A 72,089-nucleotide genomic window follows, 5' to 3' on the forward strand; every position below is an offset into this window, starting at 1 on the left:
TTTAGTAAGCTGCCTCTAACATAGTAACAAATCCCAGTGGTCTGGCTCTAATGTAGCACTGAAATGGCTGTCCAAAGGTAGCAATATCAAACTGCTTTGGATTGTACACATGGTATCTGGCTCTACATTTCTACTTTTTTTTAAGGAAACAAGGCTTGATTTGAACGAGGTTGAAGAATATTGTATTGCAAGATAAAAGAACGGTTTTCGATGGGATATTGAAGAGAAGCTTTCTGTCCACCATTTCACTAGCTCACTGATGTTGTGTTGGCGGCAGAGCGAGTTAAACAGCTCATGCAAAGAAGGCTAAGATCTCGCACTGCGCAAGGCGGACCTTCCCCATTGCAAGATGGCGTCAGAAAAGGTGGAGAAACTCAAGGGCAGCATGGGCGGTCTAATTCTTTCACCCCAAGGCCGACTGGCTCAACAGCACCTGGGAGGAGCTCAACGACAAAGAAACCATATGCACCAAATACAAACCATAAGAAACCATCTACATGATAATTCTGCAGTTTCTGTCAGTTCTAGAAGAATTTCCTTCATGGGCCACAGCTTGATAATTGGCCTTAGAAAATGGGCTTCTGGGCTGCGTCAGGCGCCCCTGCTTCAAAAGCAATCGTCCCCGAGTTATCTTCTGCAGCAAAGTACTCATATATGACACTTACATTGAATGTGTTGGAGATTTCCATTTCCTCTGGAAGGTCAATGACATATGCATTGTCATTAATTTTCTTCAGTATTTTGTAAGGCCCATACTTCTTTGGCTTTATCTTGTTGTAGGTGCCCGCAGGCCCATACTCCATAACCATATCGCCTTCAGCAAAGATCTTCTTGCGTCGTTTCCTGTTTGCCGCCTCCTGGTATTTTGCATAACTCGCAGTAAGAGTGTCATGCACATTGCTATGGATGGACTTGATGTAGTCTAACATATTGGCCGCCGCTAAGCCTTTGCCTTTGTGTAGCGGTAGTTGCAGGAGGTCCAGAGGAATCTTGGGAGGATAAATATACACGATTGAGAATGGGGATTGCTTAGTTGAGCGATTCACCATGGAGTTATAAGCAAACTTAGCTTCTGGAAGGGTGAGATCCCATTGCTTTGGCTTGTCTCCAGAAAGACACCGAATAAGGTTTCCCAGTGTTCTGTTGACAACTTCTGTTTGGCCATCTGTCTGAGGGTGACAGGTTGAGCTAAACTTCAATATGGTCTTGAACCGCGCCATAGCGTCACCCAAAAGTTGAGACAGAAACTTGGAGTCTCGATCTGAGGTGATCGTCTCTGGCACTCCGTGAAGGCGTTTAATTTCTTTGAAGAACAGATTTGCCACTTGAACCGCGATGGATATATCTGTCCAAGGATGTTCAGGAATTGGCAGAGGAGTGTACAGGCCTGTGTTTTGAGCTTGTCCCTTTCTTCTTTGGCAAATGCTGTAACGCCGGACAAAGTTTTCAACATCCTTCTTCATTTGTGGATAATACTGTCGCGCCTCAAGGAACTTGAGGGTCTTGTTGCGTCCAAAGTTACCACCAAGACCACCCGAGTGCAGCTCCCTTAAAAACTTCTCCCTCAATGATGTGCGGGGGATGCAGAGCTGATCTCCGCGAAACAAATAGTCCTCCTGAAGGTTGAATCCCCTCTTTGCATTTCCCTCAATGCAAGCCTTCCAGATTACAGCAAAATCTTCATCATCTGCATACAACTCCTTCAGGTGCTTAAAACCAAACACTTTAGTGCGAAGGCTTACCAAACAGGCAATCTTGCAACTTAGTGCGTCTGCCACCTTATTTGATTGAAACTCCAGACTGATGCTTTATGACCAAAATAAAATGCTGGATAAAGGAAACCCAACGTGCATGCATCCTGTTGACGGAGGTTTGGCTATTTAACGACTTCAAAGCTTGATGATCAGTAAATATCACAAACTCACGTTTGATCACACCACGACATGTCTGCAATGCTCGCACCATGACATAAAATTCAAGCTCGTAGGTTGTCCACTTCTTTCTTGCATCAGATAGCTTTTCGCTGTAAAAAGCCACCGGACGGCCTTCTTGGGATAGTACGGCTCCAACTCCGACAACTTGAAACAGTTTATCAAAATCAGGCAAGGCTAAAACAGGATTAGAACATAGTTTGCCTATAATTTCTCCAAAACTCTTCTCCGCTTCCTCACCATGTTTAGAGAAACGATATTTTCACTGATTCCTCCATCAATAATGATGTTGCATACCTGGTCTCAGACGGTGCACCGAGTGCGAAAGATGTTCCGTCGTTGAGGGTGTTCTTCCTTCCTTGGGGTGAACATGAATCTCCTCACAACAAGACGTTTTCTTCAAACACCTCTTTCTCATCTTCAAGCTCCTCTTCTTCATTATCATTTGCATCTGCATAATTGATCACCTTTCGAGTAGGGAAACATAGCACCGATAGCACTTCACCACAATATTTGGTGCATATGGGTTCTTCGTTGTTGAGCTCCACCTTGTGCGGTGCGAGATCTTGGCCTTCTTTGCATGAGCTGCTCAACTCTCTCCGCCGCCAACACCACATCAGTAAGCTTGTGAAACGGCTGGACAGAAAGCTTTTGTTCAATATCCCACTGCAAGCCATTCAAATCAATCCTTGTTTGTAGTCGATAAAACTCTTCAGTTTATGCACGCACAGATCTACTTTGCTGCAGCTTTCAGCAGCTTCTTCATCTTCACCCACTTTCGAACAGGCTCCTTTCTAGATCGCGTTTGCGTAGTCTGCACCTGCTCCCACCAAGCGTTTGCGTATAACTCAAAAGCAGTAATACGTGACAAAATTTGTTTCGACGTATCATGCACATTGTTGAAAAGCTCTTGAACAAAATCTCTCAAATCATAAAGCTCTTGCCTTAAAATAGCTGTTACCTCAGCTGAAGCATCTTCCTCAGTCTGCGCTATCTTGCCTCTTGACATCCTTTGACGTTGATGCTAGAACGATAGACTTGTTCTGATACCACTTGGCGCAGCCTTAGTACAGGAACGGTGTAGGAATACAATTTGAGTCCACAAGGGGTTGTACTTGAATCCACAAGCACAAAAGCACTCTCTAACAAAAAGAACACTCAGAGAGGAGAAACAAGAGTTTCAACAAGACATAGGTTTCAATAATTCAGTAAGGGGTGCATGGGGGCCATATATAGGCCACAAGGAGTGCAGGGTCGTGCATAATGACTGTACCCATGACAAGACAAGTCAAAACATTGAGAAAAAAAAATCTGACAAGCTAAAACAGAGGATAAGCAGCTTGTCAGGCCTGAGCAGAGATATCCTGCAGATTCTGGGTCTTCTAGAAGCTGTCAGGAGATATTTTGTGTGGCTTAAGAAGATCCTGATGGGACAAAACAGAAGATTTGCAGATCTGACAAGTAAGAGCAGAGATTCTGGCAGAGGATTCAGTCAGAAGATCTTGTCAGGGAAAATCCTGTCAGAATATCTTGTCAGAGAAAATCCTGTCCGAGGATTTTGAGGGGCTCTAGGTATAATTCTGCAGTTTCTGTCAGTTCTAGAAGAATCTCCTTCATAGGCCACAGCTTGCTAATGGGCCTTAGAAAATGGGCTTCTGGGCTGCATCACCAGTAAAAGATTGTGCACCTTCTCATGGTCTTCTTAAGAACCCCATGGACTAGGATCAATCTTGATGGGCTTGACTTCTGGATTTCAATGATTGATGGATCAGCTTTGGAGACTATGAGGGACAATTCTTAGGAATGAGATATGAGAACATTGGGGGGAATATGTATTTAAATGTTTGTCTGTTTATCTCTTACGTGTGGTTGTGAGGACTTTATATTTAAAATACATAAAGTACTCCTTGTCAGAACTCTTTAAAATACATAAAGTACTCCTTGTCAGAACTCTTTAAAATACATAAAGTACTCTTTAACGTACCGATAACACCTCACATTAATATTTGTGTGTGTCTGAGTACTTTGCTTTGCTGCAGAAGAAGACAACTCAGGGACGAGTTCTTTTGAAGAACGGCGCCTATTGTAGCCTAGAAGCCCATTTTCTGATGCCCATTAGCAAGCCGTGACCCAAGAAGGAGATTCTCATAGAATTGACAAGAACTGCTGAAATATATTTAGAGCCTCTAACATGATTTTCTGTGATATGATCTTCTGACAGGATTTCTTCCGATAGTACAACGTCTTGTGAATTAAATATTAAACATTATCTAATTTTAAATTATATATATATTTAAATTATTAAATCATAGTATTAAATTTGAAAATATTTAATTCATATAGAACATTATTTAATTTTTAATTCGATATATTTTTTACATATTTAACCTTACTTAAAATTTAATTCCAAATATTTGTGGTAAACTATATTATATTAAATCATAGATTGTCGTGGTCTAGCACCAAAATCCCAGTGCTCTGGCTCCCACGCAGCACCACAATCCTTGTGCTTTGGGCTGTCGACGGGCTACAAAATCTCACTGTTCAAAATCTCACTCTCGGACTTCTATTGCTTTCCAAATTGCAGTGGTCTAGCAGAGAAGAGGGTACCAAATAGCACTTCTTTTGATTTTTCGTAAGGTATCAATATTTTGTGCTAACAGTCGATTAAGAATTTCTATTACTTACCTGGTAACGCGATCGCAGTGAGATACCACATGACAAGACAAGTCAAGACAAGGTTTTCTACATGACATGACAAGGCTTTGGGAACAAGGTTTTCTACATGGCAAAAAATCTCAGTGCTCTGGCTCTACGCGGCATCATTGGGGTCTTGAAAAAGCTACAAAATTGTAGTGTTCACCAAATTGCAGTGTTCTAGCAAGTGAAGAGGTTTCTAAATTGCACTTCTTCTACGTTTTTTTGTGGCAAAAACATTTTAGTGCAGTAGCAGTGTGGATTGAGTTGTTCTATCAGATCTGACAAGATAGAGCAGAGATCCTGGTAGAATAAGAATCTGGCAGGGGATTCTGTCAGAAGATATTGTCCAAAGAAATCCTATCAGAGATGATCCTGTCAGAAGATTTTGAGGGGCTCTAGGTATATTTCTGCAGATTATGTCAGTTCTAGAAGAATATTCTTCTTTGGCTACATTTGCTAATGCTCACGTACTAATCTGATACAGCAATTTAAGTGTGCTGCCTCTATCATGACAACAAAATCCCAGTGCCCTGGCTCTCACGGAGCACCAAAATCCCAGTGCTCTGGCTCCCACGCAGCACCACAATCCTTGTGCTTTGGGCTGTCGACGGGCTACAAAATCTCACTGTTCAAAATCTCACTCTCGGACTTCTATTGCTTTCCAAATTGCAGTGGTCTAGCAGAGAAGAGGGTACCAAATAGCACTTCTTTTGATTTTTCGTAAGGTATCAATATTTTGTGCTAACAGTCGATTAAGAATTTCTATTACTTACCTGGTAACGCGATCGCAGTGAGATACCACATGACAAGACAAGTCAAGACAAGGTTTTCTACATGACATGACAAGGCTTTGGGAACAAGGTTTTCTACATGGCAAAAAATCTCAGTGCTCTGGCTCTACGCGGCATCATTGGGGTCTTGAAAAAGCTACAAAATTGTAGTGTTCACCAAATTGCAGTGTTCTAGCAAGTGAAGAGGTTTCTAAATTGCACTTCTTCTACGTTTTTTTGTGGCAAAAACATTTTAGTGCAGTAGCAGTGTGGATTGAGTTGTTCTATCAGATCTGACAAGATAGAGCAGAGATCCTGGTAGAATAAGAATCTGGTAGGGGATTCTGTCAGAAGATATTGTCCAAAGAATTCCTATCAGAGATGATCCTGTCAGAAGATTTTGAGGGGCTCTAGGTATATTTCTGCAGATTATGTCAGTTCTAGAAGAATATTCTTCTTTGGCTACATTTTCTAATGCTCCAGTACTAATCTGATACAGCAATTTCAGTGTGCTGCCTCTATCATGACAACAAAATCCCAGTGCCCTGGCTCTCACGGAGCACCAAAATCCCAGTGCTCTGGCTCTCACGCAGCACCACAATCCTTGTGCTTTGGGCTGTCGACAGGCTACAAAATCTTCTAACAGGATTATCTCTGACAAGATTTTCTGACTGAATCTTCTGCCAGATTCTTCCTCTGCCAGGATCTCTGCTCTAACTTGTCAGATCGGCAAATCTTCTGTTTTGTCCCAGCAGGATCTTCTTGAGCCCCACAAATATCTCCTGAAAGCTTCTACAGGCCCCAGAATCTACATGATAGCTCTGCTCAGGCCTGACAAGCTTCTTATCTTCTGTTTTTGCTTGTCTTATCTTCTGCTTATCTTAGCAAAATACATTTTCCGATGCAATAATATTTCAATCGCCTACCATTAAATTGCAATTTTTAGTAAGCTGCCTCTAACATAGTAACAAATCCCAGTGGTCTGGCTCTAATGTAGCACTGAAATGGCTGTCCAAAGGTAGCAATATCAAACTGCTTTGGATTGTACACATGGTATCTGGCTCTACATTTCTGCTTTTTTGCAAGGAAACAAGGCTTTATTTGAACGAGGTTGAAGAATATTGTATTGCAAGATAAAAGAACGGTTTTCGATGGGATATTGAAGAGAAGCTTTCTGTCCACCGTTTCACAAGCTCACTGATGTTGTGTTGGCGGCAGAGCGAGTTGAACAGCTCATGCAAAGAAGGCTAAGATCTCGCACTGCGCAAGGCGGACCTTCTCCATTGCAAGATGGCGTCAGAAAAGGTGGAGAAACTCAAGGGCAGCATGGACGGTCTAATTCTTTCACCCCAAGGCCGACTGGCTCAACAGCACCTGGGAGGAGCTCAACGACAAAGAAACCATATGCACCAAATACTGTGCTGAAGTGTTTTCGGTGCAATGAAGAAGGACACATGTCTAATGTTTGCCTCACTCAATTATGCAGTTGCAAATGAAGATGAAGAAGAGGAGCTTGCAGCTTGCAAATGATGGAGGCCGACTGCGGCGAACCTCTCTCTCATGTTGTGAGAAGGCTCATGTTCACCCCAAGGAAGAACACCCTCAACGACGCAACATCTTTCGCAGTCGAGATAAGGTATGCGATGTCATTATTGATGGAGGAAGAAGTGAAAATAGTGTTTCTCTAAACATCGTAAAGAAGCTAGGTTTGAAGACAGAGCCACATGTGCAACCTTATGAAATTGGGTGGATTCATGATGATATTGGAGCCAAAGTACTTCCTCCATCAATTGGCGAGAAATATGTGGATAAAGTGCAATGTGATGTTGTGGATATGAATGCTTGCAACATCATCCTTGGGCGGCATGGCAGTGTGACCGCGTACAACCAGAGAGGAAGAAAGAATTGATTTACCTTCTTCAAAAATGTTTAAAAATTTGTGCTGGATCCCATGACCAGCAAGCCTGCGCCTAGCAAGAAGAAAAAGGAGATGATGCTGATTGAGTTTCCAGAGATTCGGAAGACACCTTCTGCCCTTCCACCAATGAGGGATATCCAGCACCACATTGACCTTGCTCCAGGAGCGAGTTTGCAAAATTTGCCCCACTACAGAATGAGCCCGAAGGAGAACCAGATTTTTCAGATTGTTGATGAACTACTGCAGAATGGACTCATAAGGGACAGTATGAGCCCATGTGCTGTTCCTGCTTTGTTGGCGCCAAACAAAGATGGGAGCTGGAAGATGCGCGTCGACTGTTGAGCAATCAACAAGATCACGGTAAAGTATCCCTTTCCAATTCCATGACTTTATGATATGCTGGATATAATATGTGGCTCCAAGGTGTTTTCGAAGATCAACTTGAAGAGTGGATACCATCAGATTCAAATTCGCCAGGGGGATGAGTGGAAGATTGCATTTAAGACCAACGCAGGACTATACAAGTGGCTTGTTATGCCATTCGGCCTCTCAAATGCTCCCAGAACATTTATGAGAATGATTAAGCATAGGGAGAAGTTGTTAAGGGAGCTGCACTCCGGTGGTCTTGGCGGTAACATTGCACACGACAAGACCCTCGAGTTGCTTGAGGCGCGATACTATTGGCCACAGACGAAGAAGGATGTGGAAAACTTTGTCCGACGTTGCAGCATTTGCCAAAGAAGCAAGGGACAGGCTCAAAACACAGGCCGGTACACTCATCTGTCAATTCCTGAACATCCCTGGACAGATATATCCATAGACTTTGTGTTGGGATTACCCCGCACACAACGAGGTGCAGGATGGCTCTACTCCTACCATGCAAGAAGACAAATGATGCGGTTCAAGTGGCCAATCTGTCTTTCACGGAGTGCCGGAGACGATCACCTCAGATCGAGATTCCAAGTTTCTGTCTCACTTTTGGGCGACACTTTGGCGACGGTTGAACACCATTTTGAAGTTCTGCTCAAGATGTCACCCTCAGACAGATGGCCAAACAGTAGTTGTCAACAGAACACTGGGAAACCTTATCCGGTGTCTTTCTAGAGACAAACCAAAGCAATGGGATCTCACACTTGCACAAGCTGAGTTTACTTATAACTCCATAGTGAATCGCTAAACTAAGCAATCCCCACTCTCAGTTGTGTATATTTATCCTCCCAAGATTCCTCAGGAACTCCTGCAACTACCGTTACAAAAGGGCAAAAGCTTAGCGGCAACCAACAAGGGTGACCATATCAAGGCCGTCAATAGCAATGTGCATAACACTCTTGCTGCAAGTTATGCCAAGTACCAGGAGGCAGCAAACAAAAAACAACGCAAGAAGGTCTTTGGTGATGGCGATATGGTTATGGTCTTCCTGCGCAAGGAGAGGGTCCCAGTGAGCACCTACAACAAAATGAAGCTCATGAAGTATGGGCCTTATAAGATACTGAAGAAAATTAATGACAATAAATATGTCATTGACCTTCCGGACGAAAGGGGATTCTTTAGAACATTTAATGCGAGTGACATATATGAGTATTTTGCTGCACAAGAAGATAACTCGGGGACGATTTCTTTTGAAGAAGGGGCGCCTGATGTAGCCCAGAAGCCCATTTGCTGAAGCCCATTAGAAAGCTGTGGCCCAAGAAGGAGATTCTTCAAAATCCTCTGACAGGATACCTAGAGCCCTTCAAAATCCTCTAACAGGATTTTCTCTGACAAGATCTTCCGACAGGATTTTCCTTGACAAGATCTTCTGCCAGGATTATCTCTGCCAGGATTTCCTCTGACAAGATCTTCTAACAGGATTATCTCTGACAAGATCTTCTGACTGAATCTTCTGCCAGATTCTTCTTCTGCCAGGATCTCTGCTCTAACTTTTCAGATCGGCAAATCTTCTGTTTTGTCCCAGCAGGATCTTCTTGAGCCACACAAATATCTCCTGACAGTTTCTACAGGCCCCAGAATCTGCAGGATATCTCTGCTCAGCCCTGACAAGCTGCTTATCTACTGTTTTAGCTTGTCAGATTAATTTTTTCAATGTTTTGACTTGTCTTGTCATGGGTAAAGTGATTATGGACGACGCTGCACTCCTTGTTACCTATATAAGGACCCAATGTACCCCTGACTGAGGCATTATTGAAATCTATTGTCTTGTTGAAATTGTTGTTTTCTCCCCTGTGAGTGTTCTCTTTGTTTGAGAGTGCTTGTGTGCTTGTCGATTCAAGTACAACCTCTTGTGGACTCAAGGGTTGGAAATGCTAGTTTTGTGGATTCAGGACTTATTTCTTTCAAGTAGAGCAAGGGTTTTGGACTGAAGTCGTGTTCCTACATTGTTCGTGTACTAAGGCTGCGTGTCACACGGTCAAATCTCGAGCTAGGTTTTTTGCTCGGAGTTGGCGTGTGCCGGCCTCAGTCCTTGGAGCAGAACAGTGAGCAGCGTTGATCTCTTGGAGCAAAAGCTTGTGCAATTGCTTAAGATTGCTTAAAAGTGCTTGTGGGTTGGAGAAGCTAGTTCTGTGGATTCAGGACTTAGCTACTTGAAGTAGAGCAAGGCTTTTGGCCTCAACTCGTGTTCCTTCACCGTACCTGTGCTAAGGCTGCGCGAGATTTGGACAACAGCATTTTACCGGGATCTGATTGCCTGAAGAATGCAGAACGGTTGGAATTCATAGCATATTGACAGATCAAAACAGTGGTATTTTGTTCCCTTGGTGAAGGCGGAAAACTGGAACACTAAGATATTCAGTTGCCTTAGTGAAGACCTTAATTGCATGGACCTCATATTTTGCCAGAAAAAACTCATAGATGTGCAACCTGGTAACGCTTCATTGCCAAAATACTGCAATAATGCTAAATTGTTCAGGCAGACAACAATGATTTCGTGAATAAAGAACACATAATGAAAAGATGCAGAAAAGTTATGGCGAATATCAGGAATTTGTTGCCATGTTTGAGACAAAAAGAGATTAGATTGGGCCAACAACAGCCAGCGGTGAACAAAGGATTTATTGTCTACTTTGGAAAATGCAGAACAGTTGGAAAATGGCTGCCATATTGAGAGTAAAAATATGGATATCATTTGCTAATCTTTTAAATCCTAGACCACCGCATCTTTGCTCCCTAGTCGAGGCAGAAGATTTTAGCACGGGAATTTTATTTCTCTGTTCGACGCATAACACTAGAATTTTGTTGCCATAATAGAGGCAAGAAGGATCTTGTAACTAGGGTAGAACACATCTGGAAGCCTGGTTGATAAAATGCAGAACCGTGCGATTCGGTAACCTCTTCACTGCTAGAATACCAGAAGTTCGCAATCCTGTCTGAAGATGAACAATAGATCACTGAGAAGCAGTTGGGCTAAAAAATGAAAACCAGTGGAATTTGTACCCGATGATTTTATTTCCATATTGAAGAAAGAATACGGTATTTTGTTGCCATGTGAGAGGCCAACTAGTAGCACACATGGACCTAGAAGCTATGTCGAGAGCAGAAAACAGAGATGCAAACATGTGATTTGGTAACCTACTCATTGCATGATTACAAAAATGTAATAAACTAAATTGTAGTTATCATGTTAGTCACAGAATGCATGTATCCGCACACTGAGACATTCATGCGTCGACAAATGTGAAACCTGCAAGTTGGAAGCCTCTGGATGCAGTCTTACTTAGTACCACGACAGCGTAGGAACTCGACTTGAGTCCACAAGCGCTGATCTACTCATGGGAGTTAAGAGATGAATCCACAGAACTATAGCATTCCCGGGATATAGCATCCAAAAGCAGAGATGCAGTCTCTAACAAAGAGAAACACTCACAGGGAAGCACAGATGACTGTACCCATGACAAGACATTAAGAAAAAATTCTGACGAACGATAAGAGAGGATAAACCAGCTTGACAGGCCTGAGAAGCATTTGGTGCCTGTAGAAGCTGTAAGAAGAAATCTGTGGCTCACAATAATTTGATGGGACGAAAGAGAAGATATGCAAAAAACAGTACATTGACTGCCAGTTGCCTTCCAAGTAATGCAAAACAATGAGATTTTATAGCCTCTCGATAGCGGCTAAAACACTGGGATTTTATTGCCATGTAAGGGCAGCACACTAAAATTGCTTTATTAGGTAAGTAACAGAACACATGAATCTGGAAGCGTCATATGTACTGACTGGTAGATATGTTTTCTCGATTTGGTAAACTCTTTACTGCTAAAACAGTGTGACTTTGCTAACAACAGAACACTGAGTGTCAGTTTTCTATCAGAAAATCCTAAACAGTGAAATTTTGTGGCCTCTCCACAGCCTAAAAACATGGGGATTTTTGTCAGGTACTGAGGGACCACATGAATCTGGAAGATGCATCTGTTTTCTCGAACCTAATGTATATACGTGAAATTCGGCAAACTGTTCGTTGCTAGAACACTGATTTTGCAAACAACAGAACACTGAGTGTCAGTTTCCTTCCAAAAATTGTAAAACAATAAGATTTTGTAGCCTCTTCACAGCGTCTTAAACACTGTGATGTTGGTTCCAAAGAACTTTGTGGCCATGTAGATGCAGAACAATGAAATTGCATTATCAAGTTACCTAGATATTGTTGCCTCAAAAAATGTAGAAATCTGCGACTTGCGAAAACCTTATTGCAAGATTACTGGGAGCTTATTGCCTTTTAACTTCTCCAAAACAATGAAATTTTGTGGCCCCTCAACATCCCAAAACAGGGGGGGGATGTTTCTACCGAGTATACAGTACAACACTGAGTGATAGAACACATTGCAAGAACACCTAGATATTGTGTGCTCGAACAAAATCTAGAAACATGCAATTTGGTAAATTCTGAACTCTAGTGACAACAGAGAAATTTTGTTAGAACAGTGAGATATTGTTGCCTCAAAAAAATGAAGAATAGGCAGAAAAATGCAATAGTAAATAATAGAACACTGATAGTCAAGTTCTTTTCAAACAATCTAAAACAAAAAGATTTTATTTACATGTTAGATGCAACACATAGAAATTGAGTCATCAGAACACTGACATATACCTGGAATTCGATATACAGAGCAAGTTCCCTTCCAGAAAAATATAAACAAGAGAGATTTTTGTGGTCGTTTGACAGCCCACAACACTGGAACTATGTACGGCGTTGGAGCTAGATAGACGCAGCACTATAAAATTGGGCTATCAGCTAGTGTCTTTACTGCTAGAATATGAACACTGCTAGTTATCGAACACATGAATCTAAAAGCCTTGTCTAAACTGCTAGAATAACCTGATATTGCTACCTCAAAATAAAGCATAAAGTTAAGAAATGCAACCATCCGCAGTTGGTAAACTTCATCTCACTGCTATTTGGTAAACTTCATCTCACTGCTATTTAGAAGCCTCGTGTACACTGCAAGAACATAGATATTGTCGTCTATACTGCTTGATCATGGCCACAGGCATTTTGGTGCCACACTTGAGCCAGGCCACTGGGATTTGTTGCCTTGATTATGGCGGCCCGCTTATATTACACTGTCAGATTAATATAGGAGCAGATGAATCACGAGGCTTCGTCTAGACTGGGATTTTGGTAGCATGTCAGATCCAGAATACTGGAGTTTTCTTGCCATGTTAGAGGCAGCACACTGAAATTAAGTTATTACGCTAATATAATGAAGTTATTTGCTAAAGCGTAGATGAAATTAAGCTATTAGGCAAATATCTAACTTCTAGGATATTATTGCCAAAAACAAAATACCGGCATTTCATGAAAATTATAACACTGAAAACCAGTTGTCTATGGATCAATCCGACACTGAGATTTTATAGCCTCTTGACATCCAAAAACCAGAACTCTGGAATTTTTTGCCATGATTATGGAAAATTAACTGTATCTTGTTGCCCCAAACAAAATGCAGAGAAATGTGGCACTTAATCACTTCTTTACTGCTAGAACACTGCCCGATTAACAGAACACTGAAACTGCAAAACAGTGAGATTTTATCATTTATTGACAGCATTAAACACAGTGATTTTGGTGCCGTGGTAAATCCAGAACACTGTTGTTTTGTTCCCATGTTAAACACAATAAAACTTAGTTAATAAATTATTTATAGAACACATGATGAATCAAGAAGAAAAAGCTGTCATGCGGCTTCACTGGTACAATACTACAATTTGATGGACATTAAAACTCTGAGAGCTACTGGACTTGCAGAAGATCATAAACAGTAAGATTTGGACTGCCCAATGCAGTGGATCTACAGTGCTAAATAACAGAAATTGCCGATCACTAATGCATAAGAAGTACAATTTGGTGAACAACACAATGCTGAGAGCCAGTTACCAACTAAGAAATCCTCTTTCATAGCAATACGTAACCGCGATTGAAGAAGCACACAAAAATTTTGGCTCATTTATACCGCTTGAAAACCTAGATATTTACACACACAACAAGCAGAAAAATGCAACTCCGATTTGTAAGGAACAGTGAGAGCCAGTTATTTCCAGTTTATCCAAAACAATGAGATATTGCAACCTTTACACGGCCCAAAAAACAGAGATTTTGCTGCCAGACCCAGAACACTGGGATTTGTTGCGATTTTAGAGGCAGCACAATGAAATAACATTATCTTATTAGTAATATAACACCTTGCTACACTGCTAGATCACTAAAATATTGTTGCCACAAAATAATGCGGAAGAAATGTAATTTTGTATCCTCTTCACTGCTAGACCAAAGTGAATTTTAAACAACAGAACACATAGAGCTAATTGCCATTTAAATAAAAAGCGACAGTCGAAACCACAGGGATTTTGGTTCTGCGTCAAAGCCAGAGCACTGTAGTTTTGTTGCCGCGTTAGAGGCACCACACTAAAATTGCGTAATTGAACACATAAATCTGCACTGCTCAAACACTGAGATATTTTTTCTTTAAAAAAATGCAGAAGTGAGATTTTGATATAGCCCTGAAGCCCATATTCTGAGGCCCATTTGCAAGCTGTGGCCCAAGATGGATGTTCTTCTAGAACTGACAGGATCTCCAGAAACATATATTTAATATATAATTCATAATATATGTGGTAAACATTGTCTAATATTTAATTCTAAATTAAACATTATTAAATCATAGTATTGAATTTTAAAATATTTTATTCATATGAAACATTATTAAATATTTAATTCTATATTTTTTAAAATTAAGCATTATTATATCATATTAAATCATATCTTATGTAGCATTAATACGTCATAGTATTAAATTGTAAGATATTTAATTGATATTATACATTATTTAATTTTTAATTCTATATATTTTTAAAATATTAAGAAATATTTAATATTTATATGATAATATATTGTGTATACATTGTTAAATATTTAGTTCCAAAAAAGCACACACAGCCTACGGGCGCATAGTCACTCCTCGTCAACAGGCACAGTCCTCATTCAGCCTCAGCCCACGGGCTCATTCCGTTGTTGGGCAATTTTGGCAAACCTGCTCCCCGAATGAGGATGATGTGGTGCTGGATATCCCTCATTGGTGGAAGAGCAAAGGGTTTTCTTAATCTCTGAAAACTCCAGTTGGCGCAGCCTTAGCACAAGGCAGTGTAGGAACACGACTTCAGTCCATAAGCCTTGCTCTACTTGCAGTAGCTAAGTCCTGAATCCACAGAATTAGCTTCTCCAACAATTGAGTCCACAAGGGTTGTACTTGAATCCACAAGCACATAAGCACTCTCTAACAAAGAGAACAGTCAGAGAGGAGAAACAAGAATTTCAACAAGACATAGGTTTCAATAATTCAGTAAAGAAGGTACATGGGGGCCATATATAGGCCACAAGGAGTGCAGGGTCGTGCATAATGACTGTACCCATGACAAGACAAGTCAAAACATTGAGAAAAACAAATCTGACAAGCTAAAACAGAGGATAAGCAGCTTGTCAGGCCTGAGCAGAGATATCCTGCAGATTCTGGGTCTTCTAGAAGCTGTCAGGAGATATTTGTGTGGCTTAAGAAGATCCTGATGGGACAAAACAGAAGATTTGCAGATCTGACAAGTAAGAGCAGAGATTCTGGCAGAGGATTCAGTCAGAAGATCTTGTCAGGGAAAATCCTGTCAGAATATCTTGTCAGAGAAAATCCTGTCCGAGGATTTTGAGGGGCTCTAGGTATAATTCTGCAGTTTCTGTCAGTTCTAGAAGAATCTCCTTCATAGGCCACAGCTTGCTAATGGGCCTTAGAAAATGGGCTTCTGGGCTGCGTCACCAGTAAAAGATTGTGCACCTTCTCATGGTCTTCTTAAGAACCCCATGGACTAGGATCAATCTTGATGGGCTTGACTTCTGGATTTCAATGATTGATGGATCAGCTTTGGAGACTATGAGGGACAATTCTTAGGAATGAGATATGAGAACATTGGGGGGAATATGTATTTAAATGTTTGTCTGTTTATCTCTTACGTGTGGTTGTGAGGACTTTATATTTAAAATACATAAAGTACTCCTTGTCAGAACTCTTTAAAATACATAAAGTACTCCTTGTCAGAACTCTTTAAAATACATAAAGTACTCTTTAACGTACCGATAACACCTCACATTAATATTTGTGTGTGTCTGAGTACTTTGCTTTGCTGCAGAAGAAGACAACTCAGGGACGAGTTCTTTTGAAGAACGGGCGCCTATTGTAGCCTAGAAGCCCATTTTCTGATGCCCATTAGCAAGCCGTGACCCAAGAAGGAGATTCTCATAGAATTGACAAGAACTGCTGAAATATATTTAGAGCCTCTAACATGATTTTCTGTGATATGATCTTCTGACAGGATTTCTTCCGATAGTACAACGTCTTGTGAATTAAATATTAAACATTATCTAATTTTAAATTATATATATATTTAAATTATTAAATCATAGTATTAAATTTGAAAATATTTAATTCATATAGAACATTATTTAATTTTTAATTCGATATATTTTTTACATATTTAACCTTACTTAAAATTTAATTCCAAATATTTGTGGTAAACTATATTATATTAAATCATAGATTGTCGTGGTCTAGCACCAAAATCCCAGTGCTCTGGCTCCCACGCAGCACCACAATCCTTGTGCTTTGGGCTGTCGACGGGCTACAAAATCTCACTGTTCAAAATCTCACTCTCGGACTTCTATTGCTTTCCAAATTGCAGTGGTCTAGCAGAGAAGAGGGTACCAAATAGCACTTCTTTTGATTTTTCGTAAGGTATCAATATTTTGTGCTAACAGTCGATTAAGAATTTCTATTACTTACCTGGTAACGCGATCGCAGTGAGATACCACATGACAAGACAAGTCAAGACAAGGTTTTCTACATGACATGACAAGGCTTTGGGAACAAGGTTTTCTACATGGCAAAAAATCTCAGTGCTCTGGCTCTACGCGGCATCATTGGGGTCTTGAAAAAGCTACAAAATTGTAGTGTTCACCAAATTGCAGTGTTCTAGCAAGTGAAGAGGTTTCTAAATTGCACTTCTTCTACGTTTTTTTGTGGCAAAAACATTTTAGTGCAGTAGCAGTGTGGATTGAGTTGTTCTATCAGATCTGACAAGATAGAGCAGAGATCCTGGTAGAATAAGAATCTGGTAGGGGATTCTGTCAGAAGATATTGTCCAAAGAATTCCTATCAGAGATGATCCTGTCAGAAGATTTTGAGGGGCTCTAGGTATATTTCTGCAGATTATGTCAGTTCTAGAAGAATATTCTTCTTTGGCTACATTTTCTAATGCTCCAGTACTAATCTGATACAGCAATTTCAGTGTGCTGCCTCTATCATGACAACAAAATCCCAGTGCCCTGGCTCTCACGGAGCACCAAAATCCCAGTGCTCTGGCTCTCACGCAGCACCACAATCCTTGTGCTTTGGGCTGTCGACAGGCTACAAAATCTTCTAACAGGATTATCTCTGACAAGATTTTCTGACTGAATCTTCTGCCAGATTCTTCCTCTGCCAGGATCTCTGCTCTAACTTGTCAGATCGGCAAATCTTCTGTTTTGTCCCAGCAGGATCTTCTTGAGCCCCACAAATATCTCCTGAAAGCTTCTACAGGCCCCAGAATCTACATGATAGCTCTGCTCAGGCCTGACAAGCTTCTTATCTTCTGTTTTTGCTTGTCTTATCTTCTGCTTATCTTAGCAAAATACATTTTCCGATGCAATAATATTTCAATCGCCTACCATTAAATTGCAATTTTTAGTAAGCTGCCTCTAACATAGTAACAAATCCCAGTGGTCTGGCTCTAATGTAGCACTGAAATGGCTGTCCAAAGGTAGCAATATCAAACTGCTTTGGATTGTACACATGGTATCTGGCTCTACATTTCTGCTTTTTTGCAAGGAAACAAGGCTTTATTTGAGCGAGGGTGAAGAATATTGTATTGCAAGATAAAAGAACGGTTTCGATGGGATATTGAAGAGAAGCTTTCTGTCCACCGTTTCACAAGCTCACTGATGTTGTGTTGGCGGCAGAGCGAGTTGAACAGCTCATGCAAAGAAGGCTAAGATCTCGCACTGCAAGGCGGACCTTCTCCATTGCAAGATGGCGTCAGAAAAGGTGGAGAAACTCAAGGGCAGCATGGACGGTCTAATTCTTTCACCCCAAGGCCGACTGGCTCAACAGCACCTGGGAGGAGCTCAACGACAAAGAAACCATATGCACCAAATACTGTGCTGAAGTGTTTTCGGTGCAATGAAGAAGGACACATGTCTAATGTTTGCCTCACTCAATTATGCAGTTGCAAATGAAGATGAAGAAGAGGAGCTTGCAGCTTGCAAATGATGGAGGCCGACTGCGGCGAACCTCTCTCATGTTGTGAGAAGGCTCATGTTCACCCCAAGGAAGAACACCCTCAACGACGCAACATCTTTCGCAGTCGAGATAAGGTATGCGATGTCATTATTGATGGAGGAAGAAGTGAAAATAGTGTTTCTCTAAACATCGTAAAGAAGCTAGGTTTGAAGACAGAGCCACATGTGCAACCTTATGAAATTGGGTGGATTCATGATGATATTGGAGCCAAAGTACTTCCTCCATCAATTGGCGAGAAATATGTGGATAAAGTGCAATGTGATGTTGTGGATATGAATGCTTGCAACATCATCCTTGGGCGGCATGGCAGTGTGACCGCGTACAACCAGAGAGGAAGAAAGAATTGATTTACCTTCTTCAAAAATGTTTAAAAATTTGTGCTGGATCCCATGACCAGCAAGCCTGCGCCTAGCAAGAAGAAAAAGGAGATGATGCTGATTGAGTTTCCAGAGATTCGGAAGACACCTTCTGCCCTTCCACCAATGAGGGATATCCAGCACCACATTGACCTTGCTCCAGGAGCGAGTTTGCAAAATTTGCCCCACTACAGAATGAGCCCGAAGGAGAACCAGATTTTCAGATTGTTGATGAACTACTGCAGAATGGACTCATAAGGGACAGTATGAGCCCATGTGCTGTTCCTGCTTTGTTGGCGCCAAACAAAGATGGGAGCTGGAAGATGCGCGTCGACTGTTGAGCAATCAACAAGATCACGGTAAAGTATCCCTTTCCAATTCCATGACTTTATGATATGCTGGATATAATATGTGGCTCCAAGGTGTTTTCGAAGATCAACTTGAAGAGTGGATACCATCAGATTCAAATTCGCCAGGGGGATGAGTGGAAGATTGCATTTAAGACCAACGCAGGACTATACAAGTGGCTTGTTATGCCATTCGGCCTCTCAAATGCTCCCAGAACATTTATGAGAATGATTAAGCATAGGGAGAAGTTGTTAAGGGAGCTGCACTCCGGTGGTCTTGGCGGTAACATTGCACACGACAAGACCCTCGAGTTGCTTGAGGCGCGATACTATTGGCCACAGACGAAGAAGGATGTGGAAAACTTTGTCCGACGTTGCAGCATTTGCCAAAGAAGCAAGGGACAGGCTCAAAACACAGGCCGGTACACTCATCTGTCAATTCCTGAACATCCCTGGACAGATATATCCATAGACTTTGTGTTGGGATTACCCCGCACACAACGAGGTGCAGGATGGCTCTACTCCTACCATGCAAGAAGACAAATGATGCGGTTCAAGTGGCCAATCTGTCTTTCACGGAGTGCCGGAGACGATCACCTCAGATCGAGATTCCAAGTTTCTGTCTCACTTTTGGGCGACACTTTGGCGTGGTTGAACACCATTTTGAAGTTCTGCTCAAGATGTCACCCTCAGACAGATGGCCAAACAGTAGTTGTCAACAGAACACTGGGAAACCTTATCCGGTGTCTTTCTAGAGACAAACCAAAGCAATGGGATCTCACACTTGCACAAGCTGAGTTTACTTATAACTCCATAGTGAATCGCTAAACTAAGCAATCCCCACTCTCAGTTGTGTATATTTATCCTCCCAAGATTCCTCAGGAACTCCTGCAACTACCGTTACAAAAGGGCAAAAGCTTAGCGGCAACCAACAAGGGTGACCATATCAAGGCCGTCAATAGCAATGTGCATAACACTCTTGCTGCAAGTTATGCCAAGTACCAGGAGGCAGCAAACAAAAAACAACGCAAGAAGGTCTTTGGTGATGGCGATATGGTTATGGTCTTCCTGCGCAAGGAGAGGGTCCCAGTGAGCACCTACAACAAAATGAAGCTCATGAAGTATGGGCCTTATAAGATACTGAAGAAAATTAATGACAATAAATATGTCATTGACCTTCCGGACGAAAGGGGATTCTTTAGAACATTTAATGCGAGTGACATATATGAGTATTTTGCTGCACAAGAAGATAACTCGGGGACGATTTCTTTTGAAGAAGGGGCGCCTGATGTAGAAGCCCATTTGCTGAAGCCCATTAGAAAGCTGTGGCCCAAGAAGGAGATTCTTCAAAATCCTCTGACAGGATACCTAGAGCCCTTCAAAATCCTCTAACAGGATTTTCTCTGACAAGATCTTCCGACAGGATTTTCCTTGACAAGATCTTCTGCCAGGATTATCTCTGCCAGGATTTCCTCTGACAAGATCTTCTAACAGGATTATCTCTGACAAGATCTTCTGACTGAATCTTCTGCCAGATTCTTCTTCTGCCAGGATCTCTGCTCTAACTTTTCAGATCGGCAAATCTTCTGTTTTGTCCCAGCAGGATCTTCTTGAGCCACACAAATATCTCCTGACAGTTTCTACAGGCCCCAGAATCTGCAGGATATCTCTGCTCAGCCCTGACAAGCTGCTTATCTACTGTTTTAGCTTGTCAGATTAATTTTCAATGTTTTGACTTGTCTTGTCATGGGTAAAGTGATTATGGACGCGCTGCACTCCTTGTTACCTATATAAGGACCCAATGTACTGACTGAGGCATTATTGAAATCTATTGTCTTGTTGAAATTGTTGTTTTCTCCCTGTGAGTGTTCTCTTTGTTTGAGAGTGCTTGTGTGCTTGTCGATTCAAGTACAACCTCTTGTGGACTCAAGGGTTGGAAATGCTAGTTTGTGGATTCAGGACTTATTTCTTTCAAGTAGAGCAAGGGTTTTGGACTGAAGTCGTGTTCCTACATTGTTCGTGTATACTAAGGCTGCGTGTCACACGGTCAAATCTCGAGCTAGGTTTTTGCTCGGAGTTGGCGTGTGCGGCCTCAGTCCTTGGAGCAGAACAGTGAGCAGCGTTGATCTCTTGGAGCAAAAGCTTGTGCAATTGCTTAAGATTGCTTAAAAGTGCTTGTGGGTTGGAGAAGCTAGTTCTGTGGATTCAGGACTTAGCTACTTGAAGTAGAGCAAGGCTTTTGGCCTCAACTCGTGTTCCTTCACCGTACCTGTGCTAAGGCTGCGAGATTTGGACAACAGCATTTTACCGGGATCTGATTGCCTGAAGAATGCAGAACGGTTGGAATCCATAGCATATTGACCGATCAAAACAGCCGTATTATGTTCCCTTGGTGAAGGCGGAAAACTGGAACACTAAGATATTCAGTTGCCTTAGTGCAGACCTTAATAGCATGGGCCTCATATTATGCCCGAAAAGACTCATAGATGTGCAACCTGGTAACCGCTTCATTGCCAAAATACTGCAATAATGCTAAATTGTTCAGGCAGACAACAATGATTTCGTGAATAAAGAACACATAATGAAAAGATGCAGAAAAGTTATGGCGAATATCAGGAATTTGTTGCCATGTTTGAGACAAAAAGAGATTAGATTGGGCCAACAACAGCCAGCGGTGAACAAAGGATTTATTGTCTACTTTGGAAAATGCAGAACAGTTGGAAAATGGCTGCCATATTGAGAGTAAAAATATGGATATCATTTGCTAATCTTTTAAATCCTAGACCACCGCATCTTTGCTCCCTAGTCGAGGCAGAAGATTTTAGCACGGGAATTTTATTTCTCTGTTCGACGCATAACACTAGAATTTTGTTGCCATAATAGAGGCAAGAAGGATCTTGTAACTAGGGTAGAACACATCTGGAAGCCTGGTTGATAAAATGCAGAACCGTGCGATTCGGTAACCTCTTCACTGCTAGAATACCAGAAGTTCGCAATCCTGTCTGAAGATGAACAATAGATCACTGAGAAGCAGTTGGGCTAAAAAATGAAAACCAGTGGAATTTGTACCCGATGATTTTATTTCCATATTGAAGAAAGAATACCGGTATTTTGTTGCCATGTGAGAGGCCAACTAGTAGCACACATGGACCTAGAAGCTATGTCGAGAGCAGAAAACAGAGATACCGAAACATGTGATTTGGTAACCTACTCATTGCATGATTACAAAAAATGTAATAAACTAAATTGTAGTTATCATGTTAGTCACAGAATGCATGTATCCGCCGCACACTGAGACATTCATGCGACAAATGTGGAAACCTGCAAGTTGGAAGCCTCTGGATGCAGTCTTACTTAGTACACGAACGACGTAGGAACTCGACTTGAGTCCACAAGCGCTGATCTACTCATGGGAGTTAAGAGATGAATCCACAGAACTATAGCATTCCCGGGATATAGCATCCAAAAGCAGAGATGCAGTCTCTAACAAAGAGAAACACTCACAGGGAAGCACAGATGACTGTACCCATGACAAGACATTAAGAAAAAATTCTGACGAACGATAAGAGAGGATAAACCAGCTTGACAGGCCTGAGAAGCATTTGGTGCCTGTAGAAGCTGTAAGAAGAAATCTGTGGCTCACAATAATTTGATGGGACGAAAGAGAAGATATGCAAAAAACAGTACATTGACTGCCAGTTGCCTTCCAAGTAATGCAAAACAATGAGATTTTATAGCCTCTCGATAGCGGCTAAAACACTGGGATTTTATTGCCATGTAAGGGCAGCACACTAAAATTGCTTTATTAGGTAAGTAACAGAACACATGAATCTGGAGCGTCATATGTACTGACTGGTAGATATGTTTTCTCGATTTGGTAAACTCTTTACTGCTAAAACAGTGTGACTTTGCTAACAACAGAACACTGAGTGTCAGTTTTCTATCAGAAAATCCTAAACAGTGAAATTTTGTGGCCTCTCCACAGCCTAAAAACATGGGGATTTTTGTCAGGTACTGAGGGACCACATGAATCTGGAAGATGCATCTGTTTTCTCGAACCTAATGTATATACGTGAAATTCGGCAAACTGTTCGTTGCTAGAACACTGATTTTGCAAACAACAGAACACTGAGTGTCAGTTTCCTTCCAAAAATTGTAAAACAATAAGATTTTGTAGCCTCTTCACAGCGTCTTAAACACTGTGATGTTGGTTCCAAAGAACTTTGTGGCCATGTAGATGCAGAACAATGAAATTGCATTATCAAGTTACCTAGATATTGTTGCCTCAAAAAATGTAGAAATCTGCGACTTGAAAACCTTATTGCAAGATTACTGGGAGCTTATTGCCTTTTAACTTCTCCAAAACAATGAAATTTTGTGGCCCCTCAACATCCCAAAACAGGGGGGGGATGTTTCTACCGAGTATACAGTACAACACTGAGTGATAGAACACATTGCAAGAACACCTAGATATTGTGTGCTCGAACAAAATCTAGAAACATGCAATTTGGTAAATTCTGAACTCTAGTGACAACAGAAATTTTGTTAGAACAGTGAGATATTGTTGCCTCAAAAAAATGAAGAATAGGCAGAAAAATGCAATAGTAAATAATAGAACACTGATAGTCAAGTTCTTTTCAAACAATCTAAAACAAAAAGATTTTATTTACATGTTAGATGCAACACATAGAAATTGAGTCATCAGAACACTGACATATACCTGGAATTCGATATACAGAGCAAGTTCCCTTCCAGAAAAATATAAACAAGAGAGATTTTTGTGGTCGTTTGACAGCCCACAACACTGGAACTATATGCAGCGTTGGAGCTAGATAGACGCAGCACTATAAAATTGGGCTATCAGCTAGTGTCTTTACTGCTAGAATATGAACACTGCTAGTTATCGAACACATGAATCTAAAAGCCTTGTCTAAACTGCTAGAATAACCTGATATTGCTACCTCAAAATAAAGCATAAAGTTAAGAAATGCAACCATCCGCAGTTGGTAAACTTCATCTCACTGCTATTTGGTAAACTTCATCTCACTGCTATTTAGAAGCCTCGTGTACACTGCAAGAACATAGATATTGTCGTCTATACTGCTTGATCATGGCCACAGGCATTTTGGTGCCACACTTGAGCCAGGCCACTGGGATTTGTTGCCTTGATTATGGCGGCCCGCTTATATTACACTGTCAGATTAATATAGGAGCAGATGAATCACGAGGCTTCGTCTAGACTGGGATTTTGGTAGCATGTCAGATCCAGAATACTGGAGTTTTCTTGCCATGTTAGAGGCAGCACACTGAAATTAAGTTATTACGCTAATATAATGAAGTTATTTGCTAAAGCGTAGATGAAATTAAGCTATTAGGCAAATATCTAACTTCTAGGATATTATTGCCAAAAACAAAATACCGGCATTTCATGAAAATTATAACACTGAAAACCAGTTGTCTATGGATCAATCCGACACTGAGATTTTATAGCCTCTTGACATCCAAAAACCAGAACTCTGGAATTTTTTGCCATGATTATGGAAAATTAACTGTATCTTGTTGCCCCAAACAAAATGCAGAGAAATGTGGCACTTAATCACTTCTTTACTGCTAGAACACTGCCCGATTAACAGAACACTGAAACTGCAAAACAGTGAGATTTTATCATTTATTGACAGCATTAAACACAGTGATTTTGGTGCCGTGGTAAATCAGAACACTGTTGTTTTGTTCCCATGTTAAACACAATAAAACTTAGTTAATAAATTATTTATAGAACACATGATGAATCAAGAAGAAAAAGCTGTCATGTGCGGCTTCACTGGTACAATACTACAATTTGATGGACATTAAAACTCTGAGAGCTACTGGACTTGCAGAAGATCATAAACAGTAAGATTTGGACTGCCCAATGCAGTGGATCTACAGTGCTAAATAACAGAAATTGCCGATCACTAATGCATAAGAAGTACAATTTGGTGAACAACACAATGCTGAGAGCCAGTTACCAACTAAGAAATCCTCTTTCATAGCAATCGTAACGCGATTGAAGAAGCACACAAAAATTTTGGCTCATTTATACCGCTTGAAAACCTAGATATTTACACACACAACAAGCAGAAAAATGCAACTCCGATTTGTGAGAACAGTGAGAGCCAGTTATTTCCAGTTTATCCAAAACAATGAGATATTGCAACCTTTACGGCCCAAAAAACAGAGATTTTGCTGCCAGACCCAGAACACTGGGATTTGTTGCGATTTTAGAGGCAGCACAATGAAATAACATTATCTTATTAGTAATATAACACCTTGCTACACTGCTAGATCACTAAAATATTGTTGCCACAAAATAATGCGGAAGAAATGTAATTTTGTATCCTCTTCACTGCTAGACCAAAGTGAATTTTAAACAACAGAACACATAGAGCTAATTGCCATTTAAATAAAGCGACAGTGAAACCACAGGGATTTTGGTTCTGCGTCAAAGCCAGAGCACTGTAGTTTTGTTGCGCGTTAGAGCACCACACTAAAATTGCGTAATTGAACACATAAATCTGCACTGCTCAAACACTGAGATATTTTTTCTTTAAAAAAATGCAGAAGTGAGATTTTGATATAGCCCTGAAGCCCATATTCTGAGGCCCATTTGCAAGCTGTGGCCCAAGATGGATGTTCTTCTAGAACTGACAGGATCTCCAGAAACATATATTTAATATATAATTCATAATATATGTGGTAAACATTGTCTAATATTTAATTCTAAATTAAACATTATTAAATCATAGTATTGAATTTTAAAATATTTTATTCATATGAAACATTATTAAATATTTAATTCTATATTTTTTAAAATTAAGCATTATTATATCATATTAAATCATATCTTATGTAGCATTAATACGTCATAGTATTAAATTGTAAGATATTTAATTGATATTATACATTATTTAATTTTTAATTCTATATATTTTTAAAATATTAAGAAATATTTAATATTTATATGATAATATATTGTGTATACATTGTTAAATATTTAGTTCCAAAAAAGCACACACAGCCTACGGGCGCATAGTCACTCCTCGTCAACAGGCACAGTCCTCATTCAGCCTCAGCCCACGGGCTCATTCCGTTGTTGGGCAATTTTGGCAAACCTGCTCCCCGAATGAGGATGATGTGGTGCTGGATATCCCTCATTGGTGGAAGAGCAAAGGGTTTTTCTTAATCTCTGAAAACTCCAGTTGGCGCAGCCTTAGCACAGGAACGGTGTAGGAACACGACTTCAGTCCATAAGCCTTGCTCTACTTGCAGTAGCTAAGTCCTGAATCCACAGAATTAGCTTCTCCAACAATTGAGTCCACAAGGGGTTGTACTTGAATCCACAAGCACATAAGCACTCTCTAACAAAGAGAACAGTCAGAGAGGAGAAACAAGAATTTCAACAAGACATAGGTTTCAATAATTCAGTAAGGGGTACATGGGGGCCATATATAGGCCACAAGGAGTGCAGGGTCGTGCATAATGACTGTACCCATGACAAGACAAGTCAAAACATTGAGAAAAACAAATCTGACAAGCTAAAACAGAGGATAAGCAGCTTGTCAGGCCTGAGCAGAGATATCCTGCAGATTCTGGGTCTTCTAGAAGCTGTCAGGAGATATTTTGTGTGGCTTAAGAAGATCCTGATGGGACAAAACAGAAGATTTGCAGATCTGACAAGTAAGAGCAGAGATTCTGGCAGAGGATTCAGTCAGAAGATCTTGTCAGGGAAAATCCTGTCAGAATATCTTGTCAGAGAAAATCCTGTCCGAGGATTTTGAGGGGCTCTAGGTATAATTCTGCAGTTTCTGTCAGTTCTAGAAGAATCTCCTTCATAGGCCACAGCTTGCTAATGGGCCTTAGAAAATGGGCTTCTGGGCTGCGTCACCAGTAAAGATTGTGCACCTTCTCATGGTCTTCTTAAGAACCCCATGGACTAGGATCAATCTTGATGGGCTTGACTTCTGGATTTCAATGATTGATGGATCAGCTTTGGAGACTATGAGGGACAATTCTTAGGAATGAGATATGAGAACATTGGGGGGAATATGTATTTAAATGTTTGTCTGTTTATCTCTTACGTGTGGTTGTGAGGACTTTATATTTAAAATACATAAAGTACTCCTTGTCAGAACTCTTTAAAATACATAAAGTACTCCTTGTCAGAACTCTTTAAAATACATAAAGTACTCTTTAACGTACCGATAACACCTCACATTAATATTTGTGTGTGTCTGAGTACTTTGCTTTGCTGCAGAAGAAGACAACTCAGGGACGAGTTCTTTTGAAGAGCAGGCGCCTATTGTAGCCTAGAAGCCCATTTTCTGATGCCCATTAGCAAGCCGTGACCCAAGAAGGAGATTCTCATAGAATTGACAAGAACTGCTGAAATATATTTAGAGCCTCTAACATGATTTTCTGTGATATGATCTTCTGACAGGATTTCTTCCGATAGTACAACGTCTTGTGAATTAAATATTAAACATTATCTAATTTTAAATTATATATATATTTAAATTATTAAATCATAGTATTAAATTTGAAAATATTTAATTCATATAGAACATTATTTAATTTTTAATTCGATATATTTTTTACATATTTAACCTTACTTAAAATTTAATTCCAAATATTTGTGGTAAACTATATTATATTAAATCATAGATTGTCGTGGTCTAGCACCAAAATCCCAGTGCTCTGGCTCCCCCAGCACCACAATCCTTGTGCTTTGGGCTGTCGACGGGCTACAAAATCTCACTGTTCAAAATCTCACTCTCGGACTTCTATTGCTTTCCAAATTGCAGTGGTCTAGCAGAGAAGAGGGTACCAAATAGCACTTCTTTTGATTTTTCGTAAGGTATCAATATTTTGTGCTAACAGTCGATTAAATTTCTATTACTTACCTGGTAACGCGATCGCAGTGAGATACCACATGACAAGACAAGTCAAGACAAGGTTTTCTACATGACATGACAAGGCTTTGGGAACAAGGTTTTCTACATGGCAAAAATCTCAGTGCTCTGGCTCTCTGCGGCATCATTGGGGTCTTGAAAAAGCTACAAAATTGTAGTGTTCACCAAATTGCAGTGTTCTAGCAAGTGAAGAGGTTTCTAAATTGCACTTCTTCTCGTTTTTGTGGCAAAAACATTTTAGTGCAGTAGCAGTGTGGATTGAGTTGTTCTATCAGATCTGACAAGATAGAGCAGAGATCCTGGTAGAATAAGAATCTGGTAGGGATTCTGTCAGAAGATATTGTCCAAAGAATTCCTATCAGAGATGATCCTGTCAGAAGATTTTGAGGGCTCTAGGTATATTTCTGCAGATTATGTCAGTTCTAGAAGAATATTCTTCTTTGGCTACATTTTCTAATGCTCCAGTACTAATCTGATACAGCAATTTCAGTGTGCTGCCTCTATCATGACAACAAAATCCCAGTGCCCTGGCTCTCACGGAGCACCAAAATCCCAGTGCTCTGGCTCTCACGCAGCACCACAATCCTTGTGCTTTGGGCTGTCGACAGGCTACAAAATCTTCTAACAGGATTATCTCTGACAAGATTTTCTGACTGAATCTTCTGCCAGATTCTTCCTCTGCCAGGATCTCTGCTCTAACTTGTCAGATCGGCAAATCTTCTGTTTTGTCCCAGCAGGATCTTCTTGAGCCCCACAAATATCTCCTGAAAGCTTCTACAGGCCCCAGAATCTACATGATAGCTCTGCTCAGGCCTGACAAGCTTCTTATCTTCTGTTTTTGCTTGTCTTATCTTCTGCTTATCTTAGCAAAATACATTTTCCGATGCAATAATATTTCAATCGCCTACCATTAAATTGCAATTTTTAGTAAGCTGCCTCTAACATAGTAACAAATCCCAGTGGTCTGGCTCTAATGTAGCACTGAAATGGCTGTCCAAAGGTAGCAATATCAAACTGCTTTGGATTGTACACATGGTATCTGGCTCTACATTTCTGCTTTTTTGCAAGGAAACAAGGCTTTATTTGAAGCGAGGTTGAAGAATATTGTATTGCAAGATAAAAGAACGGTTTTCGATGGGATATTGAAGAGAAGCTTTCTGTCCACCGTTTCACAAGCTCACTGATGTTGTGTTGGCGGCAGAGCGAGTTGAACAGCTCATGCAAAGAAGGCTAAGATCTACTTTCATAGGCGGACCTTCTCCATTGCAAGATGGCGTCAGAAAAGGTGGAGAAACTCAAGGGCAGCATGGACGGTCTAATTCTTTCACCCCAAGGCCGACTGGCTCAACAGCACCTGGGAGGAGCTCAACGACAAAGAAACCATATGCACCAAATACTGTGCTGAAGTGTTTTCGGTGCAATGAAGAAGGACACATGTCTAATGTTTGCCTCACTCAATTATGCAGTTGCAAATGAAGATGAAGAAGAGGAGCTTGCAGCTTGCAAATGATGGAGGCCGACTGCGGCGAACCTCTCTCTCATGTTGTGAGAAGGCTCATGTTCACCCCAAGGAAGAACACCCTCAACGACGCAACATCTTTCGCAGTCGAGATAAGGTATGCGATGTCATTATTGATGGAGGAAGAAGTGAAAATAGTGTTTCTCTAAACATCGTAAAGAAGCTAGGTTTGAAGACAGAGCCACATGTGCAACCTTATGAAATTGGGTGGATTCATGATGATATTGGAGCCAAAGTACTTCCTCCATCAATTGGCGAAATATGTGGATAAAGTGCAATGTGATGTTGTGGATATGAATGCTTGCAACATCATCCTTAAGCGGCATGGCAGTGTGACCGCGTACAACCAGAGAGGAAGAAAGAATTGATTTACCTTCTTCAAAAATGTTTAAAAATTTGTGCTGGATCCCATGACCAGCAAGCCTGCGCCTAGCAAGAAGAAAAAGGAGATGATGCTGATTGAGTTTCCAGAGATTCGGAAGACACCTTCTGCCCTTCCACCAATGAGGGATATCCAGCACCACATTGACCTTGCTCCAGGAGCGAGTTTGCAAAATTTGCCCCACTACAGAATGAGCCCGAAGGAGAACCAGATTTTTCAGATTGTTGATGAACTGCAGAATGGACTCATAAGGGACAGTATGAGCCCATGTGCTGTTCCTGCTTTGTTGGCGCCAAACAAAGATGGGAGCTGGAAGATGCGCGTCGACTGTTGAGCAATCAACAAGATCACGATAAAGTATCCTTTCCAATTCCATGACTTTATGATATGCTGGATATAATATGTGGCTCCAAGGTGTTTTCGAAGATCAACTTGAAGAGTGGATACCATCAGATTCAAATTCGCCAGGGGGATGAGTGGAAGATTGCATTTAAGACCAACGCAGGACTATACAAGTGGCTTGTTATGCCATTCGGCCTCTCAAATGCTCCCAGAACATTTATGAGAATGATTAAGCATAGGAGAAGTTGTTAAGGAGCTGCACTCCGGTGGTCTTGGCGGTAACATTGCACACGACAAGACCCTCGAGTTGCTTGAGGCGCGATACTATTGGCCACAGACGAAGAAGGATGTGGAAAACTTTGTCCGACGTTGCAGCATTTGCCAAAGAAGCAAGGGACAGGCTCAAAACACAGGCGGTACACTCATCTGTCAATTCCTGAACATCCCTGGACAGATATATCCATAGACTTTGTGTTGGGATTACCCGCACACAACGAGGTGCAGGATGGCTCTACTCCTACCATGCAAGAAGACAAATGATGCGGTTCAAGTGGCCAATCTGTCTTTCACGGAGTGCGAGACGATCACCTCAGATCGAGATTCCAAGTTTCTGTCTCACTTTTGGGCGACACTTTGGCGACGGTTGAACACCATTTTGAAGTTCTGCTCAAGATGTCACCCTCAGACAGATGGCCAAACAGTAGTTGTCAACAGAACACTGGGAAACCTTATCCGGTGTCTTTCTAGAGACAAACCAAAGCAATGGGATCTCACACTTGCACAAGCTGAGTTTACTTATAACTCCATAGTGAATCGCTAAACTAAGCAATCCCCACTCTCAGTTGTGTATATTTATCCTCCCAAGATTCCTCAGGAACTCCTGCAACTACCGTTACAAAAGGGCAAAAGCTTAGCGGCAACCAACAAGGGTGACCATATCAAGGCCGTCAATAGCAATGTGCATAACACTCTTGCTGCAAGTTATGCCAAGTACCAGGAGGCAGCAAACAAAAAACAACGCAAGAAGGTCTTTGGTGATGGCGATATGGTTATGGTCTTCCTGCGCAAGGAGAGGGTCCCAGTGAGCACCTACAACAAAATGAAGCTCATGAAGTATGGGCCTTATAAGATACTGAAGAAAATTAATGACAATAAATATGTCATTGACCTTCCGGACGAAAGGGGATTCTTTAGAACATTTAATGCGAGTGACATATATGAGTATTTTGCTGCACAAGAAGATAACTTCGGGGGCGATTTCTTTTGAAGAAGGCGCCTGATGTAGCCCAAGCCCATTTGCTGAAGCCCATTAGAAAGCTGTGGCCCAAGAAGGAGATTCTTCAAAATCCTCTGACAGGATACCTAGAGCCCTTCAAAATCCTCTAACAGGATTTTCTCTGACAAGATCTTCCGACAGGATTTTCCTTGACAAGATCTTCTGCCAGGATTATCTCTGCCAGGATTTCCTCTGACAAGATCTTCTAACAGGATTATCTCTGACAAGATCTTCTGACTGAATCTTCTGCCAGATTCTTCTTCTGCCAGGATCTCTGCTCTAACTTTTCAGATCGGCAAATCTTCTGTTTTGTCCCAGCAGGATCTTCTTGAGCCACACAAATATCTCCTGACAGTTTCTACAGGCCCCAGAATCTGCAGGATATCTCTGCTCAGCCCTGACAAGCTGCTTATCTACTGTTTTAGCTTGTCAGATTAATTTTTTCAATGTTTTGACTTGTCTTGTCATGGGTAAAGTGATTATGGACGACGCTGCACTCCTTGTTACCTATATAAGGACCCAATGTACCCCTGACTGAGGCATTATTGAAATCTATTGTCTTGTTGAAATTGTTGTTTTCTCCCCTGTGAGTGTTCTCTTTGTTTGAGAGTGCTTGTGTGCTTGTCGATTCAAGTACAACCTCTTGTGGACTCAAGGGTTGGAAATGCTAGTTTTGTGGATTCAGGACTTATTTCTTTCAAGTAGAGCAAGGGTTTTGGACTGAAGTCGTGTTCCTACATTGTTCGTGTACTAAGGCTGCGTGTCACACGGTCAAATCTCGAGCTAGGTTTTTTGCTCGGAGTTGGCGTGTGCCGGCCTCAGTCCTTGGAGCAGAACAGTGAGCAGCGTTGATCTCTTGGAGCAAAAGCTTGTGCAATTGCTTAAGATTGCTTAAAAGTGCTTGTGGGTTGGAGAAGCTAGTTCTGTGGATTCAGGACTTAGCTACTTGAAGTAGAGCAAGGCTTTTGGCCTCAACTCGTGTTCCTTCACCGTACCTGTGCTAAGGCTGCGAGATTTGGACAACAGCATTTTACGGGATCTGATTGCCTGAAGAATGCAGAACGGTTGGAATTCATAGCATATTGACAGATCAAAACAGTGGTATTTTGTTCCCTTGGTGAAGGCGGAAAACTGGAACACTAAGATATTCAGTTGCCTTAGTGAAGACCTTAATTGCATGGACCTCATATTTTGCCAGAAAAACTCATAGATGTGCAACCTGGTAACGCTTCATTGCCAAAATACTGCAATAATGCTAAATTGTTCAGGCAGACAACAATGATTTCGTGAATAAAGAACACATAATGAAAAGATGCAGAAAAGTTATGGCGAATATCAGGAATTTGTTGCCATGTTTGAGACAAAAAGAGATTAGATTGGGCCAACAACAGCCAGCGGTGAACAAAGGATTTATTGTCTACTTTGGAAAATGCAGAACAGTTGGAAAATGGCTGCCATATTGAGAGTAAAAATATGGATATCATTTGCTAATCTTTTAAATCCTAGACCACCGCATCTTTGCTCCCTAGTCGAGGCAGAAGATTTTAGCAGGAATTTTATTTCTCTGTTGACGCATAACACTAGAATTTTGTTGCCATAATAGAGGCAAGAAGGATCTTGTAACTAGGGTAGAACACATCTGGAAGCCTGGTTGATAAAATGCAGAACCGTGCGATTCGGTAACCTCTTCACTGCTAGAATACCAGAAGTTCGCAATCCTGTCTGAAGATGAACAATAGATCACTGAGAAGCAGTTGGGCTAAAAAATGAAAACCAGTGGAATTTGTACCCGATGATTTTATTTCCATATTGAAGAAAGAATACCGGTATTTTGTTGCCATGTGAGAGGCCAACTAGTAGCACACATGGACCTAGAAGCTATGTCGAGAGCAGAAAACAGAGATACCGAAACATGTGATTTGGTAACCTACTCATTGCATGATTACAAAAAATGTAATAAACTAAATTGTAGTTATCATGTTAGTCACAGAATGCATGTATCCGCCGCACACTGAGACATTCATGCGTCGACAAATGTGGAAACCTGCAAGTTGGAAGCCTCTGGATGCAGTCTTACTTAGTACACGAGCAGCGTAGGAACTCGACTTGAGTCCTGGCGCTGATCTACTCATGGGAGTTAAGAGATGAATCCACAGAACTATAGCATTCCGGGATATAGCATCCAAAAGCAGAGATGCAGTCTCTAACAAAGAGAAACACTCACAGGAAGCACAGATGACTGTACCCATGACAAGACATTAAGAAAAAATTCTGACGAACGATAAGAGAGGATAAACCAGCTTGACAGGCCTGAGAAGCATTTGGTGCCTGTAGAAGCTGTAAGAAGAAATCTGTGGCTCACAATAATTTGATGGGACGAAAGAGAAGATATGCAAAAAACAGTACATTGACTGCCAGTTGCCTTCCAAGTAATGCAAAACAATGAGATTTTATAGCCTCTCGATAGCGGCTAAAACACTGGGATTTTATTGCCATGTAAGGGCAGCACACTAAAATTGCTTTATTAGGTAAGTAACAGAACACATGAATCTGGAAGCGTCATATGTACTGACTGGTAGATATGTTTTCTCGATTTGGTAAACTCTTTACTGCTAAAACAGTGTGACTTTGCTAACAACAGAACACTGAGTGTCAGTTTTCTATCAGAAAATCCTAAACAGTGAAATTTTGTGGCCTCTCCACAGCCTAAAAACATGGGGATTTTTGTCAGGTACTGAGGGACCACATGAATCTGGAAGATGCATCTGTTTTCTCGAACCTAATGTATATCGTGAAATTCGCAAACTGTTAGTTGCTAGAACACTGATTTTGCAAACAACAGAACACTGAGTGTCAGTTTCCTTCCAAAAATTGTAAAACAATAAGATTTTGTAGCCTCTTCACAGCGTCTTAAACACTGTGATGTTGGTTCCAAAGAACTTTGTGGCCATGTAGATGCAGAACAATGAAATTGCATTATCAAGTTACCTAGATATTGTTGCCTCAAAAAATGTAGAAATCTGCGACTTAGAAAACCTTATTGCAAGATTACTGGGAGCTTATTGCCTTTTAACTTCTCCAAAACAATGAAATTTTGTGGCCCCTCAACATCCCAAAACAGGGGATGTTTCTACCAGTATACAGTACAACACTGAGTGATAGAACACATTGCAAGAACACCTAGATATTGTGTGCTCGAACAAAATCTAGAAACATGCAATTTAGTAAATTCTGAACTCTAGTGACAACAGAGAAATTTTGTTAGAACAGTGAGATATCGTTGCCTCAAAAAAATGAAGAATAGGCAGAAAAATGCAATAGTAAATAATAGAACACTGATAGTCAAGTTCTTTTCAAACAATCTAAAACAAAAAGATTTTATTTACATGTCAGATGCAACACATAGAAATTGAGTCATCAGAACACTGACATATACCTGGAATTCGATATACAGAGCAAGTTCCTTCCAGAAAAATATAAACAAGAGAGATTTTGTGGTCGTTTGACAGCCACAACACTGGAACTATATGCAGCGTTGGAGCTAGATAGACGCAGCACTATAAAATTGGGCTATCAGCTAGTGTCTTTACTGCTAGAATATGAACACTGCTAGTTATCGAACACATGAATCTAAAAGCCTTGTCTAAACTGCTAGAATAACCTGATATTGCTACCTCAAAATAAAGCATAAAGTTAAGAAATGCAACCATCCGCAGTTGGTAAACTTCATCTCACTGCTATTTGGTAAACTTCATCTCACTGCTATTTAGAAGCCTCGTGTACACTGCAAGAACATAGATATTGTCGTCTATACTGCTTGATCATGGCCACAGGCATTTTGGTGCCACACTTGAGCCAGGCCACTGGGATTTGTTGCCTTGATTATGGCGGCCCGCTTATATTACACTGTCAGATTAATATAGGAGCAGATGAATCACGAGGCTTCGTCTAGACTGGGATTTTGGTAGCATGTCAGATCCAGAATACTGGAGTTTTCTTGCCATGTTAGAGGCAGCACACTGAAATTAAGTTATTACGCTAATATAATGAAGTTATTTGCTAAAGCGTAGATGAAATTAAGCTATTAGGCAAATATCTAACTTCTAGGATATTATTGCCAAAAACAAAATACCGGCATTTCATGAAAATTATAACACTGAAAACCAGTTGTCTATGGATCAATCCGACACTGAGATTTTATAGCCTCTTGACATCCAAAACCAGAACTCTGGAATTTTTGCCATGATTATGGAAAATTAACTGTATCTTGTTGCCCCAAACAAAATGCAGAGAAATGTGGCATAATCACTTCTTTACTGCTAGAACACTGCCCGATTAACAGAACACTGAAACTGCAAAACAGTGAGATTTTATCATTTATTGACAGCATTAAACACAGTGATTTTGGTGCCGTGGTAAATCAGAACACTGTTGTTTTGTTCCCATGTTAAACACAATAAAACTTAGTTAATAAATTATTTATAGAACACATGATGAATCAAGAAGAAAAAGCTGTCATGTGCGGCTTCACTGGTACAATACTACAATTTGATGGACATTAAAACTCTGAGAGCTACTGGACTTGCAGAAGATCATAAACAGTAAGATTTGGACTGCCCAATGCAGTGGATCTACAGTGCTAAATAACAGAAATTGCCGATCACTAATGCATAAGAAGTACAATTTGGTGAACAACACAATGCTGAGAGCCAGTTACCAACTAAGAAATCCTCTTTCATAGCAATACGTAACCGCGATTGAAGAAGCACACAAAAATTTTGGCTCATTTATACCGCTTGAAAACCTAGATATTTACACACACAACAAGCAGAAAAATGCAACTCCGATTTGTAAGGAACAGTGAGAGCCAGTTATTTCCAGTTTATCCAAAACAATGAGATATTGCAACCTTTACGGCCCAAAAACAGAGATTTTGCTGCCAGACCCAGAACACTGGGATTTGTTGCGATTTTAGAGGCAGCACAATGAAATAACATTATCTTATTAGTAATATAACACCTTGCTACACTGCTAGATCACTAAAATATTGTTGCCACAAAATAATGCGGAAGAAATGTAATTTTGTATCCTCTTCACTGCTAGACCAAAGTGAATTTTAAACAACAGAACACATAGAGCTAATTGCCATTTAAATAAAAAGCGACAGTCGAAACCACAGGGATTTTGGTTCTGCGTCAAAGCCAGAGCACTGTAGTTTTGTTGCCGCGTTAGAGGCACCACACTAAAATTGCGTAATTGAACACATAAATCTGCACTGCTCAAACACTGAGATATTTTTTCTTTAAAAAAATGCAGAAGTGAGATTTTGATATAGCCCTGAAGCCCATATTCTGAGGCCCATTTGCAAGCTGTGGCCCAAGATGGATGTTCTTCTAGAACTGACAGGATCTCCAGAAACATATATTTAATATATAATTCATAATATATGTGGTAAACATTGTCTAATATTTAATTCTAAATTAAACATTATTAAATCATAGTATTGAATTTTAAAATATTTTATTCATATGAAACATTATTAAATATTTAATTCTATATTTTTTAAAATTAAGCATTATTATATCATATTAAATCATATCTTATGTAGCATTAATACGTCATAGTATTAAATTGTAAGATATTTAATTGATATTATACATTATTTAATTTTTAATTCTATATATTTTTAAAATATTAAGAAATATTTAATATTTATATGATAATATATTGTGTAAACATTGCTAAATATTTAGTTCCAAAAAGCACACACAGCCCTACGGGCGCATAGTCACTCCTCGTCAACAGGCACAGTCCTCATTCAGCCTCAGCCCACGGGCTCATTCCGTTGTTGGGCAATTTTGGCAAACCTGCTCCCCGAATGAGGATGATGTGGTGCTGGATATCCCTCATTGGTGGAAGAGCAAAGGGTTTTCTTAATCTCTGAAAACTCCAGTTGGCGCAGCCTTAGCACAGGAACGGTGTAGGAACACGACTTCAGTCCATAAGCCTTGCTCTACTTGCAGTAGCTAAGTCCTGAATCCACAGAATTAGCTTCTCCAACAATTGAGTCCACAAGGGGTTGTACTTGAATCCACAAGCACATAAGCACTCTCTAACAAAGAGAACAGTCAGAGAGGAGAAACAAGAATTTCAACAAGACATAGGTTTCAATAATTCAGTAAAGGGTACATGGGGGCCATATAGGCCACAAGGAGTGCAGGGTCGTGCATAATGACTGTACCCATGACAAGACAAGTCAAAACATTGAGAAAAACAAATCTGACAAGCTAAAACAGAGGATAAGCAGCTTGTCAGGCCTGAGCAGAGATATCCTGCAGATTCTGGGTCTTCTAGAAGCTGTCAGGAGATATTTTGTGGCTTAAGAAGATCCTGATGGGACAAAACAGAAGATTTGCAGATCTGACAAGTAAGAGCAGAGATTCTGGCAGAGGATTCAGTCAGAAGATCTTGTCAGGGAAAATCCTGTCAGAATATCTTGTCAGAGAAAATCCTGTCCGAGGATTTTGAGGGGCTCTAGGTATAATTCTGCAGTTTCTGTCAGTTCTAGAAGAATCTCCTTCATAGGCCACAGCTTGCTAATGGGCCTTAGAAAATGGGCTTCTGGGCTGCGTCACCAGTAAAAGATTGTGCACCTTCTCATGGTCTTCTTAAGAACCCCATGGACTAGGATCAATCTTGATGGGCTTGACTTCTGGATTTCAATGATTGATGGATCAGCTTTGGAGACTATGAGGGACAATTCTTAGGAATGAGATATGAGAACATTGGGGGGAATATGTATTTAAATGTTTGTCTGTTTATCTCTTACGTGTGGTTGTGAGGACTTTATATTTAAAATACATAAAGTACTCCTTGTCAGAACTCTTTAAAATACATAAAGTACTCCTTGTCAGAACTCTTTAAAATACATAAAGTACTCTTTAACGTACCGATAACACCTCACATTAATATTTGTGTGTGTCTGAGTACTTTGCTTTGCTGCAGAAGAAGACAACTCAGGGACGAGTTCTTTTGAAGAACGGGCGCCTATTGTAGCCTAGAAGCCCATTTTCTGATGCCCATTAGCAAGCCGTGACCCAAGAAGGAGATTCTCATAGAATTGACAAGAACTGCTGAAATATATTTAGAGCCTCTAACATGATTTTCTGTGATATGATCTTCTGACAGGATTTCTTCCGATAGTACAACGTCTTGTGAATTAAATATTAAACATTATCTAATTTTAAATTATATATATATTTAAATTATTAAATCATAGTATTAAATTTGAAAATATTTAATTCATATAGAACATTATTTAATTTTAATTCGATATATTTTTTACATATTTAACCTTACTTAAAATTTAATTCCAAATATTTGTGGTAAACTATATTATATTAAATCATAGATTGTCGTGGTCTAGCACCAAAATCCCAGTGCTCTGGCTCCCACGCAGCACCACAATCCTTGTGCTTTGGGCTGTCGACGGGCTACAAAATCTCACTGTTCAAAATCTCACTCTCGGACTTCTATTGCTTTCCAAATTGCAGTGGTCTAGCAGAGAAGAGGGTACCAAATAGCACTTCTTTTGATTTTTCGTAAGGTATCAATATTTTGTGCTAACAGTCGATTAAGAATTTCTATTACTTACCTGGTAGCGATCGCAGTGAGATACCACATGACAAGACAAGTCAAGACAAGGTTTTCTACATGACATGACAAGGCTCTGGGAACAAGGTTATCGACATGGCAAACAATCTCAGTGCTCTGGCCCTCCGCGGCATCATCGGGGTCTTGAAAAAGCTACAAAATTGTAGTGTTCACCAAATTGCAGTGTTCTAGCAAGTGAAGAGGTTTCTAAATTGCACTTCTTCTACGTTTTTTTGTGGCAAAAACATTTTAGTGCAGTAGCAGTGTGGATTGAGTTGTTCTATCAGATCTGACAAGATAGAGCAGAGATCCTGGTAGAATAAGAATCTGGTAGGGATTCTGTCAGAAGATATTGTCCAAAGAATTCCTATCAGAGATGATCCTGTCAGAAGATTTTGAGGGGCTCTAGGTATATTTCTGCAGATTATGTCAGTTCTAGAAGAATATTCTTCTTTGGCTACATTTTCTAATGCTCCAGTACTAATCTGATACAGCAATTTCAGTGTGCTGCCTCTATCATGACAACAAAATCCCAGTGCCCTGGCTCTCACGGAGCACCAAAATCCCAGTGCTCTGGCTCTCACGCAGCACCACAATCCTTGTGCTTTGGGCTGTCGACAGGCTACAAAATCTTCTAACAGGATTATCTCTGACAAGATTTTCTGACTGAATCTTCTGCCAGATTCTTCCTCTGCCAGGATCTCTGCTCTAACTTGTCAGATCGGCAAATCTTCTGTTTTGTCCCAGCAGGATCTTCTTGAGCCCCACAAATATCTCCTGAAAGCTTCTACAGGCCCCAGAATCTACATGATAGCTCTGCTCAGGCCTGACAAGCTTCTTATCTTCTGTTTTTGCTTGTCTTATCTTCTGCTTATCTTAGCAAAATACATTTTCCGATGCAATAATATTTCAATCGCCTACCATTAAATTGCAATTTTTAGTAAGCTGCCTCTAACATAGTAACAAATCCCAGTGGTCTGGCTCTAATGTAGCACTGAAATGGCTGTCCAAAGGTAGCAATATCAAACTGCTTTGGATTGTACACATGGTATCTGGCTCTACATTTCTGCTTTTTTGCAAGGAAACAAGGCTTTATTTGAGCGAGGTTGAAGAATATTGTATTGCAAGATAAAAGAACGGTTTTCGATGGGATATTGAAGAGAAGCTTTCTGTCCACCGTTCACAAGCTCACTGATGTTGTGTTGGCGGCAGAGCGAGTTGAACAGCTCATGCAAAGAAGGCTAAGATCTCGCACTTTGCATAGCGGACCTTCTCCATTGCAAGATGGCGTCAGAAAAGGTGGAGAAACTCAAGGGCAGCATGGGCGGTCTAATTCTTTCACCCCAAGGCCGACTGGCTCAACAGCACCTGGGAGGAGCTCAGCGACAAAGAAACCATATGCACCAAATACTGTGCTGAAGTGTTTCGGTGCAATGAAGAAGGACACATGTCTAATGTTTGCCTCACTCAATTATGCAGTTGCAAATGAAGATGAAGAAGAGGAGCTTGCAGCTTGCAAATGATGGAGGCCGACTGCGGCGAACCTCTCTCTCATGTTGTGAGAAGGCTCATGTTCACCCCAAGGAAGAACACCCTCAACGACGCAACATCTTTCGCAGTCGAGATAAGGTATGCGATGTCATTATTGATGGAGGAAGAAGTGAAAATAGTGTTTCTCTAAACATCGTAAAGAAGCTAGGTTTGAAGACAGAGCCACATGTGCAACCTTATGAAATTGGGTGGATTCATGATGATATTGGAGCCAAAGTACTTCCTCCATCAATTGGCGAAATATGTGGATAAAGTGCAATGTGATGTTGTGGATATGAATGCTTGCAACATCATCCTTGGGCGGCATGGCAGTGTGACCGCGTACAACCAGAGAGGAAGAAAGAATTGATTTACCTTCTTCAAAAATGTTTAAAAATTTGTGCTGGATCCCATGACCAGCAAGCCTGCGCCTAGCAAGAAGAAAAAGGAGATGATGCTGATTGAGTTTCCAGAGATTCGGAAGACACCTTCTGCCCTTCCACCAATGAGGGATATCCAGCACCACATTGACCTTGCTCCAGGAGCGAGTTTGCAAAATTTGCCCCACTACAGAATGAGCCGAAGGAGAACCAGATTTTTCAGATTGTTGATGAACTACTGCAGAATGGACTCATAAGGGACAGTATGAGCCCATGTGCTGTTCCTGCTTTGTTGGCGCCAAACAAAGATGGGAGCTGGAAGATGCGCGTCGACTGTTGAGCAATCAACAAGATCACGGTAAAGTATCCCTTTCCAATTCCATGACTTTATGATATGCTGGATATAATATGTGGCTCCAAGGTGTTTTCGAAGATCAACTTGAAGAGTGGATACCATCAGATTCAAATTCGCCAGGGGGATGAGTGGAAGATTGCATTTAAGACCAACGCAGGACTATACAAGTGGCTTGTTATGCCATTCGGCCTCTCAAATGCTCCCAGAACATTTATGAGAATGATTAAGCATAGGGAGAAGTTGTTAAGGGAGCTGCACTCCGGTGGTCTTGGCGGTAACATTGCACACGACAAGACCCTCGAGTTGCTTGAGGCGCGATACTATTGGCCACAGACGAAGAAGGATGTGGAAAACTTTGTCGACGTTGCAGCATTTGCCAAAGAAGCAAGGGACAGGCTCAAAACACAGGCGGTACACTCATCTGTCAATTCCTGAACATCCCTGGACAGATATATCCATAGACTTTGTGTTGGGATTACCCACTTTGCGAGGTGCAGGATGGCTCTACTCCTACCATGCAAGAAGACAAATGATGCGGTTCAAGTGGCCAATCTGTCTTTCACGGAGTGCGAGACGATCACCTCAGATCGAGATTCCAAGTTTCTGTCTCACTTTTGGGCGACACTTTGGCGACGGTTGAACACCATTTTGAAGTTCTGCTCAAGATGTCACCCTCAGACAGATGGCCAAACAGTAGTTGTCAACAGAACACTGGAAACCTTATCCGGTGTCTTTCTAGAGACAAACCAAAGCAATGGGATCTCACACTTGCACAAGCTGAGTTTACTTATAACTCCATAGTGAATCGCTAAACTAAGCAATCCCCACTCTCAGTTGTGTATATTTATCCTCCCAAGATTCCTCAGGAACTCCTGCAACTACCGTTACAAAAGGGCAAAAGCTTAGCGGCAACCAACAAGGGTGACCATATCAAGGCCGTCAATAGCAATGTGCATAACACTCTTGCTGCAAGTTATGCCAAGTACCAGGAGGCAGCAAACAAAAAACAACGCAAGAAGGTCTTTGGTGATGGCGATATGGTTATGGTCTTCCTGCGCAAGGAGAGGGTCCCAGTGAGCACCTACAACAAAATGAAGCTCATGAAGTATGGGCCTTATAAGATACTGAAGAAAATTAATGACAATAAATATGTCATTGACCTTCCGGACGAAAGGGGATTCTTTAGAACATTTAATGCGAGTGACATATATGAGTATTTTGCTGCACAAGAAGATAACTCGGGGACGATTTCTTTTGAAGAAGGGGCGCCTGATGTAGCCCAGAAGCCCATTTGCTGAAGCCCATTAGAAAGCTGTGGCCCAAGAAGGAGATTCTTCAAAATCCTCTGACAGGATACCTAGAGCCCTTCAAAATCCTCTAACAGGATTTTCTCTGACAAGATCTTCCGACAGGATTTTCCTTGACAAGATCTTCTGCCAGGATTATCTCTGCCAGGATTTCCTCTGACAAGATCTTCTAACAGGATTATCTCTGACAAGATCTTCTGACTGAATCTTCTGCCAGATTCTTCTTCTGCCAGGATCTCTGCTCTAACTTTTCAGATCGGCAAATCTTCTGTTTTGTCCCAGCAGGATCTTCTTGAGCCACACAAATATCTCTGACAGTTTCTACAGGCCCCAGAATCTGCAGGATATCTCTGCTCAGCCCTGACAAGCTGCTTATCTACTGTTTTAGCTTGTCAGATTAATTTTCAATGTTTTGACTTGTCTTGTCATGGGTAAAGTGATTATGGACGACGCTGCACTCCTTGTTACCTATATAAGGACCCAATGTACCCCTGACTGAGGCATTATTGAAATCTATTGTCTTGTTGAAATTGTTGTTTTCTCCCCTGTGAGTGTTCTCTTTGTTTGAGAGTGCTTGTGTGCTTGTCGATTCAAGTACAACCTCTTGTGGACTCAAGGGTTGGAAATGCTAGTTTTGTGGATTCAGGACTTATTTCTTTCAAGTAGAGCAAGGGTTTTGGACTGAAGTCGTGTTCCTACATTGTTCGTGTACTAAGGCTGCGTGTCACGGTCAAATCTCGAGCTAGGTTTTTTGCTCGGAGTTGGCGTGTGCCGGCCTCAGTCCTTGGAGCAGAACAGTGAGCAGCGTTGATCTCTTGGAGCAAAAGCTTGTGCAATTGCTTAAGATTGCTTAAAAGTGCTTGTGGGTTGGAGAAGCTAGTTCTGTGGATTCAGGACTTAGCTACTTGAAGTAGAGCAAGGCTTTTGGCCTCAACTCGTGTTCCTTCACCGTACCTGTGCTAAGGCTGCGCGAGATTTGGACAACAGCATTTTACCGGGATCTGATTGCCTGAAGAATGCAGAACGGTTGGAATTCATAGCATATTGACAGATCAAAACAGTGGTATTTTGTTCCCTTGGTGAAGGCGGAAAACTGGAACACTAAGATATTCAGTTGCCTTAGTGAAGACCTTAATTGCATGGACCTCATATTTTGCCAGAAAAAACTCATAGATGTGCAACCTGGTAACCGCTTCATTGCCAAAATACTGCAATAATGCTAAATTGTTCAGGCAGACAACAATGATTTCGTGAATAAAGAACACATAATGAAAAGATGCAGAAAAGTTATGGCGAATATCAGGAATTTGTTGCCATGTTTGAGACAAAAAGAGATTAGATTGGGCCAACAACAGCCAGCGGTGAACAAAGGATTTATTGTCTACTTTGGAAAATGCAGAACAGTTGGAAAATGGCTGCCATATTGAGAGTAAAAATATGGATATCATTTGCTAATCTTTTAAATCCTAGACCACCGCATCTTTGCTCCCTAGTCGAGGCAGAAGATTTTTAGCAGAATTTTATTTCTCTGTTCGACGCATAACACTAGAATTTTGTTGCCATAATAGAGGCAAGAAGGATCTTGTAACTAGGGTAGAACACATCTGGAAGCCTGGTTGATAAAATGCAGAACCGTGCGATTCGGTAACCTCTTCACTGCTAGAATACCAGAAGTTCGCAATCCTGTCTGAAGATGAACAATAGATCACTGAGAAGCAGTTGGGCTAAAAAATGAAAACCAGTGGAATTTGTACCGATGATTTTATTTCCATATTGAAGAAAGAATACGGTATTTTGTTGCCATGTGAGAGGCCAACTAGTAGCACACATGGACCTAGAAGCTATGTCGAGCAGAAAACAGAGATACCGAAACATGTGATTTGGTAACCTACTCATTGCATGATTACAAAAAATGTAATAAACTAAATTGTAGTTATCATGTTAGTCACAGAATGCATGTATCCGCCGCACACTGAGACATTCATGCGTCGACAAATGTGGAAACCTGCAAGTTGGAAGCCTCTGGATGCAGTCTTACTTAGTACACGAACGACGTAGGAACTCGACTTGAGTCCACAAGCGCTGATCTACTCATGGGAGTTAAGAGATGAATCCACAGAACTATAGCATTCCCGGGATATAGCATCCAAAAGCAGAGATGCAGTCTCTAACAAAGAGAAACACTCACAGGGAAGCACAGATGACTGTACCCATGACAAGACATTAAGAAAAATTCTGACGAGCGATAAGAGAGGATAAACCAGCTTGACAGGCCTGAGAAGCATTTGGTGCCTGTAGAAGCTGTAAGAAGAAATCTGTGGCTCACAATAATTTGATGGGACGAAGAGAAGATATGCAAAAACAGTACATTGACTGCCAGTTGCCTTCCAAGTAATGCAAAACAATGAGATTTTATAGCCTCTCGATAGCGGCTAAAACACTGGGATTTTATTGCCATGTAAGGGCAGCACACTAAAATTGCTTTATTAGGTAAGTAACAGAACACATGAATCTGGAGCGTCATATGTACTGACTGGTAGATATGTTTTCTCGATTTGGTAAACTCTTTACTGCTAAAACAGTGTGACTTTGCTAACAACAGAACACTGAGTGTCAGTTTTCTATCAGAAAATCCTAAACAGTGAAATTTTGTCGCCTCTCCACAGCCTAAAAACATGGGGATTTTGTCAGGTACTGAGGACCACATGAATCTGGAAGATGCATCTGTTTTCTCGAACCTAATGTATATACGTGAAATTCGGCAAACTGTTCGTTGCTAGAACACTGATTTTGCAAACAACAGAACACTGAGTGTCAGTTTCCTTCCAAAAATTGTAAAACAATAAGATTTTGTAGCCTCTTCACAGCGTCTTAAACACTGTGATGTTGGTTCCAAAGAACTTTGTGGCCATGTAGATGCAGAACAATGAAATTGCATTATCAAGTTACCTAGATATTGTTGCCTCAAAAAATGTAGAAATCTGCGACTTGCGAAAACCTTATTGCAAGATTACTGGGAGCTTATTGCCTTTTAACTTCTCCAAAACAATGAAATTTTGTGGCCCCTCAACATCCCAAAACAGGGGGGGGATGTTTCTACCGAGTATACAGTACAACACTGAGTGATAGAACACATTGCAAGAACACCTAGATATTGTGTGCTCGAACAAAATCTAGAAACATGCAATTTGGTAAATTCTGAACTCTAGTGACAACAGAGAAATTTTGTTAGAACAGTGAGATATTGTTGCCTCAAAAAAATGAAGAATAGGCAGAAAAATGCAATAGTAAATAATAGAACACTGATAGTCAAGTTCTTTTCAAACAATCTAAAACAAAAAGATTTTATTTACATGTTAGATGCAACACATAGAAATTGAGTCATCAGAACACTGACATATACCTGGAATTCGATATACAGAGCAAGTTCCCTTCCAGAAAAATATAAACAAGAGAGATTTTTGTGGTCGTTTGACAGCCCACAACACTGGAACTATGTGCAGCGTTGGAGCTAGATAGGCGCAGCACTATAAAATTGGGCTATCAGCTAGTGTCTTTACTGCTAGAATATGAACACTGCTAGTTATCGAACACATGAATCTAAAAGCCTTGTCTAAACTGCTAGAATAACCTGATATTGCTACCTCAAAATAAAGCATAAAGTTAAGAAATGCAACCATCCAGTTGGTAAACTTCATCTCACTGCTATTTGGTAAACTTCATCTCACTGCTATTTAGAAGCCTCGTGTACACTGCAAGAACATAGATATTGTCGTCTATACTGCTTGATCATGGCCACAGGCATTTTGGTGCCACACTTGAGCCAGGCCACTGGGATTTGTTGCCTTGATTATGGCGGCCCGCTTATATTACACTGTCAGATTAATATAGGAGCAGATGAATCACGAGGCTTCGTCTAGACTGGGATTTTGGTAGCATGTCAGATCCAGAATACTGGAGTTTTCTTGCCATGTTAGAGGCAGCACACTGAAATTAAGTTATTACGCTAATATAATGAAGTTATTTGCTAAAGCGTAGATGAAATTAAGCTATTAGGCAAATATCTAACTTCTAGGATATTATTGCCAAAAACAAAATACCGGCATTTCATGAAAATTATAACACTGAAAACCAGTTGTCTATGGATCAATCCGACACTGAGATTTTATAGCCTCTTGACATCCAAAAACCAGAACTCTGGAATTTTTTGCCATGATTATGGAAAATTAACTGTATCTTGTTGCCCCAAACAAAATGCAGAGAAATGTGGCACTTAATCACTTCTTTACTGCTAGAACACTGCCCGATTAACAGAACACTGAAACTGCAAAACAGTGAGATTTTATCATTTATTGACAGCATTAAACACAGTGATTTTGGTGCGTGGTAAATCCAGAACACTGTTGTTTTGTTCCCATGTTAAACACAATAAAACTTAGTTAATAAATTATTTATAGAACACATGATGAATCAAGAAGAAAAAGCTGTCATGTGCGGCTTCACTGGTACAATACTACAATTTGATGGACATTAAAACTCTGAGAGCTACTGGACTTGCAGAAGATCATAAACAGTAAGATTTGGACTGCCCAATGCAGTGGATCTACAGTGCTAAATAACAGAAATTGCCGATCACTAATGCATAAGAAGTACAATTTGGTGAACAACACAATGCTGAGAGCCAGTTACCAACTAAGAAATCCTCTTTCATAGCAATACGTAACCGCGATTGAAGAAGCACACAAAAATTTTGGCTCATTTATACCGCTTGAAAACCTAGATATTTACACACACAACAAGCAGAAAAATGCAACTCCGATTTGTAAGGAACAGTGAGAGCCAGTTATTTCCAGTTTATCCAAAACAATGAGATATTGCAACCTTTACGGCCCAAAAAACAGAGATTTTGCTGCCAGACCCAGAACACTGGGATTTGTTGCGATTTTAGAGGCAGCACAATGAAATAACATTATCTTATTAGTAATATAACACCTTGCTACACTGCTAGATCACTAAAATATTGTTGCCACAAAATAATGCGGAAGAAATGTAATTTTGTATCCTCTTCACTGCTAGACCAAAGTGAATTTTAAACAACAGAACACATAGAGCTAATTGCCATTTAAATAAAAAGCGACAGTCGAAACCACAGGGATTTTGGTTCTGCGTCAAAGCCAGAGCACTGTAGTTTTGTTGCCGCGTTAGAGGCACCACACTAAAATTGCGTAATTGAACACATAAATCTGCACTGCTCAAACACTGAGATATTTTTTCTTTAAAAAAATGCAGAAGTGAGATTTTGATATAGCCCTGAAGCCCATATTCTGAGGCCCATTTGCAAGCTGTGGCCCAAGATGGATGTTCTTCTAGAACTGACAGGATCTCCAGAAACATATATTTAATATATAATTCATAATATATGTGGTAAACATTGTCTAATATTTAATTCTAAATTAAACATTATTAAATCATAGTATTGAATTTTAAAATATTTTATTCATATGAAACATTATTAAATATTTAATTCTATATTTTTTAAAATTAAGCATTATTATATCATATTAAATCATATCTTATGTAGCATTAATACGTCATAGTATTAAATTGTAAGATATTTAATTGATATTATACATTATTTAATTTTTAATTCTATATATTTTTAAAATATTAAGAAATATTTAATATTTATATGATAATATATTGTGTATACATTGTTAAATATTTAGTTCCAAAAAAGCACACACAGCCTACGGGCGCATAGTCACTCCTCGTCAACAGGCACAGTCCTCATTCAGCCTCAGCCCACGGGCTCATTCCGTTGTTGGGCAATTTTGGCAAACCTGCTCCCCGAATGAGGATGATGTGGTGCTGGATATCCCTCATTGGTGGAAGAGCAAAGGGTTTTTCTTAATCTCTGAAAACTCCAGTTGGCGCAGCCTTAGCACAGGAACGGTGTAGGAACACGACTTCAGTCCATAAGCCTTGCTCTACTTGCAGTAGCTAAGTCCTGAATCCACAGAATTAGCTTCTCCAACAATTGAGTCCACAAGGGGTTGTACTTGAATCCACAAGCACATAAGCACTCTCTAACAAAGAGAACAGTCAGAGAGGAGAAACAAGAATTTCAACAAGACATAGGTTTCAATAATTCAGTAAGGGGTACATGGGGGCCATATATAGGCCACAAGGAGTGCAGGGTCGTGCATAATGACTGTACCCATGACAAGACAAGTCAAAACATTGAGAAAAACAAATCTGACAAGCTAAAACAGAGGATAAGCAGCTTGTCAGGCCTGAGCAGAGATATCCTGCAGATTCTGGGTCTTCTAGAAGCTGTCAGGAGATATTTTGTGTGGCTTAAGAAGATCCTGATGGGACAAAACAGAAGATTTGCAGATCTGACAAGTAAGAGCAGAGATTCTGGCAGAGGATTCAGTCAGAAGATCTTGTCAGGGAAAATCCTGTCAGAATATCTTGTCAGAGAAAATCCTGTCCGAGGATTTTGAGGGGCTCTAGGTATAATTCTGCAGTTTCTGTCAGTTCTAGAAGAATCTCCTTCATAGGCCACAGCTTGCTAATGGGCCTTAGAAAATGGGCTTCTGGGCTGCGTCACCAGTAAAAGATTGTGCACCTTCTCATGGTCTTCTTAAGAACCCCATGGACTAGGATCAATCTTGATGGGCTTGACTTCTGGATTTCAATGATTGATGGATCAGCTTTGGAGACTATGAGGGACAATTCTTAGGAATGAGATATGAGAACATTGGGGGGAATATGTATTTAAATGTTTGTCTGTTTATCTCTTACGTGTGGTTGTGAGGACTTTATATTTAAAATACATAAAGTACTCCTTGTCAGAACTCTTTAAAATACATAAAGTACTCCTTGTCAGAACTCTTTAAAATACATAAAGTACTCTTTAACGCATTGATAACACCTCACATTAATATTTGTGTGTGTCTGAGTACTTTGCTTTGCTGCAGAAGAAGACAACTCAGGGACGAGTTCTTTTGAAGAACAGCGCCTATTGTAGCCTAGAAGCCCATTTTCTGATGCCCATTAGCAAGCCGTGACCCAAGAAGGAGATTCTCATAGAATTGACAAGAACTGCTGAAATATATTTAGAGCCTCTAACATGATTTTCTGTGATATGATCTTCTGACAGGATTTCTTCCGATAGTACAACGTCTTGTGAATTAAATATTAAACATTATCTAATTTTAAATTATATATATATTTAAATTATTAAATCATAGTATTAAATTTGAAAATATTTAATTCATATAGAACATTATTTAATTTTTAATTCGATATATTTTTTACATATTTAACCTTACTTAAAATTTAATTCCAAATATTTGTGGTAAACTATATTATATTAAATCATAGATTGTCGTGGTCTAGCACCAAAATCCCAGTGCTCTGGCTCCCACGCAGCACCACAATCCTTGTGCTTTGGGCTGTCGACGGGCTACAAAATCTCACTGTTCAAAATCTCACTCTCGGACTTCTATTGCTTTCCAAATTGCAGTGGTCTAGCAGAGAAGAGGGTACCAAATAGCACTTCTTTTGATTTTTCGTAAGGTATCAATATTTTGTGCTAACAGTCGATTAAGAATTTCTATTACTTACCTGGTAACGCGATCGCAGTGAGATACCACATGACAAGACAAGTCAAGACAAGGTTTTCTACATGACATGACAAGGCTTTGGGAACAAGGTTTTCTACATGGCAAAAAATCTCAGTGCTCTGGCTCTACGCGGCATCATTGGGGTCTTGAAAAAGCTACAAAATTGTAGTGTTCACCAAATTGCAGTGTTCTAGCAAGTGAAGAGGTTTCTAAATTGCACTTCTTCTACGTTTTTTTGTGGCAAAAACATTTTAGTGCAGTAGCAGTGTGGATTGAGTTGTTCTATCAGATCTGACAAGATAGAGCAGAGATCCTGGTAGAATAAGAATCTGGTAGGGGATTCTGTCAGAAGATATTGTCCAAAGAATTCCTATCAGAGATGATCCTGTCAGAAGATTTTGAGGGGCTCTAGGTATATTTCTGCAGATTATGTCAGTTCTAGAAGAATATTCTTCTTTGGCTACATTTTCTAATGCTCCAGTACTAATCTGATACAGCAATTTCAGTGTGCTGCCTCTATCATGACAACAAAATCCCAGTGCCCTGGCTCTCACGGAGCACCAAAATCCCAGTGCTCTGGCTCTCACGCAGCACCACAATCCTTGTGCTTTGGGCTGTCGACAGGCTACAAAATCTTCTAACAGGATTATCTCTGACAAGATTTTCTGACTGAATCTTCTGCCAGATTCTTCCTCTGCCAGGATCTCTGCTCTAACTTGTCAGATCGGCAAATCTTCTGTTTTGTCAGCAGGATCTTCTTGAGCCCCACAAATATCTCCTGAAAGCTTCTACAGGCCCCAGAATCTACATGATAGCTCTGCTCCAGGCCTGACAAGCTTCTTATCTTCTGTTTTGCTTGTCTTATCTTCTGCTTATCTTAGCAAAATACATTTTCCGATGCAATAATATTTCAATCGCCTACCATTAAATTGCAATTTTTAGTAAGCTGCCTCTAACATAGTAACAAATCCCAGTGGTCTGGCTCTAATGTAGCACTGAAATGGCTGTCCAAAGGTAGCAATATCAAACTGCTTTGGATTGTACACATGGTATCTGGCTCTACATTTCTGCTTTTTGCAAGGAAACAAGGCTTTATTTGAGCGAGGTTGAAGAATATTGTATTGCAAGATAAAGAACGGTTTTCGATGGGATATTGAAGAGAAGCTTTCTGTCCACCGTTTCACAAGCTCACTGATGTTGTGTTGGCGGCGAGCGAGTTGAACAGCTCATGCAAAGAAGGCTAAGATCTCGCACTGCGCAAGGCGGACCTTCTCCATTGCAAGATGGCGTCAGAAAAGGTGGAGAAACTCAAGGGCAGCATGGGACGGTCTAATTCTTTCACCCCAAGGCCGACTGGCTCAACAGCACCTGGGAGGAGCTCAACGACAAAGAAACCATATGCACCAAATACTGTGCTGAAGTGTTTTGGTGCAATGAAGAAGGACACATGTCTAATGTTTGCCTCACTCAATTATGCAGTTGCAAATGAAGATGAAGAAGAGGAGCTTGCAGCTTGCAAATGATGGAGGCCGATCATGCGAACCTCTCTCTCATGTTGTGAGAAGGCTCATGTTCACCCCAAGGAAGAACACCCTCAACGACGCAACATCTTTCGCAGTCGAGATAAGGTATGCGATGTCATTATTGATGGAGGAAGAAGTGAAAATAGTGTTTCTCTAAACATCGTAAAGAAGCTAGGTTTGAAGACAGAGCCACATGTGCAACCTTATGAAATTGGGTGGATTCATGATGATATTGGAGCCAAAGTACTTCCTCCATCAATTGGCGAGAAATATGTGGATAAAGTGCAATGTGATGTTGTGGATATGAATGCTTGCAACATCATCCTTGGCGGCATGGCAGTGTGACGCGTACAACCAGAGAGGAAGAAAGAATTGATTTACCTTCTTCAAAAATGTTTAAAAATTTGTGCTGGATCCCATGACCAGCAAGCCTGCGCCTAGCAAGAAGAAAAAGGAGATGATGCTGATTGAGTTTCAGAGATTCGGAAGACACCTTCTGCCCTTCCACCAATGAGGGATATCCAGCACCACATTGACCTTGCTCCAGGAGCGAGTTTGCAAAATTTGCCCCACTACAGAATGAGCCCGAAGGAGAACCAGATTTTTCAGATTGTTGATGAACTACTGCAGAATGGACTCATAAGGGACAGTATGAGCCCATGTGCTGTTCCTGCTTTGTTGGCGCCAAACAAAGATGGGAGCTGGAAGATGCGCGTCGACTGTTGAGCAATCAACAAGATCACGGTAAAGTATCCCTTTCCAATTCCATGACTTTATGATATGCTGGATATAATATGTGGCTCCAAGGTGTTTTCGAAGATCAACTTGAAGAGTGGATACCATCAGATTCAAATTCGCCAGGGGGATGAGTGGAAGATTGCATTTAAGACCAACGCAGGACTATACAAGTGGCTTGTTATGCCATTCGCCTCTCAAATGCTCCCAGAACATTTATGAGAATGATTAAGCATAGGGAGAAGTTGTTAAGGAGCTGCACTCCGGTGGTCTTGGCGGTAACATTGCACCGACAAGACCCTCGAGTTGCTTGAGGCGCGATACTATTGGCCACAGGCGAAGAAGGATGTGGAAAACTTTGTCCGACGTTGCAGCATTTGCCAAAGAAGCAAGGGACAGGCTCAAAACACAGGCCGGTACACTCATCTGTCAATTCCTGAACATCCCTGGACAGATATATCCATAGACTTTGTGTTGGGATTACCCCGCACACAACGAGGTGCAGGATGGCTCTACTCCTACCATGCAAGAAGACAAATGATGCGGTTCAAGTGGCCAATCTGTCTTTCACGGAGTGCCGGAGACGATCACCTCAGATCGAGATTCCAAGTTTCTGTCTCACTTTTGGGCGACACTTTGGCGGTTGAACACCATTTTGAAGTTCTGCTCAAGATGTCACCCTCAGACAGATGGCCAAACAGTAGTTGTCAACAGAACACTGGAAACCTTATCCGGTGTCTTTCTAGAGACAAACCAAAGCAATGGGATCTCACACTTGCACAAGCTGAGTTTACTTATAACTCCATAGTGAATCGCTAAACTAAGCAATCCCCACTCTCAGTTGTGTATATTTATCCTCCCAAGATTCCTCAGGAACTCCTGCAACTACCGTTACAAAAGGGCAAAAGCTTAGCGGCAACCAACAAGGGTGACCATATCAAGGCCGTCAATAGCAATGTGCATAACACTCTTGCTGCAAGTTATGCCAAGTACCAGGAGGCAGCAAACAAAAAACAACGCAAGAAGGTCTTTGGTGATGGCGATATGGTTATGGTCTTCTAGCATGAGAGGGTCCCAGTGAGCACCTACAACAAAATGAAGCTCATGAAGTATGGGCCTTATAAGATACTGAAGAAAATTAATGACAATAAATATGTCATTGACCTTCGGACGAAAGATTCTTTAGAACATTTAATGCGAGTGACATATATGAGTATTTTGCTGCACAAGAAGATAACTCGGGGACGATTTCTTTTGAAGAAGGGGCGCCTGATGTAGCCCAGAAGCCCATTTGCTGAAGCCCATTAGAAAGCTGTGGCCCAAGAAGGAGATTCTTCAAAATCCTCTGACAGGATACCTAGAGCCCTTCAAAATCCTCTAACAGGATTTTCTCGACAAGATCTTCCGACAGGATTTTCCTTGACAAGATCTTCTGCCAGGATTATCTCTGCCAGGATTTCCTCTGACAAGATCTTCTAACAGGATTATCTCTGACAAGATCTTCTGACTGAATCTTCTGCCAGATTCTTCTTCTGCCAGGATCTCTGCTCTAACTTTTCAGATCGGCAAATCTTCTGTTTTGTCCCAGCAGGATCTTCTTGAGCCACACAAAGATCTCCTGACAGTTTCTACAGGCCCCAGAATCTGCAGGATATCTCTGCTCAGCCACGACAAGCTGCTTATCTACTGTTTTAGCTTGTCAGATTAATTTTCAATGTTTTGACTTGTCTTGTCATGGGTAAAGTGATTATGGACGACGCTGCACTCCTTGTTACCTATATAAGGACCCAATGTACCCTGACTGAGGCATTATTGAAATCTATTGTCTTGTTGAAATTGTTGTTTTCTCCCCTGAGTGTTCTCTTTGTTTGAGAGTGCTTGTGTGCTTGTCGATTCAAGTACAACCTCTTGTGGACTCAAGGGTTGGAAATGCTAGTTTGTGGATTCAGGACTTATTTCTTTCAAGTAGAGCAAGGGTTTTGGACTGAAGTCGTGTTCCTACATTGTTCGTGTACTAAGGCTGCGTGTCACACGGTCAAATCTCGAGCTAGGTTTTTTGCTCGGAGTTGGCGTGTGCCGGCCTCAGTCCTTGGAGCAGAACAGTGAGCAGCGTTGATCTCTTGGAGCAAAAGCTTGTGCAATTGCTTAAGATTGCTTAAAAGTGCTTGTGGGTTGGAGAAGCTAGTTCTGTGGATTCAGGACTTAGCTACTTGAAGTAGAGCAAGGCTTTTGGCCTCAACTCGTGTTCCTTCACCGTACCTGTGCTAAGGCTGCGCGAGATTTGGACAACAGCATTTTACCGGGATCTGATTGCCTGAAGAATGCAGAAGCGGTTGGAATTCATAGCATATTGACAGATCAAAACAGTGGTATTTTGTTCCCTTGGTGAAGGCGGAAAACTGGAACACTAAGATATTCAGTTGCCTTAGTGAAGACCTTAATTGCATGGACCTCATATTTTGCCAGAAAAAACTCATAGATGTGCAACCTGGTAACCGCTTCATTGCCAAAATACTGCAATAATGCTAAATTGTTCAGGCAGACAACAATGATTTCGTGAATAAAGAACACATAATGAAAAGATGCAGAAAAGTTATGGCGAATATCAGGAATTTGTTGCCATGTTTGAGACAAAAAGAGATTAGATTGGGCCAACAACAGCCAGCGGTGAACAAAGGATTTATTGTCTACTTTGGAAAATGCAGAACAGTTGGAAAATGGCTGCCATATTGAGAGTAAAAATATGGATATCATTTGCTAATCTTTTAAATCCTAGACCACCGCATCTTTGCTCCCTAGTCGAGGCAGAAGATTTTAGCACGGGAATTTTATTTCTCTGTTCGACGCATAACACTAGAATTTTGTTGCCATAATAGAGGCAAGAAGGATCTTGTAACTAGGGTAGAACACATCTGGAAGCCTGGTTGATAAAATGCAGAACCGTGCGATTCGGTAACCTCTTCACTGCTAGAATACCAGAAGTTCGCAATCCTGTCTGAAGATGAACAATAGATCACTGAGAAGCAGTTGGGCTAAAAAATGAAAACCAGTGGAATTTGTACCCGATGATTTTATTTCCATATTGAAGAAAGAATACCGGTATTTTGTTGCCATGTGAGAGGCCAACTAGTAGCACACATGGACCTAGAAGCTATGTCGAGAGCAGAAAACAGAGATACCGAAACATGTGATTTGGTAACCTACTCATTGCATGATTACAAAAAATGTAATAAACTAAATTGTAGTTATCATGTTAGTCACAGAATGCATGTATCCGCCGCACACTGAGACATTCATGCGTCGACAAATGTGGAAACCTGCAAGTTGGAAGCCTCTGGATGCAGTCTTACTTAGTACACGAACGACGTAGGAACTCGACTTGAGTCCACAAGCGCTGATCTACTCATGGGAGTTAAGAGATGAATCCACAGAACTATAGCATTCCCGGGATATAGCATCCAAAAGCAGAGATGCAGTCTCTAACAAAGAGAAACACTCACAGGGAAGCACAGATGACTGTACCCATGACAAGACATTAAGAAAAAATTCTGACGAACGATAAGAGAGGATAAACCAGCTTGACAGGCCTGAGAAGCATTTGGTGCCTGTAGAAGCTGTAAGAAGAAATCTGTGGCTCACAATAATTTGATGGGACGAAAGAGAAGATATGCAAAAAACAGTACATTGACTGCCAGTTGCCTTCCAAGTAATGCAAAACAATGAGATTTTATAGCCTCTCGATAGCGGCTAAAACACTGGGATTTTATTGCCATGTAAGGGCAGCACACTAAAATTGCTTTATTAGGTAAGTAACAGAACACATGAATCTGGAAGCGTCATATGTACTGACTGGTAGATATGTTTTCTCGATTTGGTAAACTCTTTACTGCTAAAACAGTGTGACTTTGCTAACAACAGAACACTGAGTGTCAGTTTTCTATCAGAAAATCCTAAACAGTGAAATTTTGTGGCCTCTCCACAGCCTAAAAACATGGGGATTTTTGTCAGGTACTGAGGGACCACATGAATCTGGAAGATGCATCTGTTTTCTCGAACCTAATGTATATACGTGAAATTCGGCAAACTGTTCGTTGCTAGAACACTGATTTTGCAAACAACAGAACACTGAGTGTCAGTTTCCTTCCAAAAATTGTAAAACAATAAGATTTTGTAGCCTCTTCACAGCGTCTTAAACACTGTGATGTTGGTTCCAAAGAACTTTGTGGCCATGTAGATGCAGAACAATGAAATTGCATTATCAAGTTACCTAGATATTGTTGCCTCAAAAAATGTAGAAATCTGCGACTTGCGAAAACCTTATTGCAAGATTACTGGGAGCTTATTGCCTTTTAACTTCTCCAAAACAATGAAATTTTGTGGCCCCTCAACATCCCAAAACAGGGGGGGGATGTTTCTACCGAGTATACAGTACAACACTGAGTGATAGAACACATTGCAAGAACACCTAGATATTGTGTGCTCGAACAAAATCTAGAAACATGCAATTTGGTAAATTCTGAACTCTAGTGACAACAGAGAAATTTTGTTAGAACAGTGAGATATTGTTGCCTCAAAAAAATGAAGAATAGGCAGAAAAATGCAATAGTAAATAATAGAACACTGATAGTCAAGTTCTTTTCAAACAATCTAAAACAAAAAGATTTTATTTACATGTTAGATGCAACACATAGAAATTGAGTCATCAGAACACTGACATATACCTGGAATTCGATATACAGAGCAAGTTCCCTTCAGAAAAATATAAACAAGAGAGATTTTTGTGGTCGCTTGACAGCCCACAACACTGGAACTATGTACGGCGTTGGAGCTAGATAGGCGCAGCACTATAAAATTGGGCTATCAGCTAGTGTCTTTACTGCTAGAATATGAACACTGCTAGTTATCGAACACATGAATCTAAAAGCCTTGTCTAAACTGCTAGAATAACCTGATATTGCTACCTCAAAATAAAGCATAAAGTTAAGAAATGCAACCATCCGCAGTTGGTAAACTTCATCTCACTGCTATTTGGTAAACTTCATCTCACTGCTATTTAGAAGCCTCGTGTACACTGCAAGAACATAGATATTGTCGTCTATACTGCTTGATCATGGCCACAGGCATTTTGGTGCCACACTTGAGCCAGGCCACTGGGATTTGTTGCCTTGATTATGGCGGCCGCTTATATTACACTGTCAGATTAATATAGGAGCAGATGAATCACGAGGCTTCGTCTAGACTGGGATTTTGGTAGCATGTCAGATCCAGAATACTGGAGTTTTCTTGCCATGTTAGAGGCAGCACACTGAAATTAAGTTATTACGCTAATATAATGAAGTTATTTGCTAAAGCGTAGATGAAATTAAGCTATTAGGCAAATATCTAACTTCTAGGATATTATTGCCAAAACAAAATACCGGCATTTCATGAAAATTATAACACTGAAAACCAGTTGTCTATGGATCAATCCGACACTGAGATTTTATAGCCTCTTGACATCCAAAACCAGAACTCTGGAATTTTTTGCCATGATTATGGAAAATTAACTGTATCTTGTTGCCCCAAACAAAATGCAGAGAAATGTGGCACTTAATCACTTCTTTACTGCTAGAACACTGCCCGATTAACAGAACACTGAAACTGCAAAACAGTGAGATTTTATCATTTATTGACAGCATTAAACACAGTGATTTTGGTGCCGTGGTAAATCAGAACACTGTTGTTTTGTTCCCATGTTAAACACAATAAAACTTAGTTAATAAATTATTTATAGAACACATGATGAATCAAGAAGAAAAAGCTGTCATGTGCGGCTTCACTGGTACAATACTACAATTTGATGGACATTAAAACTCTGAGAGCTACTGGACTTGCAGAAGATCATAAACAGTAAGATTTGGACTGCCCAATGCAGTGGATCTACAGTGCTAAATAACAGAAATTGCCGATCACTAATGCATAAGAAGTACAATTTGGTGAACAACACAATGCTGAGAGCCAGTTACCAACTAAGAAATCCTCTTTCATAGCAATACGTAACCGCGATTGAAGAAGCACACAAAATTTTGGCTCATTTATACGCTTGAAAACCTAGATATTTACACACACAACAAGCAGAAAAATGCAACTCCGATTTGTAAGGAACAGTGAGAGCCAGTTATTTCCAGTTTATCCAAAACAATGAGATATTGCAACCTTTACACGGCCCAAAAAACAGAGATTTTGCTGCCAGACCCAGAACACTGGGATTTGTTGCGATTTTAGAGGCAGCACAATGAAATAACATTATCTTATTAGTAATATAACACCTTGCTACACTGCTAGATCACTAAAATATTGTTGCCACAAAATAATGGAAGAAATGTAATTTTGTATCCTCTTCACTGCTAGACCAAAGTGAATTTTAAACAACAGAACACATAGAGCTAATTGCCATTTAAATAAAAAGCGACAGTCGAAACCACAGGGATTTTGGTTCTGCGTCAAAGCCAGAGCACTGTAGTTTTGTTGCCGCGTTAGAGGCACCACACTAAAATTGCGTAATTGAACACATAAATCTGCACTGCTCAAACACTGAGATATTTTTTCTTTAAAAATGCAGAAGTGAGATTTTGATATAGCCCTGAAGCCCATATTCTGAGGCCCATTTGCAAGCTGTGGCCCAAGATGGATGTTCTTCTAGAACTGACAGGATCTCCAGAAACATATATTTAATATATAATTCATAATATATGTGGTAAACATTGTCTAATATTTAATTCTAAATTAAACATTATTAAATCATAGTATTGAATTTTAAAATATTTTATTCATATGAAACATTATTAAATATTTAATTCTATATTTTTTAAAATTAAGCATTATTATATCATATTAAATCATATCTTATGTAGCATTAATACGTCATAGTATTCAATTGTAAGATATTTAATTGATATTATACATTATTTAATTTTTAATTCTATATATTTTAAAATATTAAGAAATATTTAATATTTATATGATAATATATTGTGTATACATTGTTAAATATTTAGTTCCAAAAAGCACACACAGCCTACGCGCATAGTCACTCCTCGTCAACAGCACAGTCCTCATTCAGCCTCAGCCCACGGGCTCATTCCGTTGTTGGGCAATTTTGGCAAACCTGCTCCCGAATGAGGATGATGTGGTGCTGGATATCCTCATTGGTGGAAGAGCAAAGGGTTTTCTTAATCTCTGAAAACTCCAGTTGGCGCAGCCTTACAGAACGGTGTAGGAACACGACTTCAGTCCATAAGCCTTGCTCTACTTGCAGTAGCTAAGTCCTGAATCCACAGAATTAGCTTCTCCAACAATTGAGTCCACAAGGGTTGTACTTGAATCCACAAGCACATAAGCACTCTCTAACAAAGAGAACAGTCAGAGAGGAGAAACAAGAATTTCAACAAGACATAGGTTTCAATAATTCAGTAAAGGTACATGGGGCCATATATAGGCCACAAGGAGTGCAGGGTCGTGCATAATGACTGTACCCATGACAAGACAAGTCAAAACATTGAAAAACAAATCTGACAAGCTAAAACAGAGGATAAGCAGCTTGTCGTGCCTGAGCAGAGATATCCTGCAGATTCTGGGTCTTCTAGAAGCTGTCAGGAGATATTTTGTGTGGCTTAAGAAGATCCTGATGGGACAAAACAGAAGATTTGCAGATCTGACAAGTAAGAGCAGAGATTCTGGCAGAGGATTCAGTCAGAAGATCTTGTCAGGGAAAATCCTGTCAGAATATCTTGTCGAGAAAATCCTGTCGAGGATTTTGAGGGGCTCTAGGTATAATTCTGCAGTTTCTGTCAGTTCTAGAAGAATCTCCTTCATAGGCCACAGCTTGCTAATGGGCCTTAGAAAATGGGCTTCTGGGCTGCGTCACCAGTAAAAGATTGTGCACCTTCTCATGGTCTTCTTAAGAACCCCATGGACTAGGATCAATCTTGATGGGCTTGACTTCTGGATTTCAATGATTGATGGATCAGCTTTGGAGACTATGAGGGACAATTCTTAGGAATGAGATATGAGAACATTGGGGGGAATATGTATTTAAATGTTTGTCTGTTTATCTCTTACGTGTGGTTGTGAGGACTTTATATTTAAAATACATAAAGTACTCCTTGTCAGAACTCTTTAAAATACATAAAGTACTCCTTGTCAGAACTCTTTAAAATACATAAAGTACTCTTTAACGTACCGATAACACCTCACATTAATATTTGTGTGTGTCTGAGTACTTTGCTTTGCTGCAGAAGAAGACAACTCAGGACGAGTTCTTTTGAAGAACAGCGCCTATTGTAGCCTAGAAGCCCATTTTCTGATGCCCATTAGCAAGCCGTGACCCAAGAAGGAGATTCTCATAGAATTGACAAGAACTGCTGAAATATATTTAGAGCCTCTAACATGATTTTCTGTGATATGATCTTCTGACAGGATTTCTTCCGATAGTACAACGTCTTGTGAATTAAATATTAAACATTATCTAATTTTAAATTATATATATATTTAAATTATTAAATCATAGTATTAAATTTGAAAATATTTAATTCATATAGAACATTATTTAATTTTTAATTCGATATATTTTTTACATATTTAACCTTACTTAAAATTTAATTCCAAATATTTGTGGTAAACTATATTATATTAAATCATAGATTGTCGTGGTCTAGCACCAAAATCCCAGTGCTCTGGCTCCCACGCAGCACCACAATCCTTGTGCTTTGGGCTGTCGACGGGCTACAAAATCTCACTGTTCAAAATCTCACTCTCGGACTTCTATTGCTTTCCAAATTGCAGTGGTCTAGCAGAGAAGAGGGTACCAAATAGCACTTCTTTTGATTTTTCGTAAGGTATCAATATTTTGTGCTAACAGTCGATTAAGAATTTCTATTACTTACCTGGTAACGCGATCGCAGTGAGATACCACATGACAAGACAAGTCAAGACAAGGTTTTCTACATGACATGACAAGGCTTTGGGAACAAGGTTTTCTACATGGCAAAAATCTCAGTGCTCTGGCTCTCTGCGGCATCATTGGGGTCTTGAAAAAGCTACAAAATTGTAGTGTTCACCAAATTGCAGTGTTCTAGCAAGTGAAGAGGTTTCTAAATTGCACTTCTTCTACGTTTTTTTGTGGCAAAAACATTTTAGTGCAGTAGCAGTGTGGATTGAGTTGTTCTATCAGATCTGACAAGATAGAGCAGAGATCCTGGTAGAATAAGAATCTGGTAGGGGATTCTGTCAGAAGATATTGTCCAAAGAATTCCTATCAGAGATGATCCTGTCAGAAGATTTTGAGGGCTCTAGGTATATTTCTGCAGATTATGTCAGTTCTAGAAGAATATTCTTCTTTGGCTACATTTTCTAATGCTCCAGTACTAATCTGATACAGCAATTTCAGTGTGCTGCCTCTATCATGACAACAAAATCCCAGTGCCCTGGCTCTCACGGAGCACCAAAATCCCAGTGCTCTGGCTCTCACGCAGCACCACAATCCTTGTGCTTTGGGCTGTCGACAGGCTACAAAATCTTCTAACAGGATTATCTCTGACAAGATTTTCTGACTGAATCTTCTGCCAGATTCTTCCTCTGCCAGGATCTCTGCTCTAACTTGTCAGATCGGCAAATCTTCTGTTTTGTCCCAGCAGGATCTTCTTGAGCCCCACAAATATCTCCTGAAAGCTTCTACAGGCCCCAGAATCTACATGATAGCTCTGCTCAGGCCTGACAAGCTTCTTATCTTCTGTTTTTGCTTGTCTTATCTTCTGCTTATCTTAGCAAAATACATTTTCCGATGCAATAATATTTCAATCGCCTACCATTAAATTGCAATTTTTAGTAAGCTGCCTCTAACATAGTAACAAATCCCAGTGGTCTGGCTCTAATGTAGCACTGAAATGGCTGTCCAAAGGTAGCAATATCAAACTGCTTTGGATTGTACACATGGTATCTGGCTCTACATTTCTGCTTTTTTGCAAGGAAACAAGGCTTTATTTGAACGAGGTTGAAGAATATTGTATTGCAAGATAAAAGAACGGTTTCGATGGGATATTGAAGAGAAGCTTTCTGTCCACCGTTTCACAAGCTCACTGATGTTGTGTTGGCGGCAGAGCGAGTTGAACAGCTCATGCAAAGAAGGCTAAGATCTCGCACTGCGCAAGGCGGACCTTCTCCATTGCAAGATGGCGTCAGAAAAGGTGGAGAAACTCAAGGGCAGCATGGACGGTCTAATTCTTTCACCCCAAGGCCGATGGCTCAACAGCACACAGGAGGAGCTCAACGACAAAGAAACCATATGCACCAAATACTGTGCTGAAGTGTTTTGGTGCAATGAAGAAGGACACATGTCTAATGCTTGCCTCACTCAATTATGCAGTAGCAAATGAAGATGCAGAAGCGGAGCTTGCAGCTTGCAAATGATGGACGCCGATTGCGGCGAACCTCTCTCTCATGTTGTGAGAAGGCTCATGTTCACCCCAAGGAAGAACACCCTCAACGACGCAACATCTTTCGCAGTCGAGATAAGGTATGCGATGTCATTATTGATGGAGGAAGAAGTGAAAATAGTGTTTCTCTAAACATCGTAAAGAAGCTAGGTTTGAAGACAGAGCCACATGTGCAACCTTATGAAATTGGGTGGATTCATGATGATATTGGAGCCAAAGTACTTCCTCCATCAATTGGCGAGAAATATGTGGATAAAGTGCAATGTGATGTTGTGGATATGAATGCTTGCAACATCATCCTTGGGCGGCATGGCAGTGTGACACGTACAACCAGAGAGGAAGAAAGAATTGATTTACCTTCTTCAAAAATGTTTAAAAATTTGTGCTGGATCCCATGACCAGCAAGCCTGCGCCTAGCAAGAAGAAAAAGGAGATGATGCTGATTGAGTTTCCAGAGATTCGGAAGACACCTTCTGCCCTTCCACCAATGAGGGATATCCAGCACCACATTGACCTTGCTCCAGGAGCGAGTTTGCAAAATTTGCCCACTACAGAATGAGCCCGAAGGAGAACCAGATTTTTCAGATTGTTGATGAACTACTGCAGAATGGACTCATAAGGGACAGTATGAGCCCATGTGCTGTTCCTGCTTTGTTGGCGCCAAACAAAGATGGGAGCTGGAAGATGCGCGTCGACTGTTGAGCAATCAACAAGATCACGGTAAAGTATCCTTTCCAATTCCATGACTTTATGATATGCTGGATATAATATGTGGCTCCAAGGTGTTTTCGAAGATCAACTTGAAGAGTGGATACCATCAGATTCAAATTCGCCAGGGGGATGAGTGGAAGATTGCATTTAAGACCAACGCAGGACTATACAAGTGGCTTGTTATGCCATTCGGCCTCTCAAATGCTCCCAGAACATTTATGAGAATGATTAAGCATAGGGAGAAGTTGTTAAGGGAGCTGCACTCCGGTGGTCTTGGCGGTAACATTGCACACGACAAGACCCTCGAGTTGCTTGAGGCGCGATACTATTGGCCACAGACGAAGAAGGATGTGGAAAACTTTGTCCGACGTTGCAGCATTTGCCAAAGAAGCAAGGGACAGGCTCAAAACACAGGCCGGTACACTCATCTGTCAATTCCTGAACATCCCTGGACAGATATATCCATAGACTTTGTGTTGGGATTACCCCGCACACAACGAGGTGCAGGATGGCTCTACTCCTACCATGCAAGAAGACAAATGATGCGGTTCAAGTGGCCAATCTGTCTTTCACGGAGTGCCGGAGACGATCACCTCAGATCGAGATTCCAAGTTTCTGTCTCACTTTTGGGCGACACTTTGGCGACGGTTGAACACCATTTTGAAGTTCTGCTCAAGATGTCACCCTCAGACAGATGGCCAAACAGTAGTTGTCAACAGAACACTGGGAAACCTTATCCGGTGTCTTTCTAGAGACAAACCAAAGCAATGGGATCTCACACTTGCACAAGCTGAGTTTACTTATAACTCCATAGTGAATCGCTAAACTAAGCAATCCCCACTCTCAGTTGTGTATATTTATCCTCCCAAGATTCCTCAGGAACTCCTGCAACTACCGTTACAAAAGGGCAAAAGCTTAGCGGCAACCAACAAGGGTGACCATATCAAGGCCGTCAATAGCAATGTGCATAACACTCTTGCTGCAAGTTATGCCAAGTACCAGGAGGCAGCAAACAAAAAACAACGCAAGAAGGTCTTTGGTGATGGCGATATGGTTATGGTCTTCTCTGCAAGGAGAGGGTCCCAGTGAGCACCTACAACAAAATGAAGCTCATGAAGTATGGGCCTTATAAGATACTGAAGAAAATTAATGACAATAAATATGTCATTGACCTTCCTGACGAAAAGGATTCTTTAGAACATTTAATGCGAGTGACATATATGAGTATTTTGCTGCACAAGAAGATAACTTCGACGATTTCTTTTGAAGAAGGCCTGATGTAGCCCAGAAGCCCATTTGCTGAAGCCCATTAGAAAGCTGTGGCCCAAGAAGGAGATTCTTCAAAATCCTCTGACAGGATACCTAGAGCCCTTCAAAATCCTCTAACAGGATTTTCTCGACAAGATCTTCCGACAGGATTTTCCTTGACAAGATCTTCTGCCAGGATTATCTCTGCCAGGATTTCCTCTGACAAGATCTTCTAACAGGATTATCTCTGACAAGATCTTCTGACTGAATCTTCTGCCAGATTCTTCTTCTGCCAGGATCTCTGCTCTAACTTTTCAGATCGGCAAATCTTCTGTTTTGTCCCAGCAGGATCTTCTTGAGCCACACAAATATCTCCTGACAGTTTCTACAGGCCCCAGAATCTGCAGGATATCTCTGCTCAGCCCTGACAAGCTGCTTATCTACTGTTTTAGCTTGTCAGATTAATTTTTTCAATGTTTTGACTTGTCTTGTCATGGGTAAAGTGATTATGGACGACGCTGCACTCCTTGTTACCTATATAAGGACCCAATGTACCCCTGACCGAGGCATTACTGAAATCTATTGTCTTGTTGAAATTGTTGTTTTCTCCCCTGTGAGTGTTCTCTTTGTTTGAGAGTGCTTGTGTGCTTGTCGATTCAAGTACAACCTCTTGTGGACTCAAGGGTTGGAAATGCTAGTTTTGTGGATTCAGGACTTATTTCTTTCAAGTAGAGCAAGGGTTTTGGACTGAAGTCGTGTTCCTACATTGTTCGTGTACTAAGGCTGCGTGTCCCACGGTCAAATCTCGAGCTAGGTTTTTTGCTCGGAGTTGGCGTGTGCCGGCCTCAGTCCTTGGAGCAGAACAGTGAGCAGCGTTGATCTCTTGGAGCAAAAGCTTGTGCAATTGCTTAAGATTGCTTAAAAGTGCTTGTGGGTTGGAGAAGCTAGTTCTGTGGATTCAGGACTTAGCTACTTGAAGTAGAGCAAGGCTTTTGGCCTCAACTCGTGTTCCTTCACCGTACTGTGCTAAGGCTGCGCGAGATTTGGACAACAGCATTTTACCGGATCTGATTGCCTGAAGAATGCAGAACGGTTGGAATTCATAGCATATTGACAGATCAAAAAAGTGGTATTTTGTTCCCTTGGTGAAGGCGGAAAACTGGAACACTAAGATATTCAGTTGCCTTAGTGAAGACCTTAATTGCATGGACCTCATATTTTGCCAGAAAAAACTCATAGATGTGCAACCTGGTAACCGCTTCATTGCCAAAATACTGCAATAATGCTAAATTGTTCAGGCAGACAACAATGATTTCGTGAATAAAGAACACATAATGAAAAGATGCAGAAAAGTTATGGCGAATATCAGGAATTTGTTGCCATGTTTGAGACAAAAAGAGATTAGATTGGGCCAACAACAGCCAGCGGTGAACAAAGGATTTATTGTCTACTTTGGAAAATGCAGAACAGTTGGAAAATGGCTGCCATATTGAGAGTAAAAATATGGATATCATTTGCTAATCTTTTAAATCCTAGACCACCGCATCTTTGCTCCCTAGTCGAGGCGTAAGATTTTAGCAGGGAATTTTATTTCTCTGTTCGACGCATAACACTAGAATTTTGTTGCCATAATAGAGGCAAGAAGGATCTTGTAACTAGGGTAGAACACATCTGGAAGCCTGGTTGATAAAATGCAGAACCGTGCGATTCGGTAACCTCTTCACTGCTAGAATACCAGAAGTTCGCAATCCTGTCTGAAGATGAACAATAGATCACTGAGAAGCAGTTGGGCTAAAAAATGAAAACCAGTGGAATTTGTACCCGATGATTTTATTTCCATATTGAAGAAAGAATACCGGTATTTTGTTGCCATGTGAGAGGCCAACTAGTAGCACACATGGACCTAGAAGCTATGTCGAGAGCAGAAAACAGAGATACCGAAACATGTGATTTGGTAACCTACTCATTGCATGATTACAAAAATGTAATAAACTAAATTGTAGTTATCATGTTAGTCACAGAATGCATGTATCCATGCACACTGAGACATTCATGCGTCGACAAATGTGGAAACCTGCAAGTTGGAAGCCTCTGGATGCAGTCTTACTTAGTACACGAACGACGTAGGAACTCGACTTGAGTCCACAAGCGCTGATCTACTCATGGGAGTTAAGAGATGAATCCACAGAACTATAGCATTCCCGGGATATAGCATCCAAAAGCAGAGATGCAGTCTCTAACAAAGAGAAACACTCACAGGGAAGCACAGATGACTGTACCCATGACAAGACATTAAGAAAAATTCTGAGCGATAAGAGAGGATAAACCAGCTTGACAGGCCTGAGAAGCATTTGGTGCCTGTAGAAGCTGTAAGAAGAAATCTGTGGCTCACAATAATTTGATGGGACGAAAGAGAAGATATGCAAAAAACAGTACATTGACTGCCAGTTGCCTTCCAAGTAATGCAAAACAATGAGATTTTATAGCCTCTCGATAGCGGCTAAAACACTGGGATTTTATTGCCATGTAAGGGCAGCACACTAAAATTGCTTTATTAGGTAAGTAACAGAACACATGAATCTGGAAGCGTCATATGTACTGACTGGTAGATATGTTTTCTCGATTTGGTAAACTCTTTACTGCTAAAACAGTGTGACTTTGCTAACAACAGAACACTGAGTGTCAGTTTTCTATCAGAAAATCCTAAACAGTGAAATTTTGTGGCCTCTCCACAGCCTAAAAACATGGGGATTTTTGTCAGGTACTGAGGGACCACATGAATCTGGAAGATGCATCTGTTTTCTCGAACCTACTGTATATCGTGAATTTCGGCAAACTGTTCGTTGCTAGAACACTGATTTTGCAAACAACAGAACACTGAGTGTCAGTTTCCTTCCAAAAATTGTAAAACAATAAGATTTTGTAGCCTCTTCACAGCGTCTTAAACACTGTGATGTTGGTTCCAAAGAACTTTGTGGCCATGTAGATGCAGAACAATGAAATTGCATTATCAAGTTACCTAGATATTGTTGCCTCAAAAAATGTAGAAATCTGCGACTTGCGAAAACCTTATTGCAAGATTACTGGGAGCTTATTGCCTTTTAACTTCTCCAAAACAATGAAATTTTGTGGCCCCTCAACATCCCAAAACAGGGGGGGGATGTTTCTACCGAGTATACAGTACAACACTGAGTGATAGAACACATTGCAAGAACACCTAGATATTGTGTGCTCGAACAAAATCTAGAAACATGCAATTTGGTAAATTCTGAACTCTAGTGACAACAGAGAAATTTTGTTAGAACAGTGAGATATTGTTGCCTCAAAAAAATGAAGAATAGGCAGAAAAATGCAATAGTAAATAATAGAACACTGATAGTCAAGTTCTTTTCAAACAATCTAAAACAAAAAGATTTTATTTACATGTTAGATGCAACACATAGAAATTGAGTCATCAGAACACTGACATATACCTGGAATTCGATATACAGAGCAAGTTCCCTTCCAGAAAAATATAAACAAGAGAGATTTTTGTGGTCGTTTGACAGCCCACAACACTGGAACTATGTATGCAGCGTTGGAGCTAGATAGACGCAGCACTATAAAATTGGGCTATCAGCTAGTGTCTTTACTGCTAGAATATGAACACTGCTAGTTATCGAACACATGAATCTAAAAGCCTTGTCTAAACTGCTAGAATAACCTGATATTGCTACCTCAAAATAAAGCATAAAGTTAAGAAATGCAACCATCCGCAGTTGGTAAACTTCATCTCACTGCTATTTGGTAAACTTCATCTCACTGCTATTTAGAAGCCTCGTGTACACTGCAAGAACATAGATATTGTCGTCTATACTGCTTGATCATGGCCACAGGCATTTTGGTGCCACACTTGAGCCAGGCCACTGGGATTTGTTGCCTTGATTATGGCGGCCCGCTTATATTACACTGTCAGATTAATATAGGAGCAGATGAATCACGAGGCTTCGTCTAGACTGGGATTTTGGTAGCATGTCAGATCCAGAATACTGGAGTTTTCTTGCCATGTTAGAGGCAGCACACTGAAATTAAGTTATTACGCTAATATAATGAAGTTATTTGCTAAAGCGTAGATGAAATTAAGCTATTAGGCAAATATCTAACTTCTAGGATATTATTGCCAAAAACAAAATACCGGCATTTCATGAAAATTATAACACTGAAAACCAGTTGTCTATGGATCAATCCGACACTGAGATTTTATAGCCTCTTGACATCCAAAAACCAGAACTCTGGAATTTTTTGCCATGATTATGGAAAATTAACTGTATCTTGTTGCCCCAAACAAAATGCAGAGAAATGTGGCACTTAATCACTTCTTTACTGCTAGAACACTGCCCGATTAACAGAACACTGAAACTGCAAAACAGTGAGATTTTATCATTTATTGACAGCATTAAACACAGTGATTTTGGTGCCGTGGTAAATCCAGAACACTGTTGTTTTGTTCCCATGTTAAACACAATAAAACTTAGTTAATAAATTATTTATAGAACACATGATGAATCAAGAAGAAAAAGCTGTCATGTGCGGCTTCACTGGTACAATACTACAATTTGATGGACATTAAAACTCTGAGAGCTACTGGACTTGCAGAAGATCATAAACAGTAAGATTTGGACTGCCCAATGCAGTGGATCTACAGTGCTAAATAACAGAAATTGCCGATCACTAATGCATAAGAAGTACAATTTGGTGAACAACACAATGCTGAGAGCCAGTTACCAACTAAGAAATCCTCTTTCATAGCAATACGTAACCGCGATTGAAGAAGCACACAAAAATTTTGGCTCATTTATACCGCTTGAAAACCTAGATATTTACACACACAACAAGCAGAAAAATGCAACTCCGATTTGTAAGGAACAGTGAGAGCCAGTTATTTCCAGTTTATCCAAAACAATGAGATATTGCAACCTTTACACGGCCCAAAAAACAGAGATTTTGCTGCCAGACCCAGAACACTGGGATTTGTTGCGATTTTAGAGGCAGCACAATGAAATAACATTATCTTATTAGTAATATAACACCTTGCTACACTGCTAGATCACTAAAATATTGTTGCCACAAAATAATGCGGAAGAAATGTAATTTTGTATCCTCTTCACTGCTAGACCAAAGTGAATTTTAAACAACAGAACACATAGAGCTAATTGCCATTTAAATAAAAAGCGACAGTCGAAACCACAGGGATTTTGGTTCTGCGTCAAAGCCAGAGCACTGTAGTTTTGTTGCCGCGTTAGAGGCACCACACTAAAATTGCGTAATTGAACACATAAATCTGCACTGCTCAAACACTGAGATATTTTTTCTTTAAAAAAATGCAGAAGTGAGATTTTGATATAGCCCTGAAGCCCATATTCTGAGGCCCATTTGCAAGCTGTGGCCCAAGATGGATGTTCTTCTAGAACTGACAGGATCTCCAGAAACATATATTTAATATATAATTCATAATATATGTGGTAAACATTGTCTAATATTTAATTCTAAATTAAACATTATTAAATCATAGTATTGAATTTTAAAATATTTTATTCATATGAAACATTATTAAATATTTAATTCTATATTTTTTAAAATTAAGCATTATTATATCATATTAAATCATATCTTATGTAGCATTAATACGTCATAGTATTAAATTGTAAGATATTTAATTGATATTATACATTATTTAATTTTTAATTCTATATATTTTTAAAATATTAAGAAATATTTAATATTTATATGATAATATATTGTGTATACATTGTTAAATATTTAGTTCCAAAAAAGCACACACACAGCCTACGGGCGCATAGTCACTCCTCGTCAACAGGCACAGTCCTCATTCAGCCTCAGCCCACGGGCTCATTCCGTTGTTGGGCAATTTTGGCAAACCTGCTCCCCGAATGAGGATGATGTGGTGCTGGATATCCCTCATTGGTGGAAGAGCAAAGGGTTTTTCTTAATCTCTGAAAACTCCAGTTGGCGCAGCCTTAGCACAGGAACGGTGTAGGAACACGACTTCAGTCCATAAGCCTTGCTCTACTTGCAGTAGCTAAGTCCTGAATCCACAGAATTAGCTTCTCCAACAATTGAGTCCACAAGGGGTTGTACTTGAATCCACAAGCACATAAGCACTCTCTAACAAAGAGAACAGTCAGAGAGGAGAAACAAGAATTTCAACAAGACATAGGTTTCAATAATTCAGTAAGGGGTACATGGGGGCCATATATAGGCCACAAGGAGTGCAGGGTCGTGCATAATGACTGTACCCATGACAAGACAAGTCAAAACATTGAGAAAAACAAATCTGACAAGCTAAAACAGAGGATAAGCAGCTTGTCAGGCCTGAGCAGAGATATCCTGCAGATTCTGGGTCTTCTAGAAGCTGTCAGGAGATATTTTGTGTGGCTTAAGAAGATCCTGATGGGACAAAACAGAAGATTTGCAGATCTGACAAGTAAGAGCAGAGATTCTGGCAGAGGATTCAGTCAGAAGATCTTGTCAGGGAAAATCCTGTCAGAATATCTTGTCAGAGAAAATCCTGTCCGAGGATTTTGAGGGCTCTAGGTATAATTCTGCAGTTTCTGTCAGTTCTAGAAGAATCTCCTTCATAGGCCACAGCTTGCTAATGGGCCTTAGAAAATGGGCTTCTGGGCTGCGTCACCAGTAAAAGATTGTGCACCTTCTCATGGTCTTCTTAAGAACCCCATGGACTAGGATCAATCTTGATGGGCTTGACTTCTGGATTTCAATGATTGATGGATCAGCTTTGGAGACTATGAGGGACAATTCTTAGGAATGAGATATGAGAACATTGGGGAATATGTATTTAAATGTTTGTCTGTTTATCTCTTACGTGTGGTTGTGAGGACTTTATATTTAAAATACATAAAGTACTCCTTGTCAGAACTCTTTAAAATACATAAAGTACTCCTTGTCAGAACTCTTTAAAATACATAAAGTACTCTTTAACGTGCGATAACACCTCACATTAATATTTGTGTGTGTCTAGTACTTTGCTTTGCTGCAGAAGAAGACAACTCAGGGGCGAGTTCTTTTGAAGAAGCAGCGCCTATTGTAGCCTAGAAGCCCATTTTCTGATGCCCATTAGCAAGCCGTGACCCAAGAAGGAGATTCTCATAGAATTGACAAGAACTGCT

The sequence above is a fragment of the Wolffia australiana genome, chromosome 17 (genome assembly GCF_029677425.1).
Source record: "Wolffia australiana isolate 7733 chromosome 17, ASM2967742v1".
NCBI lineage: Eukaryota > Viridiplantae > Streptophyta > Magnoliopsida > Alismatales > Araceae > Wolffia > Wolffia australiana.